This window comes from Dendrobium catenatum, unplaced genomic scaffold, assembly GCF_001605985.2.
Source record: "Dendrobium catenatum unplaced genomic scaffold, ASM160598v2 fragScaff_scaffold_1056, whole genome shotgun sequence".
Taxonomy (NCBI): Eukaryota; Viridiplantae; Streptophyta; class Magnoliopsida; order Asparagales; family Orchidaceae; genus Dendrobium; species Dendrobium catenatum.
The window spans coordinates 6,354,602-6,426,308 of record NW_021319518.1 but is presented as its reverse complement, the minus strand read 5'-3'; the positions used below and the strand labels follow the sequence as shown (position 1 = coordinate 6,426,308).

General features: G+C 36.4%; 6 protein-coding genes across 14 annotated transcripts in view; 3 read left to right on the top strand and 3 right to left on the bottom strand.

Moving 5' to 3' along the window:
* Positions 1-4,951: 4,951 nt before the first annotated feature.
* LOC110103395 (glutathione S-transferase U24-like) lies at positions 4,952-6,126 on the bottom strand. Its single transcript, XM_020832096.2, has 2 exons — positions 5,634-6,126; positions 4,952-5,547 (listed from the first exon to the last, which is right to left on the bottom strand). Exons 1-2 carry the CDS (start codon positions 5,961-5,963, stop codon positions 5,200-5,202), a joined length of 678 nt encoding a protein of 225 aa, XP_020687755.1. The 5' UTR covers positions 5,964-6,126; the 3' UTR covers positions 4,952-5,199.
* A 6,437-nt stretch (positions 6,127-12,563) lies between these two features.
* On the bottom strand, positions 12,564-13,627 carry LOC110103374 (glutathione S-transferase U24-like). The gene is made up of 2 exons (XM_020832058.2): positions 13,094-13,627; positions 12,564-13,003 (listed from the first exon to the last, which is right to left on the bottom strand). Exons 1-2 carry the CDS (start codon positions 13,415-13,417, stop codon positions 12,659-12,661), a joined length of 669 nt encoding a protein of 222 aa, XP_020687717.1. The 5' UTR covers positions 13,418-13,627; the 3' UTR covers positions 12,564-12,658.
* Positions 13,628-21,852: 8,225 nt separating this feature from the next.
* On the top strand, positions 21,853-23,826 carry LOC110103382 (receptor like protein 29). Its single transcript, XM_020832070.2, has one exon. It carries the CDS (start codon positions 22,115-22,117, stop codon positions 23,540-23,542), a length of 1,428 nt encoding a protein of 475 aa, XP_020687729.1. The 5' UTR covers positions 21,853-22,114; the 3' UTR covers positions 23,543-23,826.
* Positions 23,827-26,830: 3,004 nt separating this feature from the next.
* LOC110103383 (peroxisomal (S)-2-hydroxy-acid oxidase GLO5) lies at positions 26,831-36,227 on the top strand. Of its 3 annotated transcripts, none has more exons than XM_028698157.1 (12): positions 26,831-27,006; positions 27,223-27,379; positions 28,329-28,453; positions 28,728-28,774; positions 29,321-29,398; positions 33,764-33,888; positions 34,310-34,376; positions 34,455-34,517; positions 34,780-34,849; positions 34,956-35,056; positions 35,667-35,771; positions 35,880-36,065. In XM_028698157.1, the coding sequence occupies exons 2-12, from the start codon at positions 27,243-27,245 to the stop codon at positions 36,063-36,065; spliced, it is 1,104 nt and encodes a 367-aa protein (XP_028553990.1). In that variant the 5' UTR covers positions 26,831-27,006; positions 27,223-27,242. The 3 variants fall into 3 exon arrangements, with proteins under 3 accessions (XP_028553990.1, XP_020687730.1, XP_020687733.1); XM_020832071.2 differs by having other exon boundaries at positions 26,832-27,015; XM_020832074.2 differs by lacking the exon at positions 26,831-27,006 and having other exon boundaries at positions 27,243-27,379; positions 35,880-36,227.
* A 6,583-nt stretch (positions 36,228-42,810) lies between these two features.
* Positions 42,811-43,748, bottom strand: LOC110103420 (protein TIFY 5A). Its single transcript, XM_020832134.2, has 3 exons — positions 43,615-43,748; positions 43,430-43,505; positions 42,811-43,071 (listed from the first exon to the last, which is right to left on the bottom strand). The coding sequence occupies exons 1-3, from the start codon at positions 43,746-43,748 to the stop codon at positions 42,811-42,813; spliced, it is 471 nt and encodes a 156-aa protein (XP_020687793.1).
* Positions 43,749-66,548: 22,800 nt separating this feature from the next.
* Positions 66,549-71,707, top strand: part of LOC110103388 — a 23,823-nt gene continuing 18,664 nt past the window's right edge. Inside the window, exons 1-2 of one of the 7 annotated variants that reach the window (XR_003701908.1) lie at positions 66,549-67,287; positions 70,375-71,615. Coding sequence is in view for 2 of the 7 variants with exons in the window: in XM_028698154.1 (XP_028553987.1) it covers positions 67,165-67,287 (123 nt within the window). In the remaining 5 variants the exon portion in view is untranslated. Of the gene's footprint in view, positions 67,288-68,504; positions 69,478-69,684; positions 70,322-70,374; positions 71,616-71,707 lie in introns of those variants that run through there. The other 6 variants (XR_003701910.1, XR_003701907.1, XM_028698154.1 and 3 more) reach the window with 6 other exon arrangements.

The window sequence follows — 71,707 nt, the reverse complement described above, 5'->3', positions numbered from 1 at the left end:
GAGGATCGGAGCATGTTCGAATCTCGGGCACGTCTTGTGGCGCGGGCAGCGTTTAGGCAGGAGTGGGCAACCGATCAGGCTCGGCAATGGGCAACTGGTCATATTTGAATTTCTGGTTTTTTTTTTTAAATTTTCATCACAAATTGGATTTTGCAACGAATTTTTCTTCCGCAAAAAGATAAGTTTCATGTAGTTTGACTATGACACTTCAACTATTATTGCTTAGCTACATTGATATATGCTAACTTTGTCACTAACCATCACCAACATCGTTAACACAAACCTCACTATATGGCTGACACACATTGTTAATACTAACTTTGAAGCTTGGCATCGGCATCAAAATTTATACTTGACCTCGTACTCTCTTTTCTTTCTTCCTTGAAAGAGAACGACCAACACACAATAAATAATCTATTGAAGACATCTCCCATGCCATAGGAGAAATATATCATTTGTAAATGAAGATAATACTAATATAATTATTCCAGCTAAGGTAGGCTTTGTGATTTTTCCATTCTTTCGTTTTTGAACAACTAGGTTTCTCTTACAACTTTTCTTTCATATGTGTGTGGACTTGATGTTCATACAATACCAAGAAATCCATAAATTGATTTAATTAAGATGAAATAAATTCTTGAATTCTACCAATGTGAATATTCTAACATACAATTTGATGTTAATTATAGAAGAAAGCAAACATACCGTTTGATTGATGTTGTATAATATGATCAAAAATTGATTTAATTAAGATGAGATTGCTTAATTTGCTTTGCTAATTGATATGCTAATTGTTTTAAATAAATTATTATTGAGAAATAAAATTAAAATATTTTTGTTTGAAATATAACACTTGAGTTTATCACTCGCATCTTAAGAGGTGTTAAACAAAAATTTTTCTATTGGTGATAGTGAAATCAAAACATTACTAGCTATTATGAATACATAAAATAAGAAATTATTCTATGTGGATGTCTATAAATATTATTAAGAGACCAACTAGAATGTGTCACGTCACCTCTTGCTCGGTTCCCGGCTCAGTACTGTTCGGTACCGCGACTCGGTATTGCTGACGTTGCGTATTTTGGTTGGTCTCTAAACGGTAAACTGCATTCAACGACCGCACATAATAATTTATCGAATAAATTAAGAGAGAGAGAGAGAGAGAGAGAGAGAGAGAGAGAAGCAATGGGACATTACAAGATTGCCAATAAATACAAGATTAATGTGTCTTTCCTCATCCTTCAAACTTTTATTTCTAAGTTTAGGTTGAGGGTCCCTATTAGAGGACACATAAATAACACATATTTGTACCACATCTCACTAGCAGCTACTCTATCTATTTTACCACCTACATATACAGGCTTTCTCTTTGTAAAACGAGACATACGAAAATATATTCTCTTCTTTATTTTCTCTGTTCCTGCTATGGCTTCTATCTTTCTTCTTCTCTAAGTTTTCCACATGGTATCAGACACGGCAAGATCCTAACTCTTGTTCGACCATGTCTTCTTCTTCTACCTCCTCCCACTCCACCACCGTTTCTGAACGTCAATTGGACACCGCTGGCATCTCGGCCTCTCTCAAGTTTGTTGTCTCCAACCTCCACACCATCGTTCCTACTCAACTTACTACTGACAACTATGCATTATGGCGAAGTCAGATTGTCAAATTACTTCGCGCTAATGGCTTTGATCACTTTCTTGCGTCTTCTTGCCCCACCGAAACCACGCAAGAACCTTCCTCGACAGCCAGTCCCAACAATGCCAGCGCCTCAACGACTTGGTCGCTCACTGATCAAAATCTCTTGGCAGCGATTTGTTCTACGATCTCCCCTACGGTTCTTCCGTATGTCTTGCACCTTGAATCCACAGCAGAAATTTGGAAAGCGCTCGAAACACGTTTTCAATCCTCTAACCGGTCGAAGGTGATACAGCTCAAAAATGAGCTCCACAACGGGTCCTTGAAGGATCAATCCATGCTTCAATATCTTACGACCATCAAGAATCTTGTCGATCAAATCGCCGCAGCCGGTTCTACCATCGACAACGAAGACATAATCATGTATATCTTGAACGGCTTATCCCCACCCTATCAAGCCTTCAAAAACCTCCATACGCACAATGCAGCACTCATTGAGTCTTGACAACTTCTACTCCCTTCTCATCAGTGAGGAGATCCACGTCCAGAATGATATTTCAAGAAACCCCATGAAAGCTGATCCGCACGCTGCACTGTACGCGGGAAGAGGGCGCTCGAAAGGTAATAGAGGTCGATTCACTACTAACGCGACTTCCTCTGCTCGGGACTCTTCCAAACCTCTTCCTGTGTGTCAAATATGCAACAAGAGAGGTCATCTCGCCGTTTCCTGTTGGCATCGCCTAAATATCAACTACTCCACAAAAACGCAATCCGCCAACACCTCCACCGCACTCGCTGCCACCACCGATTCTCAACATAACGATTGATATCTTGATTCCGGCGCATCAGCTCACATGACCAACACTGCCGAAAACCTCTCCAACCCCTCGATCTATCAAGGCTCCGACTCTATCACCATCGGCGACGGAAGAAATCTTCCGATTGCTCATTCCGGCACCGGACTTCTTCCAACACCCACTCGTAAGCTCAAATTATCTAACTTCTTCACATTCCTACCATTTCCTACAATCTTTTATCTATCTCTAACCTGGTTAAAGATAACTGCATCTCCATTACTTTTAATCCTAACGGCTTTCTTATTAAGGTTTTGATGACGGATCGCACTATCCTTCAAGGTCCATGTAAGGATGGTCTGCCCCCGTTAACATCATCTTCTCCGTCTCTTCCTGCACTGAAGGCAAACCGCAACTCTTCCGTCACCTGGCATAATAGGCTCGGTCATCCAAACTCCTGCACGCTTCGTCTCATTGCTAGCGCTAATCCTCATTTACATATACCTGTACTTACTTCTTCTTGCGTTTCTTGCCAGTCTTGTAAAGGGCATAAACTGCCGTTTTCAAAATCTGTAATAGAAAGCGATTTCCTCTTGAACTTTTACATTCGGATGTTTGGGGTCCGTCTCCGGTGATATCTCACCAAGGTTTTCGATACTACGTAATATTTGTTGATGATTGCTGTAGATTCACGTGGTTGTTCCCTCTTAAAAACATATCCGACGTTACGAGCACATTCATTAACTTTAAAACATTTATTGAAAATCAATCTACCCGTAAAATTAAAACTCTTGGGACTGATGGGGGCACCGAATATCTCAACAGCCATCTCAATCTAACGGTATTCAACATCAAATTTCTTGCCCCTATACTCCGGAGCAGAACGGCATGGCCGAGTGAAAACATCGCCACGTTATTGAAACTACCAGGACTTTACTCCATCAAGCTTCCCTTCCTCACAAATTCTGGCCTGATGCTGCCACCACAGCGGTTTACCTAATAAACAGACTACCATCAAACACTAATAACTCTGTTTCCCCTTTTCAATCCTTCTACAACAAAGCCCCCTCCTACGATCATCTCAAAACTTTTGGGTGCGAATGCTTTCTGCTGATTCCCAGTCCGCTTCGTCACAAACTTCAACAGAAATCAAACTCTTGCACTTTTCTCGGTTACTCAGATCAATACAAAGATTACAAATGCTTCAATCGATCCTCCAACTCTGTTTCTGTATCTCGTCACGTCACTTTTATAGAAACCTCGTTTCCTTTTCAGAATTCCGTCCTTGATCATTCCTCTCCTACTATCACCACAAATCCGTCTCTGCTTCTACCCGTATCCTCGGTCCAAAACCAAATTCCGACGCCAATTACCAATATTACCTTACAGAATTCCACTACTCCCACTAATCCGCTTCCCACCTCTTCAACTCCTCTTACCCAACATCTCCCTACACTTGAATCTCACAATATTCCAACACCTCAAGATCAACCTCAGCCCATTTCCAATCACCCAATGACCACTAGATTCAAGTCCGGCTCTCTCAAACCTATAAACAAACTTAATCTTATTCATTATCAATCTTTTGAGACAAAAACTGAACCAACAACTTATCAAGAAGCTATGAAGTATGCTGAATGGCGCCAAGCCATGGCGGCCGAATTTTTTGCTTTACAAAAACAAGGGACTTGGTCTCTTGTTCCTCCACCAATTTCAGCCTCTATTCTAGGCTGTAAATGGACGTTTCGAACCAAAAAGCATACGGACGGATCTATCGCACATCACAAAGCTCGTCTTGTCGCTCTTGGAAATCACCAAGAACATGGCATCGATTACTTGGAGACGTTCAGCCCGGTGGCTAAGCTGCCCACCGTCCGCATACTCATCACAGTTGCTCTCTTTCATGACTGGAAAATTCATCAATTCGACGTCGAAAACGCATTTCTTCACGGCGATCTTTCGGAGACTGTATACATGCGGCAACCCAAAGGCTTTGAAGACGCATCTCACCCAGACCACGTTTGCCTCCTTCATAAAGCACTCTACGGGCTCAAACAAGCTCCTCGGCAATGGTATAACACCTTCACAAACCACGTCATCTCGCTTGGGTTTCAACACAGCCGTGCCGATCCTTCTCTGCTCACCTACAAGAAAAATTCTATTGAAATATACCTGCTACTATACGTCGATGATATTTTGGCAAGAGGAGAAGAAGAAAGATAGAAGCCATAGCAGGAACATAGAAAATAAAGCAGAGAATATATTTTCGTATGTCTCATTTTACAAAGAGAAAGCCTGTATATGTAGGCGGTAAAATAGATAGAGTAGCTGCTAGTGAGATGTGGTACAAATATGTGTTATTTATGTGTCCTCTAATAGTCCCTATCATAAAAAAGTACATTTGAGTAATGAACATAAAATTATAAAGAGTTGACTAGTATTTACTATAACACAAATAAACATAGCTACTTGGTAACTTCATCATGATGAAATTCTAAGTAAAGAACGAGTTCAAGTGACTTCAAACTAATGTCATAAAAGACTTTATTAGAACTTGACAATTGGAACTGAATTTTATTGATTTTTTTTTTTTTTTTTTGTAATTTAGAGCATGCTCATGCTCAAATAACATTATTTGGATAGTCTCACACTCAAAACGTCTCAGCGTTCAAGTGGAAGTTGGCAGGCAGCAGCCAACGGTAAGCTAACGGTAACAAATTTATTCAAATCAGTGATGTTCATTTCGATCCTCCACATTTGTATTCTATTCAACGCCAAGCTCCTTCCTTCGTGCGCTGAGCAACTCGTACACCTTCTTTGGTTCAGGGAGAGACTTGGCGACGCTCTTCCGCTCCAAGCAGCGATTTCCCCACGCCGTAAGTTTGGGGAACTCCTCCTCCACGCTCAACAAGGCGAAGGCCTGCAAACTGTAGAACCACGAGGTGAAGGGAACGAATGCGATGTCGGCCAACCCAAAGTCCTCCCCGCCGAAGTATTTCTTCTCTCCAAGCTCCGCCTCAAGCATCCTCAGGTTCTCTACCAACTCCTTCTTCGTCTCGTCAAGTTCCTCGCCCTTCTTCAGCCTCCAGATGCGAAGCGCATATTGAGAGATCTGGTAAGCCAAAGCAGACCACAAACTGTTTAATCAATTGCTTAAATGAAAACGAGATTATTATACGAATTTGGCCTATGTATTACCTTCTTGTCAACAAAGTCAGCCCAGAAGCGGGAAAGGGCGCGCGCGTAGGGATCGGAGGGGAGGATGGGGGTTTTACTGGGGAAGACTTCGTCAATGTACTGAACTATGATGAGCGACTCGCAGATAGGTTTGCCGTGGTGGATCAGAACGGGGATCTTCTTGTGCACTGGATTCGATTTCAGCAGGAGCTCGCTCTTCTCTCCGAGAATTAGATTCTTCTCCTCCTTGTACTCGTACTCCACCTCTTTTTCCTCCAATGCGATTCTGGTTCGGACTCCGAAAGGGCTCAACCAGAAATCTAGCAGCTTCACTTCCTTCTCTGACGCCATTGCTCTTTCAGCTAGACCTCTCTGGCTCTCTTACTAACGGAAATGCTTAGAAATTACTATGAAGGCAAAGTGTTCGATGGAATGCGTAGTTAACGTTGAGGGGAGTGGTTTTTATAGCGCCATTTCGGCTTTTCTTTACTCGGCTTACCCTCGAGATAGTTCCATGCTTTTGTCATCGCTTGCGTCAGGTGGTTGGATAAAAAAATAAAAAGAATAGCAAGTTAGAGTTGAACCATATTGAAATGGTTTAATATTGATTTTGATCTTCAACAAATTCAAAGTTGAAATAGTTTAATAGCTTTGCATTTCCTGGCATCATGATGCATGCTTGCATTGCAAGTTAGAGTTGAACCATATTGAAATGGTTTAATATTGATTTTGATCTTCAACAACTTCAACAAAGAAGTATATTTTCATTTTATGATTCAAAATAAAATTATTGTGAAAATAATTTTGGCTTTGTTGGGATGGCTTTCTTAATGCTTCTCAAAGCAGCTTTCTAGTATAACAATTTTAATTTTTGTACTAAAAAAATTGATTTAAGAAACAATAATAAAGTCGTCCCAAACAACCCTTTAGTCTTCGTTTAGGTATTTTTTTTTTACAGCTTTATTTTTCAAGCTGCAAGCATAATTTTTATTCAGCCAGTGCTTTCAATAACTTTTTGCATTTGAAATTTATTAAAAGTTGCATCCATCTTAAACGGATCCCCAATTTTTTTTGCGTAAGAATTTAATTTGTTAGTACATTAAAATTTTAAGGTATATTATAAGTTGAGTCATTATTATATATAAAGAGTGGTATTCAATGCACAAATATGAAATAAAGATATAATGAAAATCCATGACAATCCATATATCAAAGTAGTATAATTTTTATCAATTTATGATAAATTTCTTATTTAAAAAACTTATATGTTGTCAATCTCATTACCATCATTGTGTAAAAATTTGATTGTCATCTTTATAAGGGGGATTTACATACACCATTTTATACTACTATATTTACATATCAAACACCTAAAAATTTAAATATTATATATATACCACCTTATATTATTTTAATATCAAACATGCCATCCATATTTCATTTTCACCACTCATATTTTTCTTTCCTACCACCCATATTTGATATGAAAGTAAACTATGGGTAGTATGTATGCAATATTAAAATTTTAGGTGATAGATATGTAATTAGAGTAATATATAGAGGTATGACAATATTTTAAATTAAAGGTAGAGGAGTTATAAAAATAATGATTATCATAGAAATAATTATTGGAATCCATCTCTTTGTAATGGGGGTGGAAGAAAATTTTTGCGTCCTGGAATATTCGCGGCGGTAGAGAAATATATGGTTTAACGTCTTAGCATTGTACGAAGATCCAGGACACAAGCAGATAAGTGAAAGGGTGAAACATTCATAAGAAACACCAGAGTTTTTTACATGGAAAACCCCTGAAAAGGGGGAAAAACCACGGGGCCTGGCCCAGTTTGAATGAATCCACTAATATTTGTAGTTGTTACAAATGAGGCTCTTCCTTGGGAGAAGGCCTTGGATTGATGTAACAAATGTACACCATGCAGATTGCATTACATAGTAGTAATTACATATACATGTTTGTCTGGTCGGAAGGACCGTAGTCAGCAGGAGACCGGGGTCAGAAAGACCGTTGTATGTTGATGGAGGTCGGAAGGACCATAGTAGGCGACAAAGGCCTGAAGGACCGTAGTCTGTAGGAGATTGGGGTCTGAAAGATCGTTGTAGTAGGGCGGTACTTTGATAGAACTCTGGACGTCAGGTAGTGGCCCAGCAAAAGTCCAGGCCTCAGGTGGTGTTCCGACAAAACAACGGCGTAAGGTGGTAGTCTAGCGAAGGAGAGAGCCTTTGGCGAAGATGAGGGCCTCTGGCAAAGGTGAGGGCCTCAGGTGAAGGTGAAGGCCTCAGATGTTGGTGAGGGCCTTTGACGAATGTGAGGGCTTCTGGAGAAGGTGAGGGCCTCAGATGAAGATGTCAGGCCTGAAAGTCGAGCCTTGAGCAGAACGTTGGGCCTGAATGTCAGGCCTTCAGTAGCATGTCGGGCCTGAACGTCGGGCCTTGAGATGGTGGTGCGGCGAAACTTCGACGGTGGTCCGGCGAGGCTCCAGCGGTGATTCGGCGAGGCTCCGGAGGTGGTCCAGCGAGGCTCCGGCGGTGGTCCGACGAGGCTCCTGCGGTGGTCCGACGAGGCTCCTGCGGTGGTCCGGCGAGGTTCCGACGGTGGTCGAGGAGGAGCTTCTTCCTTCTCTTCCTTCTCCTCTTCCTTCTCTTCTTGCTTGGCCCCCCTTTGTGAAGAATGAGGGCTCTATTTATAGATTTTCAGGAGTGGCATGGCTTGTAAATAGGTGAGAGATCATGGACAAATGGGGAGTGGTTGGATGGACGGCCGATATTGAACCCCTTGATCATGGGCCGTTCGTCAGTCATTTGGAAGCCTTAATGATTTTGGATCTCAGTGATCTTGGGTTCGTTGGATTCGTCTCGTCGAGCCGTTCGATTTGAGTATAAGCTCGCTAAAATCGGAGACCGTTTGGTAACTCAAATTGTGGTTTGAACCTTCCAACAGCGCTTCGGGTCCTTGATTTGGACTCGTTTGGGCTCGGATTGAGTCGAATTTGGAGTCGTTGGATTCGTATTTCCGAGACGCACAGTTCGACTATAAGCTCGCTGAAATCGGAGTTCACGTGCTCCTGAATTTAATTTTTGAAGTTTCCAGTTTGGGTTTTGCCTCGAGATTCGTGCCCGATCAAGATAATTTCATGATGACGTATCAAAAATATATATGAATGATGTTCACTCAACCTTTCATTGAAGCTCCTATGCTAGGATTGTAGTTTGGGGCGCTTTATAATTATTAATATCTTCAATTATGCAATTAAATTTGAAGCTTATGGACCTTTATTTTCCCTCACAAAATCATTTAGAGATGCATATTCTAATGCATATAAACACATAGTGAGTTTTATTATAGAGTCATGTTGGATTGAAACTATATAAGATATTCTTTTGTAGGAGATGAAAGATGAAGCTTAGGGATTTCCTCTTATTAAGGGTATTTGATGAGTTTTCTAGAAAAATTATTTATGTCTGTTTTTATGTTACTATTCTTATAAATAATATCATTATATTTTTTATCTTGAGCCTAAGGGAGTGCATCTAATCAATTCGAATGATTTAGGTTTAGTTTGAGACGGCTTTCTTGCAACTTCTTAAAGCAGTTTTGTAGTACAAAACTTAAAATTTTTTGATGTGGAACATTATAGCTTAATTTGTTCCTTAGGTTATTCTATGTAGTTTGTTATAGATTTGTTTCATGTTTTCTAGAATCTTCTAGCATTATCCAGGTTATCTCTATTTGGGCATTATATGTATGTGGAATGTGTAAGAGGAAGGGATATTGAATGAAATATTACTCTCTTTTAAAGCTTTGAAGCTTTGTGTTTGCCATTTTCCCTGGATTGAGATTAAATCCTTCAAGCATCCTCTTCTTCCAAGGATCCAACCCACATCCATTTTGAACGTTAACTAAAAGGTTATTTTAAGTTGTAAAAGTTAAATCATAAGATCTAGTTTTAAATTTTTTTTTTTCAGATTTCATTCCAATTTAAACTTTTAAAACAAAAAAAAAAAGACTACAAAGCAATTAAAACATCCAAACGAATGAAAATAAATTTATCAAGAAGATTTATTTTTTCTTCATCATCAAAAAGACATATACAATCATTTTATTTATTAAACTACACTGAGCGAAAATGGCTCAGCATACCACATTTCAAATGATCTAATTTTTTTAATAATTCCATTTATTAAACATTCACTAAGTATTAAAAATGGAACTAAGCAAAAAATTAAATACGGTTATACAAAATTTATTACAAATACACAAGCACTTCATATTTTCTCCCAACAAACAGAGTTCAATAATTCTGACTCTTATACCTCCCGACATGCAGAGTTTAATAACTCTAAGTAGGTGGCAGAGTTTGACAATTAGCAACTCTGAATAACAAATAAAGTTCAAAAACTCTGAGTAATAGACAGAGTTCAACAACTCTGAAGTCAGATTTTCATAGAATCGCTCATTTCAACTAATTAAGTACAAATTTCACATATTTCAGTGAAGAATACTAAATGATGCATAAAGAAACACATTTCAGAATTTTTTAAAATGTTATAATGTTAGGCAACGGAAAACCATACTAAACAAAAATACGCATTTTTAGAAAATGATCAAATTACTACATATTGTGTAGAATACCGTTTTAAAATTTTAATTGTGCTACAAACATTATTTTTTAAAGTCTAAATTATTTTTTATTCGATTAAATCCATATAAATTCCCAAAAGTCCTCACATAAAAATTTCAAAAAATATTAAAAATCCAAATCTATATAATATATAAAAAATTTCACGGTCCAGTACAAAGTTATCCTCATTGTTTGATAATAGAAATAAAACTTTAATAAAATAATTAAGAAAAAAATTTATATGTTTTAAAAAATTGAGATAGACATAGTTTGATTATCCCGAGATAAACAAATTTTCTAATCGTAATGACTAGCAAAAATGTCTCTTTGAATTTCAATCTCTAGCTTTGTTTTTCTATGCAGTATCTTTTTCTTCTATTTTTCCTTATTTCTCCCCGTTCTATGTTAGCGAAATGAGTATGGAATGGTAATTTAGAAACTTTTTATTTATAAGCAGAATTTTTTTATAATAAAATAATCGAATGACATATTGGTCATTATGTCAGTTGTTCAACTATTGGTATAAATTTTTTTATATCTTCAAATATGAGATCAAAAAATTAGCGCTGCAAGCGAACCAAACGTTCGACAAGCTACTCGTTGTTCGGTTCGATTAAAGCTCGTTTGTGATCGTTTAATTAACTAAACAAACAAACTTGAACAATATTTTAAATACTCGATTCTTAAATAAACAAACTTGAACACTAATGTGTTCGGCTCATTTATGTTTACGAACAACATCATTTGAAGTTCGTGAACAAGCTCGACATTAAGCTCGATTCGTGTTCGATTTTGAACTCGTGAATAAGCTTGATACAAATAATTAATATTTGACTGTAGATTTAATAAATATAAATAATCATTGCCTTTGTTACATAGACAATTGCTTTTATTATAAATGTGTTTTTTCATAAATATATTCATGAACGCATTTGTTTAATTTGATAGTTAGAAAAAAATTGTTAAACATGTTCGCGAACAAGCTCGATAACGAATATGAACTGAACATGAATCGAACATAAACACTCATTAATTTAAATGAACCAAACATGAACACAAACAATAAAGTTCGAACAAATATGAACCAAACTTGTACAAGCTGATATTAAATGAACACAAACATGAACACTCACATACTCAGCTCGGTTCGATTCGTTTGCAGCCCTACAAAAAATTATAAAAAATATTAATAAATTAGTTAAACATATCTAAAATAATTGAGTGAAATTGGTTTGCAAAACTTACACTTAGCATCCAAAAAAATCTCACTTATACTAACTTGTATCGATTAACTAAGGAATTACATCAATGCCCAAAAATCAGAGAAAAATTATTATAATTAGAGAAAAAAAAAATCTATGTTATGAGGAAGACGGTTTGCAATTTAAATTTATAATGTTAAATTTATAATGACTCATGAAATAATTTTTTACTGGTATAGATCAGAATATTTCTTTTAAAATTTAAGAATTATTATACTCATTCTTTGGAGAAATTATTAGATTTAGACACTAGACAGAGAGAATCATCCGGATTTCTCTCTGTCTATAATAAAAGCGTAGTCAAAGAGCAGTTATTGTAGCAGATGCATTTTGACTGCGCTTTGACTGCTCTTTTATTGTAGATAAAAAAATTTGAATGATTCTCTCTGTTTGATTTCCAGACCTGATAATTTGCCCGGACCATCCTTTGGGTATAAAACATCATATATTCATATAGGTGAATGAAACTTCCCATCAGAAATTTGAAATTGTTCTTGAGTTACCTTATTCTTGAAGATGTGGATTATCTGGACATTGCTTCTGCTTAAGATGTAGAGCGGGCATGAAATAACTTTTTCATAAATATTTTTATTAAAGGCATTAAGGTTTGATTTTTTTTTAATTGTTTAATATAATTTACTTTATTTCTATTTTGATTTTATATAAAAATTCTTTAATATCATTAAATATATTATTTTTATTTTTATATGATCATGGTGATGGTGATGACTCAGTGTGGTTGTCAATGATAGGCGGCGATCGCCTACGGCAACAGGAAGTAGCATGCAATACTCAGTGGTGGGGAAGAAATTATTACGTGCAGTCACCGAACTGTTTGTAGGCGAATCAAGATGCGTCACGTCGTCCGGCACACAACATCGTTACACAACAAAATGATGACGTGGCGCAGTCTAATTCGCCTCAGGTGACCGCACTTATAATTTCTCCTGATGGGAGCAGTCAGCCGCATAGATCGTGATCGATTGTATAAAAGAAATACATAAAAATAAACAAAAAATAAAAAATAAAAATAAATAAAACTTAAGCGGATCTTAGTATAACAAAACAACTTTATTTAAAGAAAAATCCGAAGCGGGATTATACTTATTCAAAACAATCTAAAACCCATCAGCATTACAATCGAATTTTACGCGTCCACGAACTTCTTTCTGATCTCGCAGAATAAATCGTAAACCTTGGTTGGTTCGTGCAGAGATTTGGCAACGCTCTCCCGCTCCTTGATGCGCTTCCCCCACGCCGCCAGCTTGGGGCATTCCTTCTCAACGCTGAAGCCACCAAAGGCCTCGAAGGTGTAGAACCACGACGTGAATGGCGCGAACGCGATGTCTACCAGACCGAAAGCATCATCGCCGAAGTACTTCTTCTCGCCGAGCTCCGTCTCGAGCGTCTTAAAGATCCCGATCAACTCCTTATTCGCCTCCTCCAGCTCCTTGCCTTTTGACTTCAACAGCTTAGATCCGCTGTCATAGACCTGCCCAGCCATGGATTTAATTCGTATGAAGGATTAGAATAATCCGGCGCCGATGAAACAGGGGTGGGGAAGGGAATGTGCGGGTTTTACCTTCTTGTCGACGAAATCGGCCCAGAATCGGGCATGGGATCGCGCGTAGGGATCTGATGGGAGGATGTTGGTTTTGCCGGGAAAGACTTCGTCGATGTATTCGACGATGATGAGGGACTCGCAGATGGATTTCCCGTTGTGGATAAGGACGGGGATCTTCTTGTGCACAGGGTTTGATTTCAGCAATAGATCGCTCTTCTTTGATAGATCCTCCAACTTGTGCTCATACTCCACCTCCTTCTCCGCTAGCGCGATCCTACATCGCTGCCCGAAAGGGCTCATCCAGAAGTCCAGCAATTTTACTCCCTTCTCTGGTACCGCCATTTCTGTTTCTCCGAAGTTCGGTTGAAGGCTACTTGTTCGACAAAATGCCAAGTTGAGTAAAGAGCTGAGGGAAGCAGAGTTATTATATATAGACTTCCTAACGGCATGCCTTGCCTTGTTTACCAATTAATTCTTCGACGGAATTCCATCGAACGTGTGTCATGGCTTGCATCACATTGGAAAAGGCTGGAAAAGTAGGAAAAAAATTAGCCCAATAGCCTCCGGTCTACAGTCACCGGTCCACGGTCTACCTCAATCCAGTTGAAATCTTTTTTTTTTAATAATATATCATTATGTTCTTAAATAATATGCTAATTAATTATCTAAAAACATATTTAAATTTTGATATGCTTATTTTTTTTCAACCTTCTTTATTATGTTCTTAAATATATCATTATTTAATTGTTTTTAAATACTACTTAGATTTTAATAATATTTAATTGAATAAAAAATGATATTTAAATTTAATAATCTTTAAAAATATCAATTTGACAAAAATGTCTATATAAAATCACAATTGTTATAAAATATAAGAAAATGATCTTTTGGTATTATGTTGTTTATTGTTTGAGTGATATGTAACTCATCTTTATCTGTTGGTTTTGAGCTTTGACTATCAATAAAAAAACTCTTAGGTTTAAAATTTATGTATGTGATACGTTTAAGAATTTGTCTTAATTGTCTTAGAAGTCTCGAACTACTGAATTGAGAGTAGAAGCATGGTGAGAAAAATTTGATCCAAGTGCATGTGGATGACAACATGATCTTATTAAGCATACAATAGAGATCGATAAATCTAGAGAGAGAAACATGTGATCTTTCTAGATTTTAGTGTACATAAAGTTCGAAGTTGATGTGACATAACCATATATTGAGCTCAATCTCTCTCTCATTTATGTTTTTTAGTTAAAAGTTCAATGCTACATGATATATATATATAAAAATACATGAAATTAACATAAAATATTTTTAATGAAATTGGCTATGAAGTGGAAATTATGGTTGGTTGTTTGTTGTAGGGTGTCAAAATGAGTTTTCGGGTCAGATTCGGGTCCAATTTGAAATTGACGTAGCTTCAATTGACCTGACCCAATTAAGCAAATGGGTCAGAAATCCAAATCTAGACCCGATCCATCTATAACCCGGGTTGACCCAACCCAACCCTCTAACCTACAAGCAGCTAGGTCATGTGGGCGCTGACGAGCATCGTCAATGTAGGTGAGCCTGCAGTGCTGGCAAGCGCGGCAGTGCGGGCGTTGACCAGCGGGGGCTATGCGGGTCGAGAGAGAGAGAGTGGGCGTGGGAGTTGCGGGCGAGCGAGGCAGTTGGCGCAGGTGTGGGCGCGAGCACAAACGGGACTATTTCATGCAAGGGGTGAGTCGGGTGACATGGTTGATTTCAGGCCAGAAATGAGTTGATTTAAGTTTTTTGGGTTGACCCGAAGCAAATCCAAAATTTGAAACGGGTCAGAAAATAAAACTTGAATTTGACCCATTTGTAAAACGGGTTGAACCAAACACGAAATTTTTTTGGTCGGATCAAGGTTCGGTTCGAGTTTCGAGCCAGATCAAATATTAACACTCTTAGGTGGCTGTCGAAGAGTATTGCAAGTAGTTGTTGAGTTCTACATTGAAGTTGTTTTCTCGTACTAGTTATATGAGACAATTTCCATTAGCGAGTTATTCTTCTTAACAATTAATACCTCTTATTGACACATAAGTACTTCTGATCAACTGGACTAAATCTTCGAGAAAGCTGCATAGTTGAGTTGGCGACTTCAGTGTGTTCAACTCTACACATAAGTACTTGTGTTCATGATTGGATCATTCAAATTTCTAATGGTTCTTCACTTGAAAATTCAAAGTGCATATATTATTTGTATCCGAACCATTAATGACTCGAACACAATCGAACAAATGTCAATTTATCCTCCGCACGTTTAAAAATTATAGCACAATACATTCATGACAAATGAGCTGAACACGAGCTAGTCGCGAAGAGATTATTTTGTCCGGACACCGGACGTAGAGAACCGTCTAGATTTGCTGTGTTTTACAAATACTTAGTAAAAATACAACAAATATTTAATTATGAATGCATATTTATTGAGTAGTTGCTATATTTTTACATATATTCAGTAAAAGTGTAGCAAACATTTAACTATTTAGTAAATATGCAATAGGCAAATATTCATTAAAAGCACATCAAATACTCAACAAATAAGTTTTTATTGAATATTTGCTGCACTTTTATTGAATATTTAAATTTACAAAAGCGTAGCAAATACTCAGTAAAAATGCAATAAATTCATCTCATCAATAAAAGTTTAACTTTTTTAAAAAGTTTTTCATCAGTAAAAACTTTTATTTGGTCCGGTCACAGGACGTAGCTCTACGTTCGGCCGCCAGTAGAATCGCGCAACGCGTTCTCACTATTTACCGCGTGCCCCGACAACCCGATCCGGAACGGACCCAGGATGGCTCGGTATTTCTCGATTTTGCTAGGTATTGCTCGGTATTACTCGGTATTGCATGGTATTGGTCGATTTTGCTTGACAATAATCAATACCGAGCAAATACCGAATTGTCTAGAAAAACTCAGTACAACTCGGTATTACTCGGTATTTGCTCGGTATTGGTCTTCACAGAGTGGTATTGGTCTTCACAGAGCGGTATTTCTCGTTATTGCCATGCAATACCGAGCAATACCGAGCAAATACCGAGTAATACCACGCAATACGCGAACATAGCATTCCCAGGTTCCAGTCTAGACGTCCGGTCAGAGCACGTAATAATTGGCCAGCACGAACTTAGCTGAAAATTGTTGATTTTTGCCGCTTGACTAAAAAATCATGAACTTGTTGAAACCCTTTCACTTTCTTCACCTTCTTCACTTTCATGGCATCCTGACTAATTAAATTCGGGCAAATCTAACCGGACATGTATTAAAATAGTAAAATTTTCTACTCAGAGAGCTGTTCAGCTGATCCCTTTCCTGTACAATACCGACAACCCGGCACGACTGAAGGGGGGGTCCTCAGTCCTCACTCCACTGTTGCCAACGCTGTGACTGTCTGTTTGATTACAAATTTGTCCACTTACCTTCTTCAAATATATTGTTATACGCTGCATATGGCTTATTTGATTGATTGCATTTAAAAGAACAATTTAAGTATTTTGAGAATTAAAACAAAGTTTTTATTTTTTTTAAATATATTTTAAAAAGTATTTACAAATTGAAAATTCATATTAATTAGCTACTTTAAACCAAATAAAAGATAATCTAACAGATAAATTTATTTTTAAGACATGTCCTTCCTTCAAATATTTAGGATTATAGATTTGCAATACTTTATAGTGTAGAATGTTGGCCATTAAAAAAAAAAAAAAAACTAAAAGTTGAAGAGATGAGGATGCTGAGGTGGATGAAAAGCTTTATACTTAGAGATAAAATATGAAATAAATTTATGCTTGAAATGCTTGGAGTAGCTCTAGTGACAGACAATATATATTAGAGAGTTGTCTTAGATGATTTGGTCATATAAAATGTCAGCATTCGTTGATCTTTTTAGGATATTCGATGTATTAGATCTGACCTATTCTACGAAAGAAAGAGATAGATCTAAAAAGATTTGACAAGAAAATGTTAAAAATATTTTTTAAAATTTTAGGAAAATTAAGTTGGGCCTAAGCCAATTTGGATTCTACTTATCTTATTACCATTGTTTCGAACACTTACAGCTTTGATATCTGAGAAGCTATAATTATTTTTGATACGTCAACATAAAATTATCTTGATCGGGCACGAATCTCGAGGCACCCAACACGGAAACTTCAAAAATTAAATCCGGGAGCACCTGAACTCCGATTTCATCAAGCTTACAGTCAAACTGAGCGTCTCGGAAATACGAACCCAACGACACCAAATTTAACTCAATCTGAGCCCAAATCAAGCACCCGAAGCGCTGTTGGATAGTTCGTACCACAATTTGAGTTGCCAAATGGTCTCCGATTTTGACAGGCTTATAGTCGAATCGAGCGGCTCGACGAGATGAATCCAACGAGCACAAGATCAATGAATTCCGAGATCACTAAGACCTTCAAATGTCCAACGAATGGTGTATGATCGAAGAATTCAATATCAGCCGTCCATTCAACCACTCCCTATTTGCCCCTGATCTCACACCTATTTACAAGCCATGCCACTCCAGAAAATCTATAAATAAACCCCTCATTTTTCATGAGGGGAAGCAAGGGAGAGAAGAAGAGAAGAAGAAGAGAAGGGGAAGGAGAATTAACTCTTCCTCGACCACCGCCGGAATTCTTCTCGCCGCCCGAACACGTCGGGATTCTGCTGGATATTCGGGAGAATGCCGGAATTCTACCTGACTTCCACGGGACGCCAGAATTCTGCCCAAGTTCCACGGGATTATGAAATTCTTCCCAATTAACGACAGAGTTCCCTCCTGACGCCAAAACTCCGCTCAAATGATGCCAGAGTTCTCCTCAGCCAACAACAGACGTCGGACTTCTACCCGACGTCGGACCTTCACTCTTCGCCAAGTTTCTACCCGACGTCGGACTTTTACCGGTTATCGGACTTTCGCTGGACGTTTATTCAAAGATGGATTTCTTCCCATCGTTAGACTTCTCCCTAACGCCGTCCTTCTGATCTTCATCGTCAGACACAGTCCTTTCAACCTCTGTCGCCAGCCGACTACGGTTCTCCTGACTTATGTCGCCCGCCGACTACAGTCCTTCCGACCTCCGTCGCCTGCTGACTATGGTCCTCCTAACTTACGTCGCCCGCTGACTACAATCCTTCCAACAAAGCGAATACGTCAACAGTAACTACTTGTATTCCCAACATGTAATATACTTCATATAATGTACATCAAACAAACGCCTTCCTCAAAGAAAGGGCCTCATTTGTAATCGACTACAATACTAGTAGATTCATTCAAATTGGGCTAGGCCCGTGGCTTTTCCCCCTTTTTAGGGGTTTTCCACGTTAAAATTTTGGTGTCTCATAAATGCTAGACCCTCTCTCTTATCTGATTGTGTGTTGGATTTTTGCACAACGCTAAGACGATAAACTTTATATTTCTCTACCGCCGCGAAGATCCTGGACGCAACAATTTTGTTAATGTGTGAGAAGCTATAATTTATTGATATTATGTAACATTAAAAAAATTAGTGTTTTTTTATGAATGTGTCTGATTAAATAAAAAATAAAAATAAATAAATTACAAATGTATTTGACATTTGTTGAGAGTTTAGTGAAATAGCTCTATTGGGAATGATGGAATTAAGAAAAAAAATCAAATATTAATCTCAGGATTTTAATTGTGAAAGAGACAATCAAAATATGTATTTTATGATTTATTTTAATCCTACCATTTTATTGTTAAAGTGAAACTCAAATTTCTGCTTTGTTTGAGACAGCTTTTTTATTGTTTTTTAAAACAATTTCTTAATACAAAAATTTATTGAGCTAAAAAATTTTATACTAGAAAAAAATTATTTTAGAAAACAGTAAAAAAGTTGTCACAAACAAAATCTTCAAATATCGATTTGAAAAAAGTTTTGCCACCATGATTAAAACATAAGAAAGAGAATCCACCAATCTCCTAATTTTCAAACAAACCGATCCACAAAATAATAAGATTTCAAGTAAAATAAGAGATGAAGCTTATAACTTTTTTACATATCATTATCTTCTCATTATTCAAATGCCTAATCAGATTCTCAAATCAAGTCTCCATTTTTCATTACAAGGTTCATTCTTCATATTGATTTAAATAGCTTTAGCATCAAAGATTGTTCTGCTCGGAAAGCTATGATCAACATAATGCTAGAAGAAATTATTACGTGCGGACATCAGATGTAGAGCTATGCTCGGACTCCAATGAAAATATGATGTGTCGATTAATGTATTACTCGATATTATTTTGTATTAGTGTGCATTAGCTAAGTATTGCTATGTATTAACTAGTACACAATAATACGCTAATACATATTAATATACAACTAATACATATTAATACATAATAATATCTAGTAATATATTTGCCCACGCGTCATATTTTTATTGAAGTTCGAATGTATCTATGTATCAAATATTGGCATGTTAGAAATAACATCAATGAGTGGAGAGAAATCAAAAATGCAAAGCTCCTGGATGGAAAGAAAAGCTCCTTTCTTTTGCAGGTAGATTTCAATTCATTCGATATACCATTTGGAACACCATTGCTTCCTGGATTCGAGGAGCCATTATACCTAAGAGTTGTTGTAAGCAGATTGACAAATTGGCTGCTAGATTTTTATATTCTGGTGATACTACTGCTAAGAAGCTGCATCTTATATCTTGGAGAAACACTTGTAAGCCTAAGATGGCTGGAGGTTTGGGCTTACCTTCTCTGAATGCTATTCGCTTTGCCAACTCTTGCTCCATCATATCTAGAATATACAATACTCAATCTCCCCTTGCTACCTGGTTTTTACACAATTATACCTCTCCCTGAAACCTGTTGGAAGTTTGGTCTCCTATGTGGAAATTGATTTGTGAATCTGCTATAAAAGCCAAAGCTAATTTTGTTTTTAAAATAACTGTTGCATCCCCTGTCTCCTTGATTTGGGATCATTGGTGTAATGGGCTTAGTATTTCTAGTCTCCCTTATGCTTCTTCTTTGTGGGATTTTTTTCCTGCCAACTCGGTTTCTGTCATAATTGGAGCTGCAGGCTGGCACATACCTGCATCTGTTACTGATCCTATCCGTAGTCTGATTCAATCTTGCCCAATTCATCAAGATGGTGTGTTTTTGTTGTGGAATAATGGTAAAACAGGAAGATTTTGTGACTTCTTAAGTCATTTTTATACTAATGAAGCAGATGTTAGTTGGTATAAAGTTTTATGGCATAAGCTTTTTGCTCTAAAATTTTTTGTTTTTGGTTGGTTAAGCTTGGTAGGAGGCCTTAAAATGACTGATGTTTTGAACAAGAGGTGCATTCCTGTCAATTCTATTTGCTGTTTGTGTCATTCCTATGACGAGAGTGTTTCACATTTGTTTTTTTGAGTTTGATTACACTCATGCTATTATTGTTAAACTTATCCCTACTATGAACTCATTTCTCCTGAGACCGAACCTCCAACAAACTGTTAACTTTTTGGGTGACGAGAATTTTACAATGACGGGCAATCATACTTTCTATCCTCTTCTTCTTTGGTGCTCTGTTTACTTTATTTGGAAGGAGAGAAACTCAAGGAAATTCGGGAATAAATTCTGTAGTAGTAGCACTACTCGTCTCTTTATAATTAAGGCTGTTTCTCAAAAAAATTATTTCTGGAAGAATGGGGACATTTTTAAGGAAATGCTTAACCATATGCATTAATATGCAATTCACTGTGTTGTATTTGAGGGATTGGATTCGGAATGTTGATGGTGGCCGGAAGAGTTCTGGAAGCTTTTGGTTAAGGCTATGGTTATGGTTTTGGAATCTGGCATTTTTTGTTGATGCCGTAGTTTGCGGTTGTATGAGATTATCTAGCCTTCTTTTTGTTATTGGGATTACTGTGAATCTGGAGCTTCCTCTGTTTTTTCTGCTATATTTTGGGAATGTGGCCAATCTGAATGCTTGGGATGGTTTTCTGCTTGAAGACTTGCTTTGCTGGACTGTCTTCATCAGGATTTGGTGCTGGTTATACAGTTCTGTAACAATCGGGTTGCCTTCGAGAATTGATGGTGCGACTTTTTGGCTTAATTGGATGGGATTTTTGATGCCTCGGACGATGATGTTTTCCTATCCTGGCATCTCTTTGGACGGCCTTCGGGCAACCAAGGGATCCAATTTTTTATGACTCAACATTTTGTGAGAGCTAATTTATACCTGAGTCCAGGCATTTTGTTTTTTTTATCCTTCTTTATTGGGCTTTGCCATAGCTCTAGCTTTTTAGCATTGTTGTTGCTGTTGAGCACTTGCTCCTTTTTGTTTGAGTACTGTTGCTCACTTTTTTCCTTACTCTTTTACTTACTTGTAATTGTTCCTTTTTATGATTAATGAATGGGCTAAGCCGCTAATTTTCGCAAGAAAAAAAAATATTGGCATGTAATAATTTCTCCAATATTAAAATAGTTCAAAAAGTTTAAAATAATGGAGCTCAAATTTATCTTGATCCTTATAAGGGACTGCATTAAAGAATGAGAGAGTAAATCATGACGGGGACTCACATGCTTATGAACAATAAAAAACTATGACCCCCCTCTCCATAGCTCTTGAGATCTCCGACACTTATTTAAAAAAATAAATAAATAAATAAGATTTTCACCATTCCCCACGTGCGAACTCGTGCGAACTCGTGCTACTGTATCCTGCTTCACCCTACAGGTAACACCGTCACGAACGCTAAACCTTCACCATCCATCCACTGCCGAAGAATAGTCTCGTCAAACTGATCGATCACGCTCTTCCTCCAAAAGCATCTTCTTTTCCTCATCAGCCCTAAACCCTAACCCTAGAAATATACAAATATTCTCTCCAGCTTTTTTCTTTTTTTCGTATTTTACAGTTCATGAATTCAAAGAGAAAAAAATTGTAGTGGAAAAGCCAGCCCTCGTCACATCCATCATTTATACAGTAACCCTTTCTCTTTAAATGGGACTTTTCACTCCACTCTAATCATTCACTGCTCCCCTTCTCCATGGCTGCCAGAATCATCTTTCTCTTTCTGCTCGCCTTCCTTCCTTGTTCTGTTTCTGTTTTCCACTCGCCGGCGATGCCAGTGGATGAGCTCGTTGCGCTCCTGGACCTCGTTGGCGGCCTTGTTGCGGAACCTGGCTGGGCTGAGCTTCACCCGCATCCCTGCACTGACACCCCGTGGCCTGGGATCCAATGCGAGGCTGCTGCCGGCGACGCGGGCATTCTCCATGTCACCGGAATCCACGTGGGCGCTGACGTCTCCCCTTCCCCACCCTGCAAGCCCTCTGCTTTTCTCTCCCCTGATGCTCTTCTCCATCTCCCATTCCTCAAAACCTTCTCTCTCTTTGGCTGCTTCCTGTCCCCCAACTCTGTCTCTCTCCCTCCATCCATTTTCACCAACTCCTCCTCTTTGGAGCAACTGGTTCTAGACGCAAACACGGGCCTGACTGGCGAAATCCCCAGCTCTGTATCCAAACTGAAAAGACTCAGAGTGCTCTGCCTCTCACAGAATGCCTTCCATGGCGTCATACCAGAGGAGATCGGAAGCTTACGGAGCTTGCAGGAGCTGGACCTCAGCTATAATCGTTTCCGCGGGGAGATACCAGTGGAGATTGGCGAGCTTTCCAGCCTCCGCATTATCGACCTTTCCTCCAATGAGCTGCAGGGGGAGCTCCCTGCTTCTATTGGCTGCCTGCATTCTCTTCAGAAGATCGATTTCAGCCTCAATTATCTCTCAGGCAGAGTTCCTCCGGAGCTCGGAGAGTTGAAGGATTTAGTTCTGCTGGACTTGAGCAATAATAACTTAACTGGACCGTTGCCTGATCATCTCTCCAAATTGAACGAATTAGAGTATTTTCTGATGGAAAACAACCCACTCAATACCAGCATTCCACTATTTCTTGGTGGTTTGAAAAAGTTGCAGGTGATTGGGATCTCAGGGTGTGGGCTTTTAGGATCCATCCCTTCATTCTTTGCATCTTTGGTTAGCCTCACTGCTCTCTCACTGGATAAAAACAGTCTAAACGGATCAGTTCCAGAAAGTCTGGAATCACTTCCCAAACTTGGTCAGCTCAACTTAAGCCAGAACCAACTAAGCGGAGAAATCGGCTTCTCTGAGGAGTTTGTGAGGAGACTGGGGAAGAGATTGGATGTGAGAGATAACCATGGTTTGTGTACAAAAGTCCACAAGTATCAGGAAAACTCCTTTAATCTTGAAGCGCCTCCTTGCTTGGGTTCAACGGTTAATAACGGTCGAATTGGAAACAAGAGCTTGGGAGGAAACAATGGCGATGAAGAAACTGGTGATCTCAAAATAAAACCTTCTTCGAATGGTAATGGAGGAACTGGTTCATGGCACGAGCTTGGTCTAATTTTCCTCGGGCAGTTGAGTCTTCAGGCAATGGCCATAGTGATGACTTTGGCTGTATGAGAGCTGTATTGTTGCAGTGGAGAAAAGATTGGAGACTGCCATTTCTTTGAAGAGAACTCACTGTATGTCTCTGCTTTGGCTGCCATGCTGCAATATTTAGCTATTATTTTGTTGGGAAGTAGACAAGAAGTTGTGGAGCTCGGGTTTGGAAACTTGAAAGGGTAGCAGCTTCACGTAAAGTACAGATCAGAAATCAGAAAGTGCCAAACTTTGTCTTGTTTATGTTGGAAGTATGGGTCATTTGGTGGTATTTCTGTGCATTTAAATATTTGAGCCAATTTTGACTTGTTAGTTTGTAAGGGGAGTTGTTTAAAAAATATTAATATCAAATATATTAAAATTAAAATTTATAAATATAAAGTTATTTAAAATAATTAAAAGTTATTTTTTATATTAAATAATTGTATTATTATTATGTTTTATATTTTTGCATTCTTTTTATTATTTTATTATAAATGCTATTTAAATTTTTATATTAAATAATCAGAAAGCACACGTTACCTCCGTTCGGTACCGCGCTCGGACGATGAACTGAATTTGACATCCACACATAATAATTTCTTGTTGGAGGGATAGATTTTTTAAGTTTTTTTTCTTTTTCTTTTTGGATTGAGAGTTGATTTCGATGTCATAGAGAACGGGTCGAAATCAAATAGTGGGCGTAATATCTATTTGATTTTAATTGAATTTGTCATTGTTAATACAAATTGTTGGTCTGAAGAATTAAAGGTTTTGTGTTCGATCCCTAGATGTATTATCTTTTCAATTTTAAAATACTAGTCTATAATAGAATATATTCTTTACTTCTAAATGAACTATTATAGACTGAAGATTTTTTATTATTTTCTTGGTGGGTTAGTGGGGGTTAGGGGTGTAAGTGAGTCAAGTTGACTCATGAGCCTACTCGATCTCTCATGAGCCGAGTTTGATGAGCTAACCAGCTATCCCTGATTGGACTCGTAAGCTCTCGAGTTAGCTTGTTTAAAAAATATTGGTATAAAATATACTTAAAATATATTAGAATTCAGAATTTTAAATACAAATTTGCTAAAAATATTTAAAATTGTACCATAATTTCTCATATTAAATAATTATTTATTATTGTTCTTATAATTTCTCATTCTTTTTATCATTTTATTATTATACTAATTATTTAAATCATAATTATTTTCTTTCTTTCATAATAAACAAGTCGGCTCGAACTCGTAGAATAAAGCTCAAGCTCGATTAATTAATCAAGTACAAACTCAAGCCAGGAATATGACTCGAGCTCGACTCGGCTCATTTACACCCCCAGTGGGAGCCCATGCCCTTATGACCTTCGCTATAGATCCACAAATGTAAGCATGCATGGGTGAAATTTTTTAAATTTTCTCAAATAATTTAAAGTGATTCATGAATTTATTGCTGTTGATATTTGTGATGCTTTTGAGCTGGACTTGTGTGATGTAGCATCTGATGATCATCATTTGTTGTGGGTTGGCTATATGAAATATATTTGAAGGCCAATAATTTTTAATATCTTAACTTCAAGTTGGAAAGATAGGGAAGAGGGATGAAAAAAATTGAAAAATAATAAAAGAAATTACTTCTATTGCCTTGAGCCTAAGCTATAAAAGATCTAGATTACCTATGATTTTGCCTTATTGTGATCATTTTGACTCAGCTTGATCATGTTTAGTCACTATTGCAGGCAGTTAATTTCGTATTCAAGGCTAAACTTCGGCTCCAATAAAATTTTTGTAGGTTTCCCATGAGATGATATGTTAGAAATTTGAGGAAGAAGCAGCTTTTCTTGAGTCTTCATGGAAGAGAGAGATCTAGAGAGGGATGAGTGTGAGGTTCTCTATGAAAATTGTGATCTCGGACGTTTTGTTTCATCTTTGTCAATCGACAAACACTATGAGTATGAGGTTCTCTATGACATTCTTGATATGGATGTGTGTCATCTAATTTGGGGACTATGATGACAGTTTGAAAGTGGTGCAACTTATAAATGTTGCCACGCCAAGTCTCCAACACTACCCGTAATACCTGCATTATTTTATTTTTGTTTCATAGCAAACTCTCAGCTTTTTATTTGTTATATTTGATACAATCGTGAAATAATACGCTATTATGTAAATATTGAAATATGGTATAACAAAAGAAGAATAGAGATTCCATGTTTCATTATTTCTGTATCATTTAATTAGTTGATTATTTTTATAAGATTCTCTTTGTTGCTACTTTACTCCAATAATATTAATGTATTACATGCACACCAATAAAGTTTTCATGAAAAGATCTCGTTCTTGTCCTCAAATGGGAGCCTTAAAACCATTGTAAATCATTGTTGTATTGTCTTGGGAGGATGATAAAGTTCCTCTTCAACTTCTTGGATGAGAGAGAGAGAGATGATGATGAACTCTTATTGCTTGGCTTGAATATAAAACATGTTACAACCTCTCTTTATATATAGAGGCTTTATTAGATAAGATGGACCTAAGGAATTATAACAATAAAGCTAGACCAATCACAACAATCATGAATTGATATTAATCATATATATGATTGAGGTTTCATTTGAGACAATTTTTCTTTCTGCTTTTTAATGCAAGAACTTTTTTAATACAAATATTTATAACTTAAGAAAATTTTATACTATAAAATAGTAAAAAAGATGTCTGAGATGAAGCTTAAGTTATCACGTGTACAATTAGTACATTATAAAAATTTCTCAAGAGAAAATTCTTATGTATGATTCACTGCACGCTTATATATGGTGGATGTGTAAGATCTCAATATGATGTATCTAATCTAATTTTTTTTAATATCCTGGTTGAGACTTTTTCGGGCATCCAAATTGAGCAATTTGAATGCAATACACCTCAATATGATGCATCTAATCAAAAATTATTTAATGTCCAATTTGATCAATTTAACTAAAATTATGCTCTCATTTAACTTGTTACCTATGCTTGGCATTGAGATTTATGCTTTAGAACAGTAGATACTAATTTTACCATCCCGGTACATGTGCAAGCTCATTCACTTTATTTTTAGCTCCATCTGGGTTCTACCAAAAGACAAAAAAAAGTGTTTGGAAACAATTTATTTCCTTGCCGTTTCTCTACGATTGGAAAGAAAAAAAAGCGATTTTTGAAGAGTATAGGGGGGACGTTTGTGGATGAGAAAGGTGCGTTTGAGAAGCCGCTTGCGGATGAGAAGGATGTGTCTGTGATGCAACTTCTATTCCGACCTCCTAAAGCTCATCCAAAACTCCTCCATTTTCTCTTCTTCGGCGATTAAAAAACCCGCGCCGACCCCACATTTATTCCTCTCCATGAATCTCCATCACTTTCTTACTCGTTAACTCTCCCTTCTTTCCTAGTCCGGGTTTCCAAACTCCACTATCAGCTTTCTCTCATATATTATTCTTGTTCTGGGAGCCCCCAGTCTTCCAGTTTTCATTTCTCCTCTTTGTAGGATTCGTAAGCCTTCTTCTCTTCCCCTCCTTTCCAATCCCTCGTAATTCGATTCTGTCTTCTTTAGAATGAAGGACAAGAATCAAAATTCCATCTTTGATTATAAAAATGGATTTTTTTTAGTCTTTTCAACTTACACTGCAATCATTGTATTCTTCTATGCATAATTTCTTTGGATGTCTTCTTCTCTAAGAGTGTTGTTTTTGGTCATAGTTAGCGGTAGTGCTGCAAACATGGAGATCACCAACGTTTCTGAGTATGAGGCCATAGCCAAGCAGAAGTTGCCGAAAATGGTTTATGACTACTATGCCTCAGGTGCGGAGGATCAGTGGACTCTGAAAGAAAACAGGGAAGCGTTTTCGAGAATACTGTAAGCTTATTGTCATAAATATTTTCTGTGTTCTTAATGTTTAATGTTTACTTAGATGAATTGCTCTAATGGTGTGAATGATTTGTAATTTACTTCTGGTATTTGTTTCAGAGAAAGAATATGATGCGTTTTTCCCCCAAAAAAAATATTACTCCTTTGGTGGAGTTGAATTAGCGTTCATGATTTTTAATGCATGTATTTTGAATCTTAATCTATTATCATAATATTTCTATTGGGCCCCAAAATTACTTGTGCATAAAACTAAACCTCAGTCCTTTTGTTGCTATAGGTCAAGCTTTGATGTTAAAGTTCGGAATTTTTTTTTTGCCAACTACTGGCTGTAGGACTTGAAAGAACGGATAGGCAAACTTTAAGGAGCATATGCTCAAGTATAGAAATAATCCTTAACTACCATATAAAGCCCAATCTTAGGTTTTGTTTGAGACAGATTTTTCACTGCTTTCAAGAAATTTTTGTAATAGAAAACTGTGGTAGAAAGCAATAAGAAAGTTGTCCTAAACGAAGCCTTACTGATCTGTCCATCTTCCTTAAAATTTAGGCTTCGTTTGGGACGGCTTTTTAACTGCTTCTTAAAAGAGCTTTCTAGCACAAAATTTTTTATTTTTGTGCTAGAAAGTTGCTTTAATAAGTAATAAAAAAGCCGTCCCAAATGAAGCCTTAATCACATTTTATGCTTATTTGGACCACAACTTCTTTACAAGGTGAACTTGATGTAGTTCTTGCAAATGAAGTAATAGAAAATTAGAATGTGCAATGGATAAACTTGTCTATCCTTTAACTATATGATTTACTTGTTCAGTCTTAGAAATAGGATGTATTATTTTAATGTTTACTGATCTTTACTAGCGATATGGAATATTTCTGTAAATGTTTATTGTTAGCCATACAATTCTCCTCTCAAGGTTATGAAAATTGCCTCATTCTCTAGGTTCCGCCCCCGCATACTTATTGATGTATCAAAGATTGATATGACCACAACTGTTTTGGGTTTCAAAATCTCTATGCCCATTATGATTGCTCCAACCGCTATGCAGAAAATGGCTCATCCAGAAGGTAAATAACTTCACTGAAATTTGGTATGTAATGACTCTATTTAAGAAGCTTTACCCGGGGATGTTGTTTGAATCTTAATAAGTTTTCTATTCAGGACTACATTAAAAAGCTCTAATTAGCTCTCAGTTCTTATATCTATGGGGATGTTATGGAAGATTGAATTTTGTGTTACATTTGCATTACTGAGGGCTATTGAGTTATTTTATTTTCAGTTAGTATTTCATATACTTTCTTAGATTTTTCATCTGATGGTTGAAATGTTCCATTGTCACAGGAGAATATGCAACTGCAAGGGCAGCCTCAGCAGCCAATACTATTATGGTTTGTTGCCGTTATTTATGATTGATATGATTGAACAGGGATAGTCTCCATATTATTGTAGAAAGTATATGAGATTTTTATGCACATATCATGATTGTATTTCACGAGCATCTGCAATTTCTTCCTTGAAAGTGAATCCTAAATCTTGGGCTTTTTTTTTTCCTAAACCTTCAAATTCTCTACTTCTTTTGGTTATATTATCAGCAGAATACTAAGTTTTTTTTTTTTAATTACCAAGTTAGGATCCTCTTCTATTAATGATATTACTTTCGCTTCTCAGGAAAAGGTATGTAACTTAGCTGATGAGGAAATATATAGCTGATGTCTGAGTGTTTCAGTACATGTGTTTAACAATATTGTTTAGTCTAAAATATGGTCTTTGAATTTTTCATCTGAAGTAGGCTTTAGTGTTGCTTAATAAGGTAGTCAAGCTACCGGTGATCTGACAACTTGTATTATGAACTTTTCTTTTTCTTAGTGTTAATCATAAAATTTTGCCTTAAAAAGCTTATTTGATGGTTGATATTTTAGTCTGTCTTTCTTCAGACATTGTCTTCATGGGCGACTTCAAGCGTGGAGGAGGTTGCATCAACTGGACCAGGAATTCGCTTCTTCCAACTATATGTAAGTATATCTCTCTAGTTTTAGTGCAGATCTCCCTTGAAATTAATGTGATCTCCCAAGCAGCCACCGAAGGTGACCTGCAAGAAACAGGGAAGAACGAAAAACTAATGGAACAGTATATGGTAATATGATTTTCTGTATATCTCCCAATACTCCTAGGTAAGGTATATGTAGTATACCGCCAATACATTGCTACTATAGTATAAACGGTTAGCTAAGGGAAGTGGAGAACGGGCAACCAAAAACAGAAAAGATAGTGACTAGGGGTAGTGGCTGGTATAGTAAGATAAGATGCCTCACGTAATAGGATAGTCCCCATCAAGTCTCCCCGTCTTTGGAAGAGCTTGCTTCCGGCGAGAATACAAAAGTATTGGCATCGTCTGATGGATGATATTGATGGATATCAGAAATGTTGAAGTTGGATGAGGTTTGAATGTGGGCCGACAGATCAATGACGTATGCGTTGTCATTTATTTTCCTCAAGACAGGAAACAGCACAATTTTTCTAGGACTGAGCTTGCTATATGTACCAACAGGAAATCGCTCTCGACGAACACGAAGCATCACTATGTCACCTGGATTGAAAGTTTTGTGACGTTTTCGTGAGTTTACTAATTTGCTTGTATTTTAAATTGGACTCCTGTAATTTGGCGTGGACTTCCTACACAACATTTTTGAACCCCTCTGCTGTTTGAACCCCTCTGCTGTTTGAACCCCTCTGCTGTTTGAGCAGTAACCGTGCTTCGGCACTTAGGCAAGATGATGATGTCAATCAAATGGTTTGGCATTTTGGTATACACTATGCTGAAAGGGCAGCGCCCTATTGATCTGTTTGGCATAGAATTGAAGGCAAACTCTGCTTGACTTAACATTTCTTCACACTTTTTAGGGTGATCTTGCACTAGGCAACGCAACATATTGCCAAGGGTGTGGTTGACAACTTCGGTTTGACCGTCCGTTTGGAGGTGGTACACAAAGCTAAGTTTAATTTCGGTGTGGAGGCACTTCCATAACTCTCGCCAGATATGACTGATAAATTTTGCGTCACGGTCCGAGATGATACTACGAGGTAATCCATGCAAGCGAACTATCTCCTTAAAAAAAGTCTAACAACGTGCATGGCGTCGAAGGTTTTTTATAGGGAATAAAATGTGACATTTTAAAAAACCTGTCTACGGTCACCATAGTAGAATCAACGCTATTCTTGGTTTGCGGGAGTCCTAAGATGAAGTCAATACTAAGATCTTCCTAAATGGAGTCTGGTGTGGGAAGGGGCATGTATAAGCCAGTGTTCTGTGGGTGCCTTTAAATTCCTGGCAGACTGGGCATCGCTCTATAAATCTAGACACGTCCCTGGATAAATGAGGCCAGTGAAAACGTACCTAAAGTTGGGCGATGGTCTTAGCTCTGCAAACATTCCCTAATAGGCTTCCGCAGTGAGTTTTCTTGATAAGGTGTTGCCTCCATGATGAGTTGGGAATACATAAACTGTTAGCTTTAAACATAAATCCATGATGTATAGTAAAATCCTTATAAGGTTTACCAACCATGCATTGCTCCCAATAAGTGGTGATGTCAGCGTATAGTAAAATCCTGTGTGAGTAGAGCTACTCTCCTGCTGAGCACGTCGGCCACCCGGTTGAGTTTTCCTTATGCTGTAACACAAAAGTAAATTTCTGAAGAAAATTCATCACATGAATGCATAGGATTAATATTTTTTTGACTGTTGAGGTATTGTTCTTAATACGAAATCCTGATGAAGCAAGTAACGTTCCAATTGTTTCAATGCTCGCACCACCGCAAACATTTCCAGCTCGGGAGGAAGGACATTCGCGAATTTGTGCATCAGTGCCTGGATTTTTGCCGGACAATATTTTGTTTAGACCCCTCGTACCTATCAGAAACAACTAGTGCCAACATGGAATTAATGTCTTGCCTGGACTGCACTAGGAGTCCGCTGCATTTGGACTTTTATTAGCATTAGAGGGACAATTGGTATGTGGGCATAACCGCAGCTTCTTGCCTTTCCAGTCAAGAGTATAGACATTTTGTCTACAATTGTAAGTCGCATCCATGTCATACTGCCATAGCCGACCCAAAATCAAGTGATAGATATCCATGTCAATAATGTTGCAAAGCACCTCGCAAACATAATGTTTGCCAATTGAGAAGGGAACACGACATATGTTGGTCACGGTTACCTCCATACCCTTTTTAACATAAAGTCTGTTTCATCTTCTTGTCAACACCTTGCGTGATCTTTGTTCTTGGAAACGGTGCCATTTCGTGGGCAACGTCGACACCAGCTCGTGAAGGATTTCAGGAGGTGATCCCTCCCCCAAGAAAGGAGTTCTTGGTCCCGTCACCGGATCCTCGACGTGGATTCGTCGAGCCCCCTGCCTGGCCGGTGTCAACGACATATGTTGGTCACGGTTACCTCCATACCCTTTTTAATCCAACTAACTTTGTACGGATGCAGATTGATGCTAGCTTTTAACTGTATGGCTTGAACCATGGATCAGGCGATAACATTCTTGGTGCATCCGCTATCTATTAGTAAGTCACATACTTTGCCTTTAATAGTGCAACGAGTTTTATACAGAGAATTTCACTGTGAAGGAACTGGAGTTCGAGGTGCTAACAATAGTTTTTGTATAACACAGAGTGGGTCACCGTCGTCAGCATGCACATCCTCAATGCCCACGTCCGAGTCCTGTTCCGCAGAATGCTGCTCACCTTCAGCAATATGATCGTCCCCTTCCAGTACTTGAATTTGCTGCCGATTTGGACATTCGTTAGACTTATGTCCCGGTTGGAAGCACCTGTAGCATTTGAGGGTATTGGGTTTACTGTAGGGATTTTCCCGTAAAGGGACAGTGGGTTTGTTTGGGATTTTCGGCTCAACTGGATTAATAGGTTGATTAGCTATAGGGACATTAATAGTGGGACGGGGAACCTGAGATTACCTTGGAGTAGGAAGGCTATTCTTGGCATGATTAGCATATGAATCAACATAATGCTTGCAGGTAGAATGGCTGCGTGATTGACGCTGCAATTGGGCTTCTGCCTTTAAGGCGAAATTCACCGCTTGAGCTAATGTTCAGACATAATTAAGCTCAACCTTATCTTGTATAAGATCTTTCAATCCACCAATATATCGAGCAACAAGTTGGGTTTCCGATTCTTGAAGGTTGTTGCGAGCGCTCAAACGATAGAATTCTTTTGTGTAATCACTCACAGACTGGTGTCCTTGTGCACATTATTTGATACCTTAGATTACAACATTTGCTCGTAGTCTATTGGCAAGAAATGACTTCGAAGTAATTGCTTCATTCTCTCCCAATTTTGAACCGGTTATCGACCTTCACGATGGCGAGATTATAACAGTTGAAGCCACCATGCACTGGCAGCACCCTTCAAGCGACAAGCTACATATTTAACTTGTTTGTCTGGACTGATTTCCATATACTCAAAGAATGTCTTGACAGTCCGTTCCCAATCGAGGTAGTCCTAGATGTGTAACCTTCCCTCATAGAAGGGTACGTCTAATTTGACACGGAATTCACCTATTCCGCCGTGATTTTGTTCCCGAGGTTTGTGGCGATCATAACAATAGTAGACTTCATAATCAGATTCAACATTCTCACGATGCGGATGAAAATCAGCTCCATCTTCGGAATCTGAGGCATCAACGAACACAGGTCGCGGCTGCCTATGAAATCCGCCCAGGCCAGGAGGAGCTCTCGGAGCTGGTACATTCTCCGGTAGAGGTTGTCCCTGCACAGTGCTAACTGAGGCTTTAAGATCCAGTAGCTCAGTTCGTAGTTCGATGGAGGTGCAGAAGAAGTCCATCCTCAATTTGTTAAGTTGCCGGGTGGTGCTAGCTTGCGCTGCCCACAAGGCGTCCAAGCTCCGATCGTCGTCGGAAGCTCTGTGCTAAGTTTCTGCAGCCATTAGCCCCGATCACTGGCGCTCTGATACCAACCTAATGTGATCTCCCAAGCTGCCGCCGGAGGTGACCTGCAAGATACAAAGAAGAAATGAAAAATCAATGGAATAGTATATGGTAATATGATTTTCTGTATATCTCCCAATACTCCTAGGTAAGGTATATGTAGTATATCGCCAATACATTGCTACTATAGTATAAACGTTTAGCTAAGGGAAGTGGAGAACGTGCAACCAAAAATAGAAAAGATAGTGACTAGGAGTAATGGCTGGTATAGTAAGATATGATGCCTTGCATAATAGGATAGTCCCCATCAGAAATTGAGTTGCATAGTTATATGATCATGGTATTCTGTTTTTTTTTTTTTGTTTAATGTTGTTCTTTGGTTTCTTATTTTTCAAGTTGCTTCTTCTCAGGTTTACAAAGATAGGAATGTCGTAGAACAGCTTGTTAGGAGAGCTGAGAGGGCTGGCTTCAAAGCCATAGCCCTTACAGTAGACACTCCTAGACTTGGTCGAAGGGAAGCTGACATCAAGAACAGGTTTGCACTTGATTTGCAAATGGCTTCCTTTATTTTCTCTGATCTAAATTCAGCTCAATGGTCTAAGGCTTCGTTTGGGACGGCTTTCTTTCTGCTTCTTAAAGCAGCTTTCTAGTTAAAAAATTAAAATTTTTATACTAAAAAGTTGCTTTAAAAAGCAGTAAGAAAGTCATCACAAACAAAGCCTAAGTTTCTATGGATTTTCCGATAGATTACTTGTTGCATAAAGCACATTGAAATGACAATGAAACATCATGACATTTAAATACCACATTCATCTCAAATACTGGACTCAAATCCTTAAAATAATTAAACATATTTACAGCCTCATACTTGCAGAAAATGAAAATGATTCTTTTCTTTGCAGATCTTTCATATTCCTTTTTAAGATGAGATAGCATTTTAACACACTATCATATAGGTTTACATTGCCTCCATTCTTAACCCTCAAGAACTTCGAGGGGTTGGACCTAGGCAAAATGGACAAGGTGTGAGACTCTTTTAAGAAATTAAACTTTTTTTTTTTGGGTAAAAGATTATTTCTAATTACCTATGGTTTTGCACAGGCTGATGATTCTGGTTTAGCATCATATGTTGCTGGTCAAATTGATCAATCTCTGAGCTGGAAGGTATGCTATCCAATGCTCTCAAATTTTTTTCCTTCCATGAAAAAATTTCAAATTATCTTAAAGCATTTCATCCCTATTAGTAGTCATGCATTTTAACTAATGAAGAACAGCCTTTGATGCCATTTCATTTGGATGCGAAATTAGCTCTGCCAAGTGATAAAATATGTGCTTTGATTTTTTTTTTTCTTACAGCTATGAAAATTCATTTAGTAGTATCCATAACTGGCCCATCTTAAGAATATTTTTGCTCTAACTCTTTTAGGATGTCAAATGGTTGCAATCAATCACAACTTTGCCTATTCTTGTTAAAGGAGTCGTTACTGCAGAAGATAGTAAGAGTTCCTCTATCTCTGTGATCTATTTATGCCTAACTTAAAAAGATTCTATACCAAAATATTGATTCTTCCATGTTAAAGTTCTTCAATTCTTGCTATGCAGCAAGGCTATCCATCCAAAATGGAGCAGCTGGTATTATTGTTTCCAACCATGGAGCCCGTCAGCTTGATTATGCTCCAGCAACTATCACTGCTCTTGAAGAGGTAAACTTATATTTTGGTTCTCGCTTGCTTTATGCCATATATACTACTTCTATATTAATTGAATGTAAATGTATTTTTCCCCCATTTATTATCACCAATTTCATGATGTGGGTCAATATAGCTGTGACAGTGAAGGTGTGAAACTCTTTAAGTAAAAAGAAATTAAACTCCTAAACATTGAGATGACTTTTGATGTAACGGCCGGAATTGCATTAAGAAACACCAAGGTTAAGTGTGCTGGTGTCATAGCAATCCTGAGATGGTTGATCTCCTAAGAAGTTAAACCAACAGAACGAAACTATAAAGCCATTAGACCAAAACGGATAATACCTCGAAAGTTAAGAATTTGACTGTCACAAAAGGCAATTCTGAAATTTTGTTGGATAAATAAATAAGTGGATATGGTAAACAAGATGCACATACAAATACTTCAGAAATTCGTTTTTTTCATGAATTAAAATACGAAATAAAAGTTTATATATATATATATATATAGCCATATATATAGCCATATTATAACCCTTGTTAAGGTTGATACATTACTCATGTAAAAAATGGAGTTATACACACGAAATTTTCTTACTGCAAACAAATCCTATATAAATTTCAGGTTGTCAAGGCTGCACAGGGCCGTGTTCCTGTGTTCTTAGATGGCGGTGTTCGCCGTGGAACTGATGTCTTCAAAGCATTAGCTCTGGGAGCCTCTGGTATTTTTGTAAGTTTCCATTACAAAACATCAAGCATAACTTTCCATTGTAGCCAATGATGAAGCAGTTTTCCGTGCTTCAGCTTCAGATTCTTATTCAAACTACTGTCCTCACAGATTGGAAGGCCAGTCGTTTTTGCTTTGGCTTCAGAGGGAGAAGCTGGAGTCAGAAAGGTGCTTCAAATGCTCAGAGACGAGTTTGAGCTAACCATGGCTTTAAGTGGCTGCACATCGCTCAGCAAAATCACTCGCAACCACATCGTCACTCCTTCAGAACTGAACCACTCAATTTCCAGGCTATAATGAATCACTTGAAGAAACCAAAGAGAGGTCTTGGCATTTGATTCTGTTGTATGATAAGTGAAATATGAACTCAAGTTTTATTGGATGCTTAGTTTTGATATTGTGACAGCCTCTATAGTAATTATGTTTCTTCTTGATGCAACTTTATCGCAATTACCTGAATTGTTTCTGTCTATTCACAATGATGGATATGGTTAGTTCTGATAATCTCAGTTGAGAAATGCCGCCATTAAGGGACCTGCTATGAAGAAATCATCACCACTTTTGCAACACATCTAAAAATATTGCACTAGCCTTTCCAAATGAATCCATGTCAAGATCCATCTCCATGCCACAATACTGATATAAAATCTAGGACTAGGATAGCTTAGCCTCCTCTTAACCACCAGCTCAGATAAAATTCTTTCAACTATCAAAGAGTTTTTATCACATCATTAACCTCGCATTGAAGAAATCAGAAGCTTTAGATCATTATTTTCCAAAGACTAGATCAATCATGTTTGTCAAACTATCCTCCATTGGACTGAATTGCCTAAGGTGTGACCAACTATTGTTGCTCTATTTGTTTTGATCTTTTCCTTTTATCAGGGAACTCCATAGGTTTACTTTTTGTTCTCAGCATTTTTCATGCTGCTACGTCTAAAAGATGTTGGATCCAACACTTAAGACAAAATAGCAAGTAGGGTTGTCAAAATCGGGTTACGGGTCGGGTTTGGGTCCAATCCGGAATTGACCGGACACTATTTGTATCAACCTAAAATCGACCCATTTTTGGAAACCGGTCAATATTTTGGTCCCAATCCAGACCCGACAAGTAAGCTGCAATAGCCATCCGTTTGCGCGCAATATTTCAGATCTGAATCCTGTAAGCAGCAGTGGAAGCATCCAGGAAGTGGGAGCGGCCAGGCAACGACGAGGTAGCGGGCGATGCACGGCATGACGGTATGCGCAAAGAGACACGCGAGTCCACGCGACGCGGGTAGGCGACGCAAGCAGAGGCGTTTTGCTAGGTCATTTCGATTCATTCATGGGTTTCCGAGTCAACCAAATCCAACCCAGTTTTACAAACGGGTTGAAATCACTAACCCGAATCCAAAATTTTCGACCAAATTTTTTGGTCGTGCCAAACATTGACACCCCTACTAGCAAGTATGAAACATGCTTCGTGAAGAAAAATGAGAGGGAGCAGAACACATTCATGAGAAGCTCTTAAAATTTGACTAGATCTCTATCAAATCATAAACATTTTTTTTTGGGAAATAAATCATAAACATTAATATGACTAAAGAAAATTAGAATGCGTAAGCCTTATCATCAGACTCTGAATTTGTAGGCTGAGATTCAATGCTCAGAAAAGTACTATATTGAGATAATACATGTAAAATTATCTAAGAATACTTAGCATTGCTTTCTCTTAAAATATATAATCTTTCTATTTATTACATATCCCTCCCTATCTCTTACTGAGTTTTAAGCTGATGATGATGAAACCATTGACTTCATTTGACGAGTAGAATATTTTTTTGTGGCAACTTTAACTTCGTTGCAACATTTATTTAAATAATTTTGATAGAAAGATTTTTTTTTTTTCTTTATAACTTGCAATTTTTAAAGAAATTGATTGATTGATTGACGTATTTGATGACTATGCAGCGCACCTTATATAAATTAGTTGGAGCTTTGACTATCAATCAAGAGACTTTAGATTTGAAGCTTGCGTATGTGTTGTGTGTATTTGTCTTAATTGACTTAAATGCCCCCACCCCTAAAAGTATTTGATTACTTGCTAAATATAATTCATAATAGTAATGATATACTGTATTTAATTTGACTTGAACGATAGTGGTATATGATAATGACTTATTCATAAAATGAAACTATAACATCTTGAGATCTCTCCATCTATCCTCTACCCAAAATTCTTCTCAGCATCAAGTAACTTGTTTTCGCAACGGTATTTGAGATTACTGCAATGTTTTATAAAGTTGATGATGAAGTTACTGTAGGGAAAATAATTTAGTAATTTTAGTACGAAAAAATAGCTTCTCGCTACATAAATTTTTTAAAAAATAATAAAAAGTTATAGTTACATAAAATTATGATTAACTACTGAAAACAAAGCATCAAAAAAGTTGTCCTAAACATTAACTACATATTGTGAATCTCCATGTCCTTCTTATACTATTTTTCCTCATATCCTTCTTATAAATTTCAAAAATACTACAACTTGAGCGAGTCACCTTGTGACTTGTCTTCCCAATACTCTCCCTGTGGTTTTGAAGCCCTCGCCATTGCAGCCTCTCAACACCACCAAACTGCCCCACATGACACTGCCCTAACGCTCAGTTATTGTGCCAATCGATTGCTGCAATACTTCTCCTAACTAATCAAAAGCTTTCTTTTGTTTTTATTTTGTAGTCTTTTTTTTTTAATTTATTAATTTCAATATAAACATTTCATCTGTATTCAATTTTTTAATTTAGGAAGATGCCAGCATTTTCTACCTTAAAATTATTCAATTCGAAAATAGTTTAAAAGATGTAAAATAGTTTTAAGAAATCATGAAAGATGAGCTATACGTATAGTCATGGAGAGATTATTCGTGTGGAGACTAGACATAGCTTTTCATCCAGATTCCAATTGCATTAAGACGGGTGAATTTTCTCTCTCTTTTACACACCCAATGTGTGATGCTCTATGATCTAATTTAGAATAATTATTCATTTATCTTTTAATAAATGATAATCAGAGCTATCTAATATCATCTATCAGTAATAAACAGCAAAACATATTTTATAATTTAAAACATCAATGTACACATTTATATTTAATCCTAAAAATCATATACGATACTTAGGATTTATATATTTATATCATAACTATTATGTCATGAGTACAAAAGAAAAAAAAATTGAAGAATCCTAATCAGCCTTACACTCATACTTCTTTATCCTGACCTGAGATCATTTAACTATATATAATGAGCTTAAAAAGTCCAACAGGTCACCAAAACCTACAATTGAATTCAGAGCATGACAAATAAGCAATATACATGTCAACAATTATATTATATGAGTTACATTTATAAGATCAATGAATCAGTGCAGAAATAATAAAATTCACATGCAGTATTAGTAGAATCTATAAACCGTAAAACACTATAGTACGGAAGCCAATAAATCAATAAACCAAAATGTATGTCAAATCTATAAAGTAATCGTCAAATATGTAATACTAATCAGTACATAAATCGTATAAAGTATCAAATTAAAACATCGATAAAGACTATCGAAATCATATCAATACAGTAAAATCATATAAGAGTGTACTCATATTATTCAGGTATTCTATATTACGTGCATAGTACATCATATGCTTAGTATCAATACAATGAAACAGTAGTATTAAATAATATTAGTATCTAAATAGATATTAATAACAATCTAGTGGCAGGAGTAGTGTAATAATATAATAACATTAAATCTCCATACAATAATAAGAAAAATGTCTTAAAAATGCATTTCAGTATTCACACTAAACAAGTAAGAAGTATTGACTATCACGATATTTTTCAGTATTGTATCAGTATCAGTAAACTGTTGGCTTAGTAAACAAAGTTGTCACTCTTTGCCCGTCGGCATACTAATCATCTCATTATAACTCACAATCAGTATCACCTAAATCAGTTGAGTATAACACCAAATCACAATATTTAAAGGAAAGTTTGTCGGCCCACCTATACAAGTTAATCAATATCCAACCAACATATCAACTAGTATTTAATTGTCTTTTGCACACACATTATTATCACAAAACTATAATAGTAATCTCAATCACATATTCACATTGATTTCAATGTATTACAACAAATAAATCTTAATTGAGCATAATTCAAAAAATATCAAAATGTCATAATGGTAGACAACAAAATTATATTGAGCGAATATTCATATTTCTAGAATTTAACCAAATTATCAAATATTACCTAAAATAATATTCTGAAACTTTGGTTGAATTAAATCACTATTTTTAGACATCAAAATAAATTTTTGAGTAGGCAAAAATAGTTGTATTTTCAAAATCACTCAACTGGCATGAATGACGAAAATCATTCTGCGACCTACAATCTGAAATTTTCTTTGCTCTCTCCTCTCATTCTCTCTTAAATCCTTAATCCAACTCTCTGTTAAACGAATTAAGAAGAGAAAAGGCATAGTAAACTTATAAAATGCTTTTAGATATTTTAATTAAAACGTTCATAATCTTAATCTCCATAACATACAAAAAGTTACGCAATGAAAGTTTTAACAATACAAAATTATTTAAGTTTTTCGGTAACGAAAACACAAATTTGATCAGAAAATGTAAAAAACACAAAATCTTTGAAATCAGAAATATGATAAATGTTTCTTATAGCAAGACGAGTAAATCTCTCAACTGGCATGACTGACGAAAATCATTCTACCACTTCCAATCTGAAATTTTCTTTGCTCTCTCCTCTCATTCTCTCTTAAATCCTTAATCCAACTCTCTGTTAAGCGAATTAAGAAGAGAAAAGGCATAGTAAACTTATAAAATGCTTTTAGATATTTTAATTAAAAATAATAATTTAATTTATATAATTAATTTAATCAATTTATTTTTTGTGGCAACTTTAACTTTGTTGCAACGTTTATTTAAGCAATTTTGATAGGATTATTTTTTGGCAACTTGCAATTTTTAAAGAAATTGATTGATTGATTGAAGTATTTGATGACTACACAACTCATATTGTACGAATTGGTTTGGAGCTTTGGCTACCAATCAAAAGACTTTGGGTTTGAAGCTTACGTACGTGCTATGTGTGTGAATTTATCTTAATTGGCTCAAATATCCCTTCACTAAATATAACTCATAATAGCAATGATATAATGTAGTTAATTTGACATGAACGACTGTGGTATACGATAATAACTTATTCATAAAATGAAACTATAACATCTTGAGATCTCTCAATCTATTCTCCTCTCAATATTCTTCTCAACATCAAATAGTTTTTTTTTGGCGATGGCACTTAAAGATGAGGATAGCATCATAATAATATCTAAGATCTTTCTGAAATGGCTGCAACATTTTATAAAGTTGATGGTGAAGTTAATGTGGAGAAAATAATTTAACTATTTTAGTTGTAAAAAATAGCTTCTCACTACATAAATTTTTAAAAAATAATAAAAAGTAGCAGTCAAACTAAATTGTGATTACTATAAAAAAATAAAGCACCAAAAAAACTGTCCTAAACATTAACCATATTGTGAATCCTCATGTCCTTCTTATACTATTTTTCCTCATATCCTCCTTATTTATTTTAAATTACTCCAACTTGAGTGTTTCACATGTCTCCCCAATACTCTACTGTGGTTTTGAATGAATTATTCTGTGCAGACATGGAACGTTGTCCATAGTCCAATGAAAATGTTCTATGTCACCCCCTACTTGGTACCGCGGCTCGGTATTGCTCTGTACCGAGCTCGGTACTGAATGATGTGGATGCAGCTGATTCGACTCTGGACGGTATGCTATGTCCAATGTCTGCACAAAATAATCTCTCGTGGTTTTGAGGCCCTCACAATTGCAGCCTCTCAGCACCACCACAGTACTGCCCCACACCCACATGACACTGCCCTAACACTCTTTGCATCGCCCATCGCCATCGTAGCGATTATTGTGCTAATCGAAGGCTGCGCTAGCCAACAATTGTTGCAATGCTTCTCCTGACTAATCAAAGGCTTGCTTTTGTTTATTATTATTATTATTATTATTTAAGATTTTTTAATTTTAATATAAATACTTCATCAGTACCTAATTTTTTAATTTAGGAAGAAGCTATTTGGCTTTTTCAATCCTAAAATTATTCAATTCGAAAATAGTTTTAACCCACATGGCACTGCCCTAACGCTAGCTCTTTGCATCGCCCATCGCCATCGTAGCGATTATTATGCTAATCCAAGGCTGCGCTAGCCAACAATTGTTGCAATGCTTCTCCTGACTAATCAAAGGCTTGCTTTTGTTTATTTTTTTTTTTTTTTTTTAATTTATCTAGCCAACAATTGTTGCAATGCTTCTCCTGACTAATCAAAGGCTTGCTTTTGTTTATTATTATTATTATTATTATTTAAGATTTTTTAATTTTAATATAAATACTTCATCAGTACCTAATTTTTTAATTTAGGAAGAAGCTCTTTGGCGTTTTCAATCCTAAAATTATTCAATTCAAAAATAGTTTTAAGAAATCACGAAAAACTCTATATAGTTATCAAATTGATTATTATGTGAGGAGTTTGGACATAACTTTTCATTCATATTTCAGTCATATTAAGACACATGAATTTTCTCTCTTTCATACACCTTGTATACAAGAGAGAAAAAATCGACGTGATTGAAGTTTGGACAGCATCCGTACTTTCCATATAATAAGTTTTCCCACATATAACCAAAATTATATATAAATAATAATAACTTCCTCACATTTGTTAAAAAAAAAACAAATTGTCCTATGAATAAACTACTTATTTTACTGGCACTTTAAAAATATATGAAACCTGAATTCTTGCGAAGAAAAGCAACCCTTCAATAGTGTGTTAAAAACAACTAGTAAAAACATATAAAAAAAAACATAATTGATGAGATTCTCTAATGAAATCTTATCGTATTAATCTAAATAAATAAATAAAGAACAAACTATCTATAGAAAGAAACCATTTTGCTCCTACGATGAAGAGGAGAAGAGTTGCAATGGCTTTTGTATTTTGCCGTAAGGGCAGGAGAGATCTGCCATTCTCGTTTTCCTCTTCTGAAGAAATCTCTGCAACGATCTCTTCATGGATAGCCCAGGATTCAGCAGCTGCGACTCCACGGTGGTGGCCTCTCCAGGCAAAGACGACTCCTTTTCCTCTTCTTGTTTCCCATTCTTGTTCGCCCCCATGCTTCTATTCATCTCATTCTTCGCCATTTCCATTATGGCTTTTGCCTATGATAACCACCAAATGCAAATAAATGAGTCGAAAGAAGGAAAAAAAAAAACTTTGAAGGAACGAAAATGGAGATTAGTTTGCACCTACTTCTGAAATTTAATGAAAAAAAAAAAAACTTTTTTTATTTTTGTTAGTTGAACAAAAATCGAATTTTTATTTCTTCACGAAAAAAAAAACTTCATAGATTTAATTAGATTTTGAGCGATCAATCAATCGTTAATGAAATGTTATATCTTTTTGATAAATTTAATTTTCTATTGATTATATCTGAACTAAACAGTAATTTATAAAGAAAAATACATTGCTGATCGATCCTTAAGAATTTGTTGTCGGAGAAGGGATTAAGCTGCTAACCTGCAAGTCGGTGATGGTGCATACAGAAACCTGACCGTCGTAGAAGATGGTGATTTGCCCACCGCGCTCATCGGAACTGAAAATTTTTATTCATTGATTCACATGAAGGAAGAAATATTAGTCAAATTATTTAGATGATTGGCTAAGCATAGATTAAGAAATAATCATTCATTATTGAAGACTACCTGGGTAAGTCCACGAAGCCATTCCGGCGATCAAAGCCCGTAGAGTAGGGCGGCGGCGGGTCGCTGCAGCGCCGGAGGCCGAGGCGGAGCTCGAGCTCGTCCGGCTCAACTTCCACGCAGCTATTTCTCTCCATTCCCTAACGCTTCTTGTTGCCTTCTCAAGTAGAAACAAATACAAGTTCTTCGTCTTCTTCTTCTTCTTCTTGATATTGTATGCTTCTTCTTATGGAAATAGCAGTTGAGATTTCACATGGGAGGGAGAGCAGGTTTGGTTTTAATATATGCGCGTTCTGTTAGTGGCAGAAGGAAAAACGCGAAAGCGATGGAGGGGAGGAGAGAGCGGTGCACGTGGTGCACACGTTTTTCGTGAGCCGACAAGGGTGGGTTTGGTTTGCGAATCTGAAGTCGGCGGGAGAGGCGGAGAAGGCGAGGTCGTCTTCCTCACATCTTCTTCAATTATTTTTTATTTTTGCTTTTTTTCCTCATGGAAATTGTCAACTTTGCTTAGCTCATCAATGGCCCTCCCCCGCAGGACACGCGTGGTGCCTATTAATGCATATGATATTAGTTAAAATGGGTCATATATAGGAGTAATTTACCTATATTGTACCTGATTTCTAGAGTTTTCTAGAAAATTCCCCTTTAGATGACCTAGCTTCTTCAGATAACCCTTCCCCCTATTCCCTCCGCCACTCTGGTAAATCCCATGACCCTGCACCCATTGGTGGCTCTGTACTCCCTGCTAACCCCCCCATCTCCTCTCCTAACCGGTTCTCTATTCTTCAACCTGAAGATGATCCGCCGGATGAAACTGCCTCTTCTTCTTCTAACCCTCCTCCAAATGTTTCCTCAAAGACCCCATTTATCCCAGTTCAACCTAAAAGTCAAAAAGGCAAAAGTGCCAAGAAGCCCCGTTCTTCTAAGTCCAAATGACCCTTACACTGATTGGTTGCTGGAACGTTAGGGGCTTCAATTCCCCTGATAAAGTTCTAGCTTGTAAAAACCTTGTTTCTTCTTACCGTCTTGAATTGCTTTGTATTTTGGAGGCTAAAACCACCTCTATTAGCCTGGCTGACCCTGGTTTATTAACACCCACTCGGTTTTTCCTAATGAAGCTAGTTGCAACAACTTCTCCTGCTCTTCCCCTGGAAGAATTTGGGTGAAGTGGAATCCCTCAAACATCTCCTTTACCCCTTCCCTTATTGCTCCACAAATCATCCACGACACTCTCTCTTGTGGCTCTCTCCCACATATCATTCTTTCTGCCATATATGCTGCCAACACGGTTTCGGACAGAATTACTTTATGGAATCAGTTACTGAATCTTGCATCTACTATTACTGCCCCTTGGGTCATTTTAGGGGACTTCAACTGTTGCAGGTCTCCCAACGATAAGGCTGGGGGCCTTCCCCTCCACCACAGTCGTTTGGAGGAGATGAATAGCTGGATTTTCAATGCTGGTCTGCTCGAGCTCCCTTCTTCTGGATTGTATTACACTTGGTTTAACCAAAGAGTTGAGGATCCTATTCACATTAAATTGGATAGAATGCTTGTCAATACGGTCTGGCTTGAGCTCTTCCCCACCTCATTATACAAAGTGGAAAGTCCCTCCTGCTCGGACCATTCCCCTTTGGTCCTCCTTCCAGACAGCCCCTCTCAAAGGCCTTTTATTAGGTTCCAATTTAAGAACTACTTGCTGAAGTTGAGAGGTTTTTGGGATTGTTTAATCTCTGTTTTTGCTACCCGCTCTATTGGAGGTCCTATCTCTTCCTTTTACTCTAAGCTGCACAGTCTAAAGGACCTCATTGAGAAGGAGAAATGGTCCAATGCAACTTTCCTCTCCAACAGAATTAGAGAGCTCCAAGATCTTCAACATCAATGTTTGGCCCAGATCCAAATTAACCCCACTGATAGCAGCCTTAACCTGAACTTAAAAAGCATAAGTGATTCCCTTTCCTCCCTTCAACAGGCTTGGAGTTCTTGGGTTATCCAACGTGCTAAGGCTAATTGGTTGTCTAGAGGAGAGGATGACTTGGGGTTTCTATATGCTAGAATCAAATCCAGATTTTCTTAGTCATATCAAAGATCTCCACACTGATGAGGGGCACTTTTGCACCCATAATGATATTGCTCAAGCTGCTATACTTTACTTTCAAAAGCTTTATAACACGCCTACTACTGTCAACACCGGAAATTCTCCTATCCCCATAGGCCTCACTATACCCCCTTCTCACATGGCTCCCCTTACTGCCCCGATCTCTGACAAAGAAATTCTAGATGTTGTAATGGCTGGTTCCTCCTCTAAGGCCTGGTCTGGATGGTTTTTCCTTTGAATTCTATAAAGCCACTTGGGAAATAATTGGTGGACATGTTTGCAAAGCAATTAAGGCTTTCTTTGCTACAGGGACCCTTCCAAAAAATGTAAAGGCTGCTGCTATTTCTCTCATCCCTAAGGGATCTCATGCTACTAGCATCTCTGATTATCGTCCTATCTCACTTTGCAATGTGTTATATAAGATCATTGCCAAAATTATATCCAACAAGATGAGAGACGTAATGCCACTCATTTTCCACAAAAGTCAAGCTGGATTTATAAAGGATAGAATTTCCACTGTGAATATTGTTTTGGCGGCTGATATTCTAAGTGATTTTAATGCTACGGCCTGTAACAAATTTTTATGTGCGAAGCTTGATATTCGGAAAGCATTTGATACTGTGTCCCATGAATTCCTTCTTAACAGGCTTATCCTTAAAGGCTTCCCTACTAAATTTGTGAATTGGATAAGGGGCTGCATTGAAGATGTTCACTTCTCAGTTTGTATTAACGGGAAGCTTGAGGGGTTCTTTAAATCTTCTTCTGGGCTCAGATAGGGTTGCCCCCTTTCCCCTCTTCTCTTCTCTATGGTGATGGATGCTTTTTCCAGTGAGATTGAGGGCAGTAATTTCATTGGGATTTCTCATGGGAACTGTTCTGTTAAGCATCTCCTCTATGTGGATGATATCCTGATATTTGGGAAGACCAACTTATCTAATGCTCTTGCTTTGAATAATACCCTCACCTCCTTTGCTACTCACTCTGGCCTTAAGTTTAATAATGAAAAATGTTTTATTATCTTCTCCTCTAACACCTCTAGTGCTGCTGAGATCACCTCCCTTCTTGGTTTTTCTCCATCTGAGAACTCCTTCACTTATCTTGGCCTTCCCATCTCCTCAAAAAAACTTAAGAATGCTCACTTCCAACCACTACTGAGTAAGCTTGCTTCTCTACTTGATGGTTGGAAAGTTAATTTTTTGTCTTTTGCAGGGAGGATTCAATACCTTAAATTCACCATTTTCAACACTTTGGCGTACTGGATTCGTGGCTCTATCTTACCCAAATCTATTTGTAAGAGTATTGACAAATTATGCTCTAAGTTCCTTTTTCATAGCTCTGCTACTGTAAAGAAATTACATCTGGTGGCGTGGAGAAATACTTGTGTGCCTAAATGCTTTGGTGGGATTGGACTACCTTCTATTGAATCTCTTCAGTTCGCTGTTGGCGTTTCTTTCATTTGGAGATTTTATAATTCTGATTCTTTAGCGGCGAATTGGTTTAGATCTAAAGTTAGCTCACCTTGGAAACCAATTCAGGCTAAGACCTCTAAATTTTGGAAATGCATTTACACTATTGCCTGTAGGATTAAGGAGGCTATACAGTTTCATGTTACTACTTATAATTGCAAGCTTTCCATGCAATGGGACCCCTGGTGTGCTGGTTTTGCGGTTTCTGAATTTTCTTATCAAGATGTTTTTCGTGATAGCTTAGTTCTGGACTATATTACGGATGGGGTCTGAGACCTTCCTTCGTTCCTGGATTCTCCTGTGATCAATCGTATAAAATTGGTTCAAATTCAGAACGCCTCTACTCAGGTTATGTCCTGGGCTGACAATACTAAACCTTCTTTTAAAAACTTCCAGTTAAAGTTCTATGAAGGTTTTGATAAGGTCCCTTAGTATAAATATGTTTGGCACCGCCGCTCTGCTTTAAGGTTTTCATCCTATGTTTGGTTGGCTTTTATGGGTGGTTTAAAGACTGCGGATATTCTGACTAAAAGGAAAATTTTTATACAACCTCTTTGCCCGTTATGCAGATTGGAGGTGGAAAGTATTTCACATTGTTTTTTTCAATATGCCTTTACCTTTTCGGTTCTTACTACATTTCTCCCTCTTCTCCAAAATTTTCTACTTTCGCCTACTCTACTTCAGGTTTTTGAGTTCATAGATGGGAATACTCAGCTGCACAATTTTGAAATTTTTTTTTGTTATTTTGTGGTCTGCTGTTCGGTTTATCATCTGTGGAGGGACAAGAATACCATCCGTTTTACTTTTGCCAATGTTTCTAGAACTGCTTCTATTAGGAAAATTACTCATGCCATTTCTGCTAAGGCTGCGAATTGGAAATGCATTGAGATGCTTCAGGGTACTTTCCCCATTTGCTTCAAGACTTATTCCCTCCCCTTTTGAACTGTGCTGTTTTTGCAGATCTTCACGATGACAAGATTGATTTTGTTTTTGAAGAGGGTGCTTCCCCTCTTTTACTAGACGATGATGAGGGGAACCAACTTTTCGGGTTGCCTCGGTTGGTCTCTTCCTTTGGATGGCCATCTTCGATCACCTGGGTTGCCTTCTCTTTCTGGATGGCTGATCCTGGCTGTTTTTCCTTATCGTTCTATCCATGATTCTGATGCCTTTCAGGATGCTTTGTATTGTTTCTGGGCTGCTTATCTGATGGAAGCTTGGTTTGGTTTGCTGTTTGGTTTGATGCTAGCCACTTGTTGATCTTTTATGGCAACCAAGGAAGAGTGGATTAATCTTGTTGCTGATATCTCATCTGATGGAAGCTTTGTTGGTTCATGTTTCCTGAGTCCAATTAATTTGTTTTGCTCTCCTTCTTTTGATGTATTTCTGCTTTGGTTTTTATGACTCCTCCCAAGTTTTGTTTTTGGGTAGGACTTCACTTGTAATCCTTTTATTTCAATATACGGGCTACGCCCAAAAAATTTCCAATATATATCACATATTCTTCGTAACTTCTCTTCATAAAAATGTAAGCTTCAAACAAATAATAAAAATAATAATAAAATAGAATTATAAAATAGAATAGGAAACTTTCAATATCAAATTGGTGATTTCAACAAATTTATAGTCAAATTAAGCATCTCAAACATTCAGTCCAATCCGAACCCAAATAGGACGAAGTCAAATGACCAAAACATATTTAAAAGCTTCAAAGTACTAATCGGATGACTAAATGATATTCAAATATAACAAGCTTGCAATTGAATCGATCGGCTCGATGAGATAAATCTCGAGTCTAAGATCACTCAATTATGATATTATTAAGGCACTTAAATGATTGACGAATGTTCCATAATCAAGGGAATCAGTATGGGCCATTTGATGTAACATTTTGAATTAGCTCAAGTTCTTCTCCATATTTACTAAGCATGGCTTCCAAAAACATCATAAATAGACACTCATTCTTCACATGAAAAAGGGAGGAAGAAAATGATTAAACTAGAGAGGTCTTACATTTTCCATCCATCACTGTTGTCACCAAATCTCTTCTCAACCATGATTTTTCCCCTTTTTAGATTTTTTCACATAAAAATTTTGGTATCTCTTATGAGTTCTACCCCCTCTCTCTATCGTATATGTCTGTGTGCTAAATCTTCATATAAAATTAAGATGTTAAGCTCGTTATATCTCTATCGTCGTGAATATTCCAATACACAATAGTTTGATGTCATATGCAAAAATGATTTTTGACTCGGGACAACCTTTGCTACAATCTCGAAAGATTATTCACATCAACATCCTAGGCATGGTTGTAGCTAAGAAGTCCATTTGCAATGATCTATAATTAGGTCTGAAAATAGTCTTTTAATATTGAGGATAACCTCACAACAACAACAACAACAAAATAAACATTGTTATATCACCTCTCAAACATCAGTCATTGTTGCAATTTTAAGGGAAGCAGATTCGGACTTAAGGTAAACCTAGACTATAAACTAAAATATGATGGTTGTAATAGCCTAAACTCTTAACTATCGAGATATTGTTTACTATGACCTAAGATCCTTACAATTTTATCATGTTGGAGTAACTTCACTAGAAGTCACCCATCTCAGAATTTCTCCGAGATAAGCACACTTAACTGCGAAGTTCTTAATAAAATTTTAGCTATTACATCAAAAGATAACTAAATATTAAAGAGTTTAGCTTCTTTTAACTTAAAGGTTTTAAAATCTCCTCTACTTAAGTTATAATTGATATCCCCGTCAGTATATTTATCCCAAAATCATCCATCATACAAATATGATTCTAGAGGTGACCCCTACAAGTTCAAGTCACGACTTCCACTATGTAGCATTTTATCTCATACAAGGTTTAAGAGGTGGCTATCATTGCATTATACTTTATCTTATATGGTACTTAATTTACATATTATGGTTGTTGTGTTGCTCGAATATAATTTGTAACAACCCAACCTTTTAACTATTGAGATATTGTCCACTTTGGTCTAAGGCCCCAAGTTCAATAGCTTTGCGGCCGCTATCCCAGGGTCTCATGATTTTGTTATATCAGTGTAACATCTCAGGAGGTCACCTATCTCAAATTTTTTTTGGAGATAAGCACACTTAACTATATAGTTTCTTAATAAAATTTCAACTATTGCACCAAAAGGCATCTCGATGTTTAAGAGTTTAGCTTCTTTTTACTTAAGGGGTTTTATAGTTGTTGTTAAGTATATCTCTCCATTATTTTTTGTGTCAAAAAATAATCTTGCTAGCAACCATCTTTTATAAAAATTTTAATGAATGTAAGAATGCTTCAAGTGAATCTCAAACTCTATATAGTTCCTAACTGGACTTCTACTTCTTGGACAATGTCATGATCTTAATCTCAAAGAGATAGTAATGGTTTAAAGATAGACAAATCTTCACATTTTATTTGGGATACATGCAACATTCGCCCCCTCCCAATCAATCTATAATTGATCACTAGGGATTTGATTCGACCTCTTTAAAATTAGTTTGCTTCATGTCGATTTGATTCTATCTTTTATAAGCAATCTCTTATAGATCAAACATCCTTAGTGATTTTTTTCAACCTCTTATATATAAGTTAACATCATCAAGCAAAACTTTGATAAATAACCCCAATAAATAAGATATGCACATGAGGTAGCCTCGAAGAGAAGCTAGTTGTGGTCTTGGTTATCACTAAAAAGATCTCATTAGGGTAAGTGATAAAGAGGGACTCTAATCATAATCCTAGTAAGGCATACCCATGAGGTAGCCTCAAAGGGAAGTTAGTAGTGAATAATATCCTCACTAGAAAGACTCTATAAGAGTAAGTGGTTGGTAGGGCCACCACTCATTCAAAAATCTGAGATGGTAAAAGTCTCAAAATATTTAGGATTATTCAAAATCTTTTAAGATAAAATCCTCAAATAGGAAACATGTATGTAAAACCTCAAAAGGTAAAAGCCTAAAAGGGTAGATATATATCTAAAATCCTAGAAGGTAAAAACCTTAGAAGGCTAAAATCTCATAATATCTAAGATTATCTAAAAATCTCAAAAGGCATGCATCTCAAAAAATATAAGTACACCAAAAATCTTAGAAGGCTAAAAACTTCAAAAAAACAGGTACAAAAAAAAATCTTAGAAGAATAAAAACCTTAAAAGTACATATATGTTAAAAACTTCAGAAGATTAAAAGCCTCAAAAAGTATATGCATACCAAAAAAATCTTAGAAAGCCAAAATCTTAAAAGGTACATGTACATAAAAAACTTTACTACAAGACTAAAAGCCTCAAAAGATATACTAAAAATCATAGAAGGCTGAAAGCCTTAAAAGATAATTATTTATTAATATTGAATCAACATCATAAATTCTCATCATCTCTAGAATACTGAGAAGATTTAACTCATTGGGAAAACTGCACTTTGTTTATTTAGCACTTTAGATGGATCTCTTGCACTCAACATAATTTTATTGTTTATCAAATTATAATTCAATCATACTTATGTATGGGATAAAAACAAAACGAATAAATTCTAACAATAGTCATTTCTACCCATCTCAAAAATTTCCTATAGCTTTAGTTATAATTTAATTCTTTTAATAACATTCTCTCTAATACCAATTATACATGCCAAGGTCTAATTTTGAAAAAAAAAATCTATTTATCTATTAATTAACCAACAAGAGATTTTAAAAATTTATTAATATTAATTAATCTAGCAAAAATAACTAAAAATCATATACATATAAATATAAAACTATTTCATCTCTTAAAAGTTATACATATAAGGTAGGAGATTAATCATTTTTAGAGAAAGGAAGATTTTTTTTTTTTCTTTATGCTCCAAGTTTCCGGCGGATATTCCGCCGGCCAATCTATCGGTACGACGATATGTCGTTTCCGGCAGATATTATCCGACGGTTACGAATCGTCTTATCAACGATGGAAGATCCGCTGGTAAGTCCGGCGGAACAAACGAGGGAAAACGAAAATTGTGCGACTGCGAGATTTACCTTTTTTTCAGCTGGAAACATGTTTCTGGCGCAATTTGTGCGCCGGCGCAAAAATTTCCGACTCGCGATAATCCGGCAGAGGGTTTTTCGACGGAAATCCACCGGAAAGCAACAATTTCCGACGCAGTTTCGTTGATACCGACGGATCTAGTCCGCCGGTATAGGCTTGTTTTCCTGTAGTGACAATAAAAAAAACTTATTTATATTTCTCACATAATTATATATATAATCATCACAATCACTTTTAAAAAAGTTATAATCCATCCAAACATATCCTTAGTACTATAATATGTTTGTAATCTTTTGGAGATTGCATCGGTTGACAGTGAGGCTTTACCAAACTTGGCTTCATCCACCCAAAATCCCAACGATATTTTTATATTTTTTGAACACTTTTGACTTATTGTCTATCCTTTTTCAGTTTTTCCTTCGAAGTTACCTTTGAAAGTAGTGCACCGATAATTACGAAGCACGTGAAAGATTACTGACCAGCTGAAATTCATTGCCGTCGCATAATAGGATTCTCTCTCTAAACTTTCACGTTTCTCTTATGTTTATTTTATTGTATAATTTTCTATTAATTTTTTTAAATATTATATTCAGAAAATTTAATTTCAAAATCTATTAATTAATAGTTAAAACTCTCAATTGAGAGTCCAAAATAAGTTGAGTATATTAATTATTTCATTAAAAAAATGATAGAATATTTTATTAAAATTTATCTAACATTCATTATATTAATTATATACTAATTATAATGCATAAATAAATAATTAAAATTTATATGATAAAAATGAATTTAATAAATTTGTGACTCATTTTAATTAGAATTTGGTCAGATATTCTAATTAATTTTTTTCAATGAAATAAAATAAAACAAAAATAGGAGCTATGCTTCAAAAAAATTACTCAAAAGGATATTTTTTTTAATAGTTAAAGGTAATTAAAAAATAAAAAAAATGTTAAGGGTTGTTGCGTCCTAGAGTGTTCGTGGCGGTAGAGAAATATATAGTTTAACATCTTAGCATTGTATGGAGATCCAACACACAATCAGATAAGAGAGAGAGTATAACATTCATAAGAGACACCAGAGTTTTTACGTGAAAACCCCTAGGGGAAAAATCATGGGGTTTGGCCTAGTTTGAAAGAATCCACTAGTATTTACAGTCGATTACAAATGATGCCCTTCTTAGGGAGAAAACCTTGGCTTGATGGTACAAATGTACATCATATAGAGCGCATTACATAGTGGGAGTTAGAATAATCAACATAGACATGTTTGTTTGGTCAACAGAACCATAGTTGATAAGATAGATATCATAAATACTGTAGTTAGCAGGAGTCTGGGGTCAGAAAGACCGTTGTCTGGTGATGGAGGTCGGAATGACCATAGTAGGCAACGGACATCGGAAGGACCGTAGTTGATAGGAGTCCGAAAGACCGTATTTGGCAGGAGACCGGGGTCTGAAAGACCGTTGTCTGGTGATGGAGAACGGAATGACATAGTAGGTGATGGAGGTCAGAAGGACTGTAGTCGGCAGGAGACAGGAGTCCGAAAGACCATAGTTGGCAGGAGATCAGGGTTTGTAAGACCAGGATCTGAAAGACCATTGTCTAACGATGTAGGTCGGAAGGACCATAGTATGTGACGAAGGTTAGAAGGATCGTAGTCGGCAGGAGATAGGGGTCTGAAAGACCGTTGTCTTGTGATGTAGGTCGGTACTCTAGTAGAACTCTGGGCATTAAGTGGTGTCCTAATAGAAGTTCGAGCCTCAGGTGGTGGTCCGGCAGAAGTCCGGGCATCAGGTAGTGTTATGGCAGAAGTCCGGGCCTCAGGTGGTGGTCCGACGGAAGTTCGGGCCTCAGGTGGTGGTCCGATGGAAGTCCGGGCCTCAGGTGGTGGTCCGACGGAAGTCCGGGCCTCAGGTGGTGGTCCGACGGAAGTACGGGCCTCAGGTGGTGGTTCGACGGAAGCCCGGACCTCAAGTGGTGGTCCGGCGGAGCAATGATGTCAGGCAGTGGTCCAACGGAGGTGAGTGCCTCCAATGGTAGTCCGGTGGAGGTGAGGGCCTCAAGTGGAAGTTCGGCGGAGCAATGACGTTAGACAGTGATCCGGCGAAGGTGAGGGCCTAAAGTGTAGTCCGGTAGAAGTCGAGGCCTTAGGTGGTGGTCCGGCAGAGCAACGATGCATGTCAGGCGGTGGTCCGGTGGAGATGAGGGCCTCAAGTGGTGGTCCGACAGAAGTCCGACGATGGTCGAGGTGGAGCTTCGTCATTCTCTTCTTCCTTTTTTTCTTCTTACTTTCGTCCCCCTTTCAAGAGAAATGAGGGGTCTATTTATAGATTTCTGGAGTGGCATGGCCCGTAAATAGGTGAGAGATTAATGGTAAATGGGGAGTGGTTGGATGGATGGTTGATATTGAATCCCTTGATCATGGACCTTTTGTCGGACATTTGAAGGTTTTAATGATGTCAAAATTCAGCGATCTTGGGCTCGTTGGATTTGTCTCGTCGAGCCACTCGATTCCATTATAATGACATCATGTTTGAAAACCGTTTGGTAACCCAAATTGTGGTTCAAACCTTCCAACAGCGCTTTAGGTCCTTGATTTGGACTCATTTGGGCTTGGATTGAGTGGAATTTGATGTCTTTGGGTTCGTATTTCCGAGACCTTCAGTTTGACTATAAGTTCGCTAAAATCGGAGTTCGGATGGTCCCAATTTTAATTTCAAAAGTTTCCAACTTGATTTTGCATCGAGATTCGTGCCCAATCAAGATAATATTTTGATGACGTATCAAGGGTAATTAAACAATGGGGGATTTACATACATACCACTTTATTTCATGCTATTTATATATCTAATATCTAAACTTTAATATTGCATGTTTACCACTAATAGAACAAATATAGATGTATTGAATGCAAAATTAAAGTTTATATAGGATGATATGAATGGTAAGAATAAAATATATGAGTGATATATTTGATATTAATTTTTTTATAAGTGATAGAAATATAATATTAAAATTTTAGATGTTAAATATATAAATATCATAAAAAAAATGATGTGTATGTAAATCCCCTCAATAATTATTGTGATAAGGCTGAAGCTGAATATGGGGAGAGGGAAACCATAGAAGAAAATATTTTCCATCCAGATAGATTAGACTATAGAGTCATTTCATATCACATTGTCAACATGAAAGGTCAAATACACCGTCATGGAAGTGGTCGGCCATTTTGTTTTGTTTTTTGTTTTTGTTTTATTAGGGATTAAATTTAATTGGGTTTTATTCTTTTTTTTTTTTTGTTCTATTGGGGATTAAATTTAATTGAATATTTTATCATTTGCTTTAAGTTTTAGTTTATTTTTTTAAATATTTTTATTAGAGGTTATTGCTTTGAATGAAGTTAAAAAAGAAGAAATGAATGTAAAAAAAATTGTTATTTAAGCTTTATTAATTTTGATTATATTCAAATGATATTTAAATTTTAATAATATTTAGTTTTGTTTAAAAATATGATCATTGAACTTTAATAATATTTGAAAAGTTGAATTTAAGAAAAATGGTTTTAAAAATCTGATTTTTCTCAACTATCGTGAGATGACAAAAAATATCAAACTTTGTATGTTCTTAATGTAATCTGATCAACATTTGTATGCTCTTTATTTAAACTATTGTACTCCTGCTTAAATAAATTAAAATATTATTTATTTCATATAGAATATCATGCAATTCATCATAAGATGAGTTATTTACCTCATTCAAATTATCATTAGTGGAATATGAGACATAGATTTCCTTCTGTTGATCATATAAATTTTTTTTGTTTATTTTTATTGTTTTGAGTCTGTTCAAGTGGCCTTTAATTCATTCTTGCTCTTCTTTAATGTAACTTTTTTTTTCTTTTTTATCACTTATATTTATAGGACATTCTAATCTAAAGTGTTTAATTGGATTTTTTGTACTTATAATGAAACTATGGAGTTTCTTAATAAAATTCAAACTATTGCATTAAAAGGTGTCTCGATTTTTTTTTTTTCTTTACCCCCCCTTAAAAGGTGTCTCGATGTTTGAGAGTTTAGTTTATTTTTACTTAAGGGTTTCATGATCTCTCCCACTTAAGTAATTATCATCTTCATCATCATCTTTATCCTTGAAACATCCGCCAGATATATAGGATTTTAGAGGTGACCCCTACAAGCTTAAGTGGTGACTCCTGCCATGTAGTATTTTGTCCCATATATAGTTGAATAGATGGTTCCCATGGCGTAGCACTTTGCCTTGTATGACATTTAGTTCCAATCTTTTGACTGGTGCATTTCTTTGATATCATTTATAACAGCTCAAACTCTTATAACAGTCACAATATTGTCCTGTTGGTATAAGTTCTCAGGAGGTCATCCATCCCAGGATTTCTCCGAGATGAGTATGCTTAATTATTGAGTTTTTTAATGAAAATTTAACCATTACACAAAAAAGACGTCTCGATGTTTAAGAATTTTGTTTCTTATTTACTAAAGGGTTTCACAATCTCCCTCACTTAAGTAACCGACGTCATCATCAGTATCTTTATCTTATAGTCTTCAACCATGAAAATATAATTTTAGGCCTATCTACTTATGTAATGTCTTTTACAAAATTGTGGAAAAAATTATTACCAAGAGGCTTATAATTACCTTGCCTTGCATCATCTATGAAAGTCAAAATGGTTTTATTTCTAAAAGGTATTCTATCGACAATATTATCCTTGCCTCTAAGATTCCTAGAGACTTCAAATCTTCTCAAAAACTATTATGTGCGAAACTGGATTGACATTAAGAAGGCCTTTCATTCGGTATCCCGGGATTTTCTCCTTTGCAGATTAAGACAAAAAAGGCTTTTTGGATTTATTTATTAAGTGGATAAAATGTTGCATTTCTGATGTTTATTTCTTTGTTTGCCTTAATTGCTTGTTGGAAGGTTTTTTAAAGTCTTCTTTGGGGATTCGTTAGGGTTGTCTGCTCTCTCCTCTGCTGATTTGTATAGTCTTTGATGGTCTATCAAGTATCATTCATGATTCGTCCTCTCCCCACTCCTTCTCGGGCTTATATTGTCAGGGCATTTACATTAACCATCTGATGTACGCTGATAATCTTTTAGTTTTTGGGGTTGCTTCTTCTCTCAATGCTAATTGCTTGAAAAGCTCCCTTCACCATTTTGCTACTGCCGCTGGTCTTCACGTCAACCCTTCTAAATGTTCTATATTTTTTTTACAACAACGTCCAAGATGCTTTTGTTATTAGTCCTCTGCTCGACATCTCACAAGTGGATCATTCTCTTAATTACTTGGGTCTACCGATATCTTCCAAGCAGCTAAATTTTTCTTACTTCCAATTCCCACTGAACAGTATTTTCATTTTTTTTGCAGATTGGAAAGTTAAATTTATCTCTTTTACATATAGGGTATAATTTCTGAAATCCACCATTGATAAACCTATTGCACATGATTAGAGGTTCGATTATACTAAAAGCTTGCCGTAATTCAATTTCTAAATTTTGTGCATGATTTCTTTTCATAGTAATATTAATGAGAAGAAGCTGAACCTCATTGCTTGAAAACACACTGATGTTCCGAAATGTAATGGAGGATTGGGCATACCATCTTTTGATTCTCTTTGTCATGGGGTTACTTGTTCTTTCATCTATTGTATGTATAATTTTGATTATGTCATAAGCACTTGGTTCGGAGCTAAATATGAATCCCCTTGGAAGCCACCTCGCCCTTCTGCATCCAAAGCTTGGAAAATGATTTGTGCTACTAATCAGCATATTAAAGATTGTATCTCCTTTTTCGTGGCACCTAGTTTTAACTTCCCTATGCTCTGGGACCCCTGGTTCAAAGGAAATTCAATCTCTGAGTTCTTCACCACCATCAGGCTTTATCATAAACAAGTTCAAGAGTTCATTTGTTACAGTTAATGGTTTCTTCCTGATTTTATCCCGGTTTCACTGCGTGCGGCTACAGGAGCAGTAAATACTGTGGAGCACCCGGCTTTGACCTAGAATGGCTCCAACCGTGAACCGTCCATCTTTTAAGAATTTCACTGTACACTTTTTCTCTCATTTAGGGGAGGTTCATTAATTCAAGTATATCTGGTATAAGAAGCATTCTCTTAGATTCACTTGTTATTCTTGAATGGCTGTAATTAGAAAGTTGAACACGACGGATCTATTGATTAATAGGGGCATTCAGGTTTAGCTCCTTCTGTCAGGATGCGCTTGAAACTCACTCTCATTTGTTCTTCGAATACGATTACTCTTATATGGTTCTCATGGCTATTCTCCCGGTTCTTACCACTTTCTTTCTCACACCTAATCTCATGCAACCCTTTGAATTCTTAAACAATTTGCAACAGTTTAGTACTTTGGAGAATTTTTTTTTGTTTTTTCCCGATCAGCTGCATCATTTATCATCTTTGAAGAGAGAGAAACAACCGTCCTTTCTCTAATGCCTAGGCAGACTGCCATTCGTTTCAAATCGAAGAAATGGAATTTGCAGGAGAAGCTCAAGGAGCTCATTCTCTTTCCTGGGATTCTTTAATGGTCGGTTTGGGGAGCTTCTTTTGTTGTCTGCTTGATTTAAATGGGGAGCTGTTTTTGTGGTTTTTAAACAATGATGAGCAAGACCGAATCCTTTCCATTCTATCTATGGACGGCTCTTTGGCAACCATGAAATTTCGCTGAATAGTCTTCCTATGCTGATTGGCTGGGGCTCTGTGATGGCCCCTGCGCCCCGGGTGTGTTTTTTTGCTGGCCTGATGGCAACCAGAGCTTGCTTCCTTTCGTTCGTGCAGCTTCATTCATGTTATTTTTTATTAGGGGGATTTACATACATATCACTTTATTACATGTATATTACATATTTAACACCCAAAATTTAAATATTACATCCCTACCACTCAAATATTAATTTAACAACAAAAATACCACTCCGTCCAAACAAAGCGTCACTCCGTCTCTTCCTACCGCGTGACTCTTCTTCCCGCGTGAGGAGTTCTTTTCGCGCGTACTTCTCTCCTCAGCTGCTCTCCCCGCATCTGATCTGCTTTTTCTCTTGCGCAATCCGTATGCATTTCTATTTTTATTGCAGTGTCCAATTTCCTCGTGTGAGCTGTTATTGCAGTGTCCGATTTTAGCTTAGCATTTTAGTTTTATTTCTTCCGAAAATCGAACATTCAGAAAACGCACTCGGTAGAATAGGATATTCAAGAATGATCGATGTTAAAGAAGTTTCATTTTTTGGTAACAACTTTGTTAGATTTTTTGGTATAACCTGGTAAGAACTACAGCTATACAACTATATCGATTTTGTTTTGGTATGATTTGGATAGCTATATAGTTTGGATTGCTATATTAAATGAGTTTCATTCTCTGATGATCTTAAAGCAGGTTCAATTGTAATATTTTAAGTACAATAATTGATGTAAAAGTGTAAATCGTTTTGCCTTCTAATCTTTCTATGTAACCGCATAAGCTAGCGAGAGGAGAAAACTGCAGCTTACCGAGATATGGCAATGGAAGAAGACAAACTGCAACTTACCGAGAGGACAAACTGCAGCTTACCGAGAAGACAAATTGCAGCTTACCGATGTTGCCTTTCGCTCGCGGAAGAGCAGGCGAGGAGGTTGCCTTTCGTGGAAGAGCAGGAGAAGAGGTGTTTCGCGGAAGTTTGGACGGAGTGGTATTTTTGTTGTAAAATTAGTATTTGGGTGGTAGGGATGTAATATTTAAGTTTTAGATGTTAAATATGTAATATACATATAATAAAGTGACATGTATGTAAATCACCCTTTTTATTACTGGGTCATGGCCTTTACCCTCTGAGTCTTGTTTTGGGGTTTTTACTTCTCTTTTTGCCTTTTTTCTCGGCGAACTGATGGTTCTTCCCTGCCATGTTTTGCTGGGCGAGTTTTGGTTCTTCCTTCTCTTTTACAGGTTTTCTTTATAATTTTACACTGTAATTGCTTCTTGTTTTAATATATGGGTTTCTGCCCCGAAAGTTCCCCCCCCCCCCCCCCCCACAAAAAAAAAGAAGCTTTTCCTAGTTGCCATTGCTTTGTTGCTGCGTCGTCTTCGCGTGCTTTGCGTGGAGTTGCGTGTTGAAAGAGTCCGAAGCTTCTTCGCTTCCTCGACGATGTCGGATCGTAAGTCTCGACGGGACGCAATGATCTTTATCTTGTCGGTGCGCTTTTTTCTTAAATCCCGTAAATTCGCCGGCATATCGGATTTTATTTAAGGCAAAACGGAGAATGAGCGAGATCTAAGTCTGTAGGATTCAAAGTTGTCATTTTTGCTGTTTGGCAGGATATAGGCTAAATCCTGCATCCATACAGCCCCTTAACCTAGCGTCCGAAACCATCGTCTTTCTGCCCGAAATCCAAATTCTAGAAACCTTAGACAACGGTGAAGGGAGAAAGTTGCGAAAGCTCGCTGAACAAGCATCGACAGAACTAGCGACGTGTGAAATCCGTCCCATACCTGGGTTTACTTAATAGGGGATTTATAAATTTTTGGGATATTTACATGTATATATGTATCACTTTATTTCATACTATTTACATATCGAACACTACAAAAATATTAATATTATATGAATATCATTCGTATACAACTTTAATATCAAATATATCACTCCCATATTTCATTCCTACCACTCATATCATCCTATAAACTTTAATATTTCATTTCATGCACCTATATTTGTTCAATGAGTGTCAGACATGTAATATCTTCACTTGATGATGATGGCTAAATGCTAATGATGGCGATGGGCACTCGAGAAACTCCTTATAGAATTTCTCAAAGAAAAATTAAAGATTCTTAAAAATAAATTTTATGCCGTTTCGGTTGTCATGCTTCACATTACAAAGGTGCTATTACAAAGGTGCTATGCGTGGAAAGAATTTCTTTTTTACCATAATATTTGAAATTGAGTTTGTATGAATATGATTTTTATGAAATCTTCTATAGGATTTATGTCTTGATGATGGAGTTTTGTGGCTCTGAGGAGTGATGTCGCTTGAGGTGGTGCAAGAGATTAGCAATATCATAATCTCTTGTTATGAAAAAGAAAAAAAAAAGAAACTACATTATAATCTCTTGTAAGTCATTTTGGTGAAATTCAAGGGCCCATTTTCTTCATTTTATATTTTGCTTGGAAAAGAATCTTTTAAGTCTCTATCTTGAAGGCAAAAGTTTTCTGAGCTATAGATAGAAATCCTTTCATTTGCTTCAACTTTACAGTCAAAATCAACAAGGTACTAATTGCATGCATATATTAAGATTAGTGCCGTACAGAGCATGAAGAGCCGGGTAGATGGTGGATGTTAACCATCACCATACATGAGTGCCTTGATAAAACTTTGTTTCTTATGGGGATGACATGACAACTTAGAGATGACCTAGAGCTTCTACAATTGCAGTTGCTTTTAATTTAAGTATTTAAGCATAATAATCTGTAAAATCAAAGTTTATATGTTACTCTGATCCTTCAAGCTACCAACAGGTTTTTTCAATTGGGTTTGTGTTACTGTACATGAATGCCTTTCATCTCTAGTTCTGACTGCATACATTCAATCATGGAATTTTTGTTTGGATATGATGAATGATAAAATATCGTTGAATGCATTGCAATCATGCCTCATCTCCGCCTTACTGTGGAGTTAGGACTCAGGAGGTCCTATTTTTCAAAATTTGTGCCCGTTCAAAACATTCCATAGTGTGGTATTGTATCTTATGAGTAAGAATTTGTGAGGAAAATGATGATGATGATTTAGAATTTTGCTATCGATTTCACAAGGCTGCTATCAGATATCTCTATATTTTCTATGGTAATGATGTGGTGTGTTTGGATGGTCTGATGCTTTTCTGGCAACCGCACAAATGCAATTACCAAGGGGATTCATGCTTAGATATTAGTAGAATGCTTCTGCTCGTCTTACTATGTAACTTCCACAATCACCTGAGCCCTCTTGGTATTCGTGTATTGGTCCCTAATTCTTCTTTCCTCTTTGAAATGTAGTTCTGTTGGTTTATGTTTACTACATAATGTGCAATATATAATATTCAAGGCTTCTCCGCTTTTCTTATTTCATGGATTCCACAACCATATGTTCCTTCTTATTCTTGTTTTGTTTTTCCCGTTATCATCTTGGGAATGCCTCTCTTTTGGCTATGTTTTGGTTGTGGAGGAATTAAACCGAAAAGATATATTATTTACCTAATAGTTGCATCTTGACTCTTTGGTTTAGGTGGTGTTGATAAGGAATTGGTTTGACCAAGTAAATTATAACATGTGAATTTCTCTTTGTGATTTTCTACTTAAAATTTAAGTGTGTAGAATGTTAAATTTGGTTTATTCTTCAAATTTTTTTGGGATATTCTTTAAGCAAAAAAATAAAAGATATCGCATTTCTACTCAATTTCTCCTCATTCAAATAAATGGGCATTTCTATTTTCGTTTTAGTTCTATTAATATTTGAATTTGCACTTCATTGCTTTTTGAGTTAGAGAAGTGCTATGGAGAGTTCTACATAAGAAAGAGGTTAATAATGCTTATATTCAAGTCTTTAAGGATATGTATGTAGGAGCTCTTACTTGTGTTCAAACACAGGGTGGTCTGACTAAGTATTTTCCTATTTCAGTCAGATTACATCAAGGATTAGCCTTAAGAACATATCTTTTTTGCTTTAGTCATGGATGTTCTCACTAGACATTTGCAAGAGGTTGTACTCCGGTGTATGATTTTTGCCGATGATGTTCTTCTTGTTGATAAAACTAGAGAGGGAGTTGAAGGTAAACTTGAATTATGGAGGTTAGCCTTATAGTTTAAAACCTTTCATTTAAGTAGATCTAAAATTGAATACACGGAGTGTAATTTTAGTAATGATAGATCTAGTGGGGGGATTGTGACTTTGGACGATCAAGTCATTATTAATAGCACACGTTATAGATATCTTGGGTCCATTGTTCAGAGTGATGATGAAATAGATGGGGATATTATTAGTAGAATTCAAGTTGGATGGTTGAAGTGGAGGAATGCATCGGGCTTGTTATGTGATGGAAAAATCCCTCTCAAACTTAAGGGAAAATTCTATAAAATGTTAGTGAGACCTGCAATGCTTTATGGTGCAAAATGTTGGTCATTAAAAGAGAAGCAAAATATTAAGCAAAGTTTTGTAGAGATGAGGTTGCTCAGGTGGATGAGTGGCTTTACTCTTAAAGATAGGATATGAAATGAGCATATACGTGAAAAGGTTGAAGTAGCTCCAATGGAAGATAATATTAGAGAGTCTCATCTTAGATGGTTTGGTCATATAAAATGGCAGCCTTCCGTTGACCTGGTTAGAAAAGTAGATGTGTTAGATTTGACTTATATTAAGAAATGTAGAGGTAGACCTAAAAAGACTTGGTTAAAAAATATTAGAAATGACTTTTTTTATTAGATTTAGATGAGAATTTGACCCTTGATAGGACACAATGGAGAAAAATAATTCATGTAGCCGACCCCACAGTGGGATAAATGCTTGTTATTGTTGTTGTTGTTGTTCATGTCGAATCATTAATGTCAAGTACTTAGTTTGTTTTGTAGATGAAGTTGTGGGTACTGATGGCGAACATTCTTATTCTCATTGTTAAAAAAAATGATATTTGTAACTTGGAAGGGACAATGAATTGTAAATCTCAAACATTAAAAAAAGTGTGTGAATAGTATAAAATGTGTGAGGATGAGTGCTATTATTTTTGTAAAATGGATAATAGTCCACTTATCTCTCTTTATAAGAGCTGCTATTGTTGTAAAATAGGTAATAATCTATCACTTATGTAAGTTTGAGGGTCTTTCTCTTCATTTATAATTTTTATTTATGTAGGTGAAATATTGAAATGTTTCTTGATGAGAAGGGAAAAAAGGAATTTGCAATATGAGGCTAATGCTTCGTTTGTGATGGCTTTCTTATTACTTTCTAAAACAGTTTTCTAGTATAAAGAATACTATGTACGGCTCAATCGGCTGCTTGAAGTTAGAATATATGCTTTCTCTGAAGTTACACTAATGAAATGGTTAAATTTTGATGCATTAAATAAGTTAAAATGAACTTATCATTTTTATTATGTTCATTATCATGATTTCTATGATGTTGTGGCGTGAGAAAAGAAAAGAAAATTATAATTTTTATGATGATCATTATCATGATTTATAAAAATGATTGCAATGTGGTTTAAACTGGTGGTACGGTGATCATTCTTTTCCTTGTTCAAGTAATTTTTTATAAATATTTTTGGTTTTGGTGGTGCTTGAGGAGGGCGTATATAGGGGAAGCTCTCATGGTAGTGCCAGAAACTGTAGGGTTTCAATTGTTAATGTGCTGGTTGACTGCAGGATGGCTGAGAGTTGCATTCTGAGAAAAATTTTCCCAATGCTTTTTTTCCTGGCTTTTTATTGTGGGTATTGCTAATAATTACTCTAATGATAATGATGATGATCACTCGAGGCACTCCTTTGAGAATTTCTCAAAGAAAAATTAGGGTTCCTGGGAAAGAAATTTTGTGCTGCTTTGTGTTGCCATGCCTCGCTTTATAAAGGCGCTGTGTTGAAATTATTTTTCTGTACCATAATATTTGTAATTGGGTTTGTATGAACAAGATAAGGTCATCCATCATTCCCTCTTTTATGAAGTTTTCTATAGAATTTATGTCTATATGATGGAGTTTTCTGACTCTGAGTGATGTTATAACAGTCCAAATTCTTAACTATCGAGATATTGTCCGCTTTAGCCTAAGAGTCTCATGATTTTATCCTGTTGATGTTACTTCTCAATAGGTCATCCATCCCAAAATTGCTTCGAAATGAGCATGCTTAACAGTGGAGTTTCTTACGAAAATTTCAACCATTACATCAAAAGACACCTCGATGTTTAAGAGTTTACCTTTTTTTTTGTTGCTTAAGGGGTTTCACAGATGTATCTTGAAGAGGCCTAATATCATAATTTGTTATGAAAAAAAAAAAAAAAAAACCAATGAAACTACATGATACTAAAAAATATTTATAATTTTTAAAAGGAATTCGTATCCTTTGTTTTATCTCTCTATCATGAAATACAGTTGGGAGGGCTAAATCTTATGAGTTAACATTCAGTTGTGTTGTTGATGTCTCTTTTTAGTAAGAATTTTGGAGGGAGATAATAATGATTCAGAATTTCGCCATCAATTGCATATGGTTGCTATGGAATATCAATACGTTTTATATGGTAACGATGTGACATATTTGGATGGTCTGAAACTTCTCAGACAACTACAACAGCCATTACCAAGAGGATTCATGTATGGCTGTTTGTAGAAAGCTGCTACACTGTCCTATTTTATGACTCTCAATATCATCTTATCTTTGGTCTTATTATTGGTTCCTCATTCTTTTGCTCCTTTTGAAATGTAATTTTTTGGGTTCTTTGTGCTACAAAATGGGCAATGTAGTAGGCAAATATTTTCTGCTTGTCTTATTTGATGGTCTATCATTTGATCCTTCGTATTCTTGTTCCCTTTTGCAAATGCGTGCCTTTTTTTTATTTTTTTTTTCTAGAAAAAAAAATATTGTTACCTAATATTTACATCTCGGTTGTTTGGTGTAGTTGCAGTTGATAAAAATGACTATTTTTGGATTCAGTTGCTGTAGTATTTCAATTTTTATTTTATTTTCATTTCCTATTTTTTCAGTTCCTTCAAACCAAACAAAGACTTTTCTTCCTTGGTTGCTACACAATAGGTGTGCAAACGAGTCGAGTCGAGCTTGAGCCAGGGGTTTTTCGAGTCGAGCTCAACTGTCAGATACCGAGCTTGAACTCGAGCTAGAACCAATCTGTTGGTGGCTTTCATGGCAATATTGGGAATTTTAAGTTTGTATAGGATATGATTTTGATTGACATGCAATACGTCACTAAAAATCGTCTTGAGCAAGCACAAATTTTGAAGATTTTTCGAATTAAAAATTTCCAAAATTAAATTTGCTGAGCTCCTATTTCATCAAACTTATAGTTGAACTAAACGTCTCAATGAGACGAATCCAACGCCATCAAAATTGGTCCAATTCGAACCCAATTGAGTTTGGTAACGAGGGGCTTGAAGAATATTTGGAAGCTTTAGAATATTAATTGACCAAACATTCTGTTGCATATTTAGAAGCATATTCTTGCTTTGACCTAAGTGCTTCACTGTCTTATCTTATTGGTGTAACTTCTCAGGAGGTTACTTTTCTCAGAATTTTTTTAGAATGAGTATACTTAACTGCAAAATTTCATTACTATTATGCCAAAAGGCGCCTCTATGTTTAACAATTTGGCTTCTTTTTTAAATAAAGGATTTCATAATTGTCTTGATCAGTAACTTTTTTATCAGAATCATCCACTATAGTGACTAAATATTTAAATATTATTTTATTAAAATATGAATTATTTACGAATACTAGTTATTCAATAATAATTATTAAATATTTATTTACTCCCTAATTATTTAATTATTTAATTATTTTTACACTTCTGATGATTTAATTAATTATTTACAATTTTAGTAATATTTGGCCTGGGAAGTGTTTTGCTTTTCGTAGGCTCTATTTGTTCACCAAGTTACAGTTCAGTTCGGCTACTTCGTCCTAGGCAGGGTTTTTAACAGTTGCTAATACTCTTTTGATGGCGTTCCATCTTGTTATTGCGGGAGTCTTGACAGTTCGAGCGATTTCTTGCTGTTGGATTGGAACGACGAGAGCTCGCTCGTTGCGGAAGTAACCATCTTTCTACCCCGGCCACATCCGTAAATCCTCCGAACTCCACCAGATTTAGTAAATCCGAGGTTTACGGCATGAAGAGCGATTTTAGGATAAATCCTGCTTGAATCTTAAACAGCCCCTACAGTCCGAAACCCTAGTTTATGACAAAGAAGAGAGGAAATCGACGGAAGGTTGTTGGAGAAGACCGAGTGGAGCTCGTGATGAGTCTTGGGGATTTAAGTAAAATCCGTCCAATTCAAAACGGGAGTAAAACGGGTTTCCAGGTTGGCAATTTTGCTTTCGGAAAAATTTATGTTAAATACTGTTCAGGTATTTCAACTAAACTTCTCTTCGGTGAGGAATTTTCTCCGACAACATGAACTTAATTTATATTCCCCTCTTCGGCTTGCATGAGTAAATTCTCTTCATCAGTCTTGGAGGCGATGAAGTCGGTTTTCTCCCTTGCCTTCTCTCTCTCTCTCTCTCTGCTACTCTGAACTCCTCAAATTATTTTGGTACTTACACGATGCAGTTACGTCCGGATGGTATCAATTCTGCATAGTTTCTTATATTCTTGCATCTGCATGTCTGGTGAAGTAGCATTTATGCATTCATACAAATAATTCTTATGAGGATCATTTGGTTTCTTGAATTTGGAAAATATGCTTCAGCCGAAGTTATACTGATGAAATTGTTTTAATTTGAAGCATAAAATAAGTGAAAATTATATAGTCATTTTTATCATCATCTTCTTCTTCATGATTTCTTTGATACGGTGTGGTAAGCATTTCTCATGATTATAGTGGTTAAAATTGAGTTAAAGCCCATCGTACGTTGATCCATCATTCTCTACTTCAAAGATTTTTTTTTTTAATTATTTTTTTAGGGTTTGTTTGTGCTTGATGATGATGATATTGATAGGGGAAGGTCTCTTACAATGCCCGAAACTTTAAGGGCTGCAAATTGTTAAGGTGCTTGTTGACAGAAATATGGCCATGGTTTGCATGCATATACAAAATTTCTCAATGCAATTGTCTTAACTAATTATTGTGGGCATTTCTAAGAATTTTCTTTGCACTCGTCTCCTCGATTTAATGTGAGAATGGATAAATGCTAATTATGATGATGGTGATCACTCAAAAGAATCTTTTGTGGTGTTCTATATAGAATTTCTCAAAGCAGCTCTTAGGGCTATTAATGCACAATGTTATTTCAAAGAAATTTGTGCAAATTTGTATTGTGTTTCTTTACAATATAATGGTGCTGTATGGAAATAATTTCTCTTTATCATAATAGCTAAACTTGGGTTTATAAGAACATGATGAGTTGATCCATCTACCTCTCTTATATGGAACTTTCTATAGGATTTTTTTTCATATGAGAAAGTATTATTGCTCTTTGAGTAGAGATGATGCTTGAAGAGGTGCAATATTATAATAGATCATTATGAAAAGGGAAAAAAAGATACTGCATTATAAGGAAAAATATTTTTTATTTACAGATGGAAATACTTTTACTCGCTTTATTTCCACCATGAAATATAGTAAGGAGGGTATCATCTAATGGCAGTTATCAGGATTAATGCTGCATAGATGGTAAGTATTTGTGATGGTGAAGATGATGATGATTTGGAATTTGGCCATCGGTTGCATATGGTTTCTATGGTAATGTTGTGGCATTTTTGGATGATCTGAGGTTCTAATGCAACAATACCTATAATTACCATGGGGATTCATGTACAACCATTATTAGAAAGCGCTACACTTGTCTGATTTCATGAATTTCACTATGTTTCCAACAAACTTATTGTAGTTTTCAAAGAGCATCAACATCATCAAAATCGAGTTTATATCCATCCCACTATATGAGGCCGGCTTCATGAATCATTTATCTCCATTGTGTCATGTTAAATCAGATAATAAAAGTTCATTTCTAATATTTTATAACCCAACCTTTTTAGGTCTAACTTTACCTTTCTTAACATAGGCCAAATCTAATACATCTATGCTCCTAATTGAGTCCTCGGAAGGCTGACAGTTTATGCGAACAAACTATCTAAGGTGACGCTAATCTTGTCTGCCACTGCAGCTGCCCAAAATTTTTCACATTTATGCTTATTTCACATTCTGTCTCTAAGAGCGAAGCCACTCATCCTCCCGAGCATCCTCATCTCTGGAACACTTAGTTTTATGGTTCTCTTTTAATGCCTAACATTTTGTGCCATAAAGCATTGTAGGTCTCATCACCATCTTATGGAATTTCCTTAGTTTTGGAAGAACAAGAGAACTTATTCCTACTTACATGATTTATCCACTTGTTTAAAAGAGTGTGATTCAAAGTGGATTTCAGCTAAATAAGATTTGGTATTAGGATTATACAAGGGATGATGAAATGTTTTAAATCTTTATTATTCAAAAAAGTGAGTGAATGATTTAACTTGTGTGAGTATAAGAGCTACCATTCTTCTATAAAAGGTTATTACATGTCTCACTTGCAACATAACAGGCATTTATCAGTTCAAGAGGAGGCCTGTTTTCATTTTATTTTATTTTGCATACAGGGTGAATCTTGCATTTTTTTTCTTTTGAGTTTGATGATAATAGTCTAATTTTTTATAATGGTTTGCAATCACTTTATGAGTTCATGGGTCTCCAATTTTATTCTAATTTTTATGCTTGAAGGTGAAGCTTGCAATCTTTCTCTATGAAAAAGGGTAAAGTGAAATTTTACGTTAAGGGGCAAATTCTGTTTGAGTGAACTAAATATGAAAATCTTCACCTTGAAATGCAGTTAGGAGGACTTAATTATGTGACAATTAGCAAGACTAGTGCCATATACAGTACAAGCAGTAGCATGTTGCTGTTTCTTTGTTTATGAACAAAGAATCTTTGCTGGCGATGATGATAATCAAGTGGCCAGCCATTGACAAGAATTTTTATGGTGATGTGGCTTTTCAGGGTGGCCTGGAACTTTTTAGCAGCCATTTCTGCCTTTTCACCGGGGGAATTCAATTATAATGATATGAAAATGCTTCTTTGCTTTTCTTATTTCATTATTCCCATTTGTTATATGGGCCAACTAAATCGTGGTCTCTTGGACTTTTTCTTCATCATCATCTTCATTCCTTTTTGTATTAGTCTTTTTGTGATTTGGAGACTTATGAACATTTACTTGTCTCACACTCCTGCTGATGATCACATAATTTCTGCTAAGACATGCTTGTAAGCAGTCTGTAATATTTTATTCTTCATTATAACCCAATGCAATTATTGAGAGTTTTCCTGTGACCCGAAGTAGCTGTAATATAGCTGTTCATTATACCTTTGAATTTTGGAAATTGAATTTGTGTGAAAATGTTTATGGGATTGCAGATGGAAGTTCTATCAGTAGGTTGATATCTTTCATGAAATTGAGTTAGGACATGTGATGGCCTGATCATATGCCAGTTATCAAGATTTTTACCATGCACCCTATTCAGTAATGTGGTATTGTATCTTGTACGTGTAAGAATTTGTGAGGCTAATGCTGATGATGTCATGGAATGTAGCCATCATGTACGCTTTTGCTATGTAATTTCTGTTGCTCGTTGACTATGGTCCCTGTGATCTCCGTCGCCCGCCAACTATGATTAAAACTGATCATTGATGTAATCCAACTGAAATAGGAAAATACTTGGTCAAACTTCCTTGTGCTTGAACACCATGTAACAGTTCCTGCATACATATGGTTAATGACTCGAGTATAAGCATTATTAAGTACTTTCTTTTCTAGAACTCTCTGAGGGCACTTCTTTTGGAGCTTTATCATATGCTTTTTCTTAATCAATAAATATCAAATGCAGGCCCTCCTTATTCTCTCTATACTTCTCCTTGAAAACCCTCAATAAATGGATAGCTTCCATAGTAGACCTACGTGGCATGAATTTAAATTGATTTTGAGAAACATTAGTATCATCAATCATGTTGTATTATGTGCTCAATTACTCTCTCTCATAGTTTTAATGTATGACACAGTGGTTGGCTCCCTCACACAAGGGGTCTCGGTGGCATACCATTTCATTACTCCAAGCAGTGAAATGCTTTATTATATTTATTTTTTTATTTTAATATAAATATTTTTAGAAAATATTTTAATTATTTTTAGTAATAATTTTTTTAATATTCTTTTCAAAGGAGTAATTAGAAAAATTAAATAAAGTATTATTTTTAAAACTTTGAATTCAGGCTAATATATTTTTTGATAAATTATGAAAAACTCAGCCATTGGCTGCATATGACTGCTGTGGGACATCTCTGAGTTTCTTATGCTAATGGCATGTCATCTCACAATGGGCCGGAGCTTTCCAGGATTGCTATCACCAGGAGGTTCAATGCATTGCAATCAGTTGAAACCTTCTTCATTCATTTTGCGAATATTATGCTTTCTGCTTTTGGGTGCTACACAATGTTCAATATGGTAGACATTACTTTCTTTGAAGTTCCAAAAACATTCCTTACTAAGGCTGTTGTAGATGTATATTTGTGCAAATGTTGCTGTGGAACAAGCTTTCTGGGATGTTGCACAAAGTTTTGATATTGTAGATTATCAAATATGAATGATCATTGCTCTTTTTTTTTTTTTACATGGCGTGAAACTCTGGCATTGATGAGGCATCAAGGAGGGTTGGAAAATCTTCTCATCCAATTGGTGCGACCTTGTTTTCTT

Excerpts from the sequence above, each read along its gene's own strand:
- LOC110103420 (XM_020832134.2), bottom strand. The coding sequence starts at position 43,748 with ATGGAGAGAAATAGCTGCGTGGAAGTTGAGCCGGACGAGCTCGAGCTC. Across the intron at positions 43,506-43,614 it reads GGCTTCGTGGACTTACCCAG|TTCCGATGAGCGCGGTGGGC; the intron begins GTAGTCTTCAAT and ends AAAAATTTTCAG. Across the intron at positions 43,072-43,429 it reads GCACCATCACCGACTTGCAG|GCAAAAGCCATAATGGAAAT; the intron begins GTTAGCAGCTTA and ends TGGTTATCATAG.
- LOC110103383 (XM_020832074.2), top strand. The coding sequence starts at position 27,243 with ATGGAGATCACCAACGTTTCTGAGTATGAGGCCATAGCCAAGCAGAAG. Across the intron at positions 29,399-33,763 it reads TTCGCTTCTTCCAACTATAT|GTTTACAAAGATAGGAATGT; the intron begins GTAAGTATATCT and ends GCTTCTTCTCAG. Across the intron at positions 34,850-34,955 it reads AGTCGTTACTGCAGAAGATA|CAAGGCTATCCATCCAAAAT; the intron begins GTAAGAGTTCCT and ends CTTGCTATGCAG.
- LOC110103382 (XM_020832070.2), top strand. The coding sequence starts at position 22,115 with ATGGCTGCCAGAATCATCTTTCTCTTTCTGCTCGCCTTCCTTCCTTGT.
- LOC110103395 (XM_020832096.2), bottom strand. The coding sequence starts at position 5,963 with ATGGCGTCAGAGAAGGAAGTGAAGCTGCTAGATTTCTGGTTGAGCCCT. Across the intron at positions 5,548-5,633 it reads CTGACTTTGTTGACAAGAAG|ATCTCTCAATATGCGCTTCG; the intron begins GTAATACATAGG and ends TTGGCTTACCAG.
- LOC110103374 (XM_020832058.2), bottom strand. The coding sequence starts at position 13,417 with ATGGCGGTACCAGAGAAGGGAGTAAAATTGCTGGACTTCTGGATGAGC. Across the intron at positions 13,004-13,093 it reads CCGATTTCGTCGACAAGAAG|GTCTATGACAGCGGATCTAA; the intron begins GTAAAACCCGCA and ends ATGGCTGGGCAG.